The 71,530-nt window shown below is 43.7% G+C and overlaps 2 protein-coding genes across 3 annotated transcripts in view; one reads left to right on the top strand and one right to left on the bottom strand.

Annotated features, from left to right (window-relative positions):
* Nucleotides 1-37,771: 37,771 nt before the first annotated feature.
* STX2 (syntaxin 2) lies at nt 37,772-63,377 on the bottom strand. 2 transcript variants are annotated; one of them, XM_032229986.1, is made up of 10 exons: nt 63,180-63,377; nt 58,689-58,763; nt 53,789-53,888; nt 50,113-50,187; nt 48,055-48,128; nt 45,957-46,065; nt 45,743-45,816; nt 44,620-44,757; nt 40,916-41,026; nt 37,772-38,110 (listed from the first exon to the last, which is right to left on the bottom strand). In XM_032229986.1, exons 1-10 carry the CDS (start codon nt 63,207-63,209, stop codon nt 38,033-38,035), a joined length of 864 nt encoding a protein of 287 aa, XP_032085877.1. In that variant the 5' UTR covers nt 63,210-63,377; the 3' UTR covers nt 37,772-38,032. The 2 variants fall into 2 exon arrangements, with proteins under 2 accessions (XP_032085877.1, XP_032085878.1); XM_032229987.1 differs by lacking the exon at nt 37,772-38,110 and adding an exon at nt 39,100-39,783.
* A 4,234-nt stretch (nt 63,378-67,611) lies between these two features.
* RAN (RAN, member RAS oncogene family) overlaps nt 67,612-71,530 on the top strand; it is a 5,158-nt gene continuing 1,239 nt past the window's right edge. The window contains 6 exon segments of the mRNA XM_032229849.1: nt 67,612-67,645; nt 68,936-68,981; nt 70,205-70,289; nt 70,719-70,844; nt 71,223-71,309; nt 71,312-71,409. Coding sequence (XP_032085740.1) covers nt 68,943-68,981; nt 70,205-70,289; nt 70,719-70,844; nt 71,223-71,309; nt 71,312-71,409 — 435 coding nt within the window. The 5' untranslated portion in view covers nt 67,612-67,645; nt 68,936-68,942.

Below are 71,530 nucleotides of genomic sequence, written 5' to 3'. Positions count from 1 at the left end.
GGGAAGGATACTGTAAAATCCCCATTCCCTCCCCACTCCTGGGGGAAGGATACTGCAAAATCCCCATTCCCTCCCCACTCCTGGGGAAGGATACTGTAAAATCCCCATTCCCCCCCACTCCTGGGGAAGGATACTGCAAAATCCCCATTCCCTCCCCACTCCTGGGGAAGGATACTGCAAAATCCCCATTCCCTCCCCACTCCTGGGGAAGGATACTGTAAAATCCCCATTCCCTTCCCATTCCAGGGAAAGGATACTGCAAAATCTCCATTCCCACCCCAGTCTGGAGCCAGCCAGAGGTGGTATTTGCTGGTTCTCTGAATTACTCAAAATTTCTGCTACCGGTTCTCCAGAACCTGTCAGAACCTGCTGGATTTCACCCCTGGTCCAGCTGCCTCGAGCCATTTGCAAAATAACAAAGGCGGGAAATAAATGAATTAATTTAAAAAATATTTAACAAAATGACACGGACGCACCAAAGGCTCGGGAGCTGCGTCCAGGCACTCCCAGCGAAGTGACATTTGCCTCCTGGCTTCCCAATCTTTTTATTGATATCGATTGCAATCCTCTCCCCTCCCCGCCCCAACCCGGCTATTCCCCTTCCATTTAGGCTTTCCGTGCATGTAGCCCAACAGCTGCACACCCAACGCGGCAAATTCTACAGTTGCCTAGTAACGGCCAGGTAAGAAAGCCAGCGAACCTGTCTCCTTCGCAGGCTCATGCTTAATGGCCAAGGATAAAGGAGAGGCCTGCTGGCAGAGTGACGGTTTGGCAGTGTCCCTTTGCACGCACCAAACACAGCTGTTTGGCAGCAGCGGCGGAGATCTGTAGCTGGGGTGTAGGATGAGGATGAGGGTGAAGGAAACTTTAGATATTCTCAGCCAATCCAGGTTCATGGTTGTCCCAAAGATGCTTTGTTTTAGGAGGCAGCTGGACTTTCTTGTTTTTTCTTTTGAAGACGTTTCGCTTCTCATCCCAGAAGCTTCTTCAGCTCTGACTGGATGGTGGGGAAAGGAAGGATTTCTATTCCTTGTGGACAGCTGGTCATTTGCATCCTTTTTAGAGGGTCCTTGAGGCCACTTGGAGGTTTGTCTGTGTCCTCAGGGTCACCTGAGTGGTGCAAATGGTTCTTGCAGTCTGCAGTTTTTTCCCTCTGGAAATCCATTCCTTCTCCCACACCATTCAAAGGGTCTTCATCCCCAAATTGTATAGGTAAAAGTCTGTAGAGATTCTCAGTCATCCAGGCCATGATTTTCCCAAAGGTGCTTTTTCAGGAGGCAACTGGTTTTTTCTTTGAAGACGTTTCTCTTCTCATCCAAGAAGTTTCTTCAGCTCTGACTGGATGGTGGGGAATGGAAGGATTTATATCCCTTGCTGGTCATTTGCATCCTTTTAGAGAGTCATTAAGGCCATGTTGGAGGTTGGTCTGTGTCTCAGGGTCACCTGAGTGGTAAAAATGGTTCCTGTAGTCTGCAATTTTTCCTCTGGAAATCCGTTCCTTATTCCTACACCATTCCAAGGGTCTTCATCCCAAATTGTATAGCTAAAAGTCTGTAGAGTTTCTCAGTCATCCAGGAACAGAAAGTCCAGTTGTCTGTTGAAAAAGCACCTTTGGGACAACCATGACCTGGATGACTGGCAAACAGCGAGAGAGCGGGTGCACTTATGCACATCCCCACTGGTGTGAGCAGTGGGCGAGCATCTGCGTGCGTGCTCCATTATCATGAGTGGCAGGTGTGTGTGTGTGTGCACACTACTTGTGCAAATGGAGTTGCGTGCATGTCAGCCGCGTCGCATGAGACCATCAATTCTTCTCTCCAACCACCAGCCCACCCCTACCAGTCCACATAGCTGGAAAGGTTGGAGAATTCTGACTTAAACCACAGATTCCAAAGTGCACAAAGAGGTATGAGTCGTGGTGGCACAGGCTACTTCTGCTGACTGCTGGCTGAAGTTTGGCAGCTCGATTCTGAGGTGGCTCAAGGTGGACTCAGCCTTCCGTCCTTCCGAGGTGGGTAAAATGAGGACCCAGATTGTTGGGGTTTGCAATAGGCTGATCTGCAAACTGCTTAGAGAGAGCTGGAAAGCACTGTGAAGCGGCATATACATCTAAGTGCTTTTGCTATTGTCAGTCTTTCCTTCCGTCCTTCCTCCCTCCCTTCCTTCTTTCCTTCCATGGTACGCTGGTGTTTTAGAATGCAATACTTGCAGGCTAACTCACTGCTCACTCCAGGAGTGCGATTCTGACCGGCTCAATGCTGATTCAACCATCCATCCTTCCAAGGTCGGTAAAATGAGGATACAGATTGTTGGGGGCAAGAGGCTGACTCTGTAAACCAAAGCACTGTGAAGGGGTATATGTTTAAATACTATTGCTATTCTTTTTTCCTTTCCTTTCCTTCCTTCCTTCCATAGTACACAGTGTTTAGTATGCAGTACTGCAAGCTAACTCACTGCTCACTCCAGGAGTTCGATTCTCATTAGCTCAAGGTTGACTCAGCTTCCAAGGTTGGTAAAATGGGGGACCCAGATTATTGGGGGCAAGAGGCTGACTCTGTAAACTGCTTAGAGTGGGCTGTAAAAGCACTGTGAAGCGGTATATATTGCTATTGCTACAGAAAGAATGTGGACTTCAGTTATGCTACGCTGCTCATTAACTTGTGCCATTAATCCATACTGAACAATAAACCAAAAATGCCTTTCAGCACTGAGAGAGAGAGAAGAGAAAGAGGGAGGGAGGGAGGAATGTAAAGATGCAAACTTCCTATTTGGCATGTCCAAAATCCAACACAAGGAATCCAAACATGATAGAAACCGTCAGGAAAAGAAGGAAGGAAGGAAGGACAGGAAGGAAGAAAGAAAGAAAGGAAGGAAGGAAGGAAGGAAGGAAGGAAGGAAGGAAGGAAGGTGTAATCACACAGAGTCCTCATATCCTATATTGTCTTTTTTCTTTTCTCTCCAGGATCATCAAGGAAGTCAGGAAACAAACCAACCAACAAACCGAATGCCAAATGAATACCAAATGTGGATGACTTACCAAAGCCCCGCAACGGTGATTCTCTCGGTTTAGGCTGATGACATCAGACCGAAACACCTGCGATTCCCTCTCTTCTTAAAAAAATGAGTCGCTCAATGTTTTCTGTGTCGCTGCAGTGTTCTGGATGGCAACTCATTTCCAACCTGAAAATGAGAAATGGTCATTGTTTTTGTACTCTTTTTTGCAACAATTTTGGCATTTTTTTTTCCAAGATGAAAAACGGCAAGAACAGGGAAGAACAAAAAATCAATTATCAGTGGAACAACTAGCCTCCAGAAGTTGTGAAGATTTTTAAGAGATGTTGGATAACCACTTGTCGAAACGGTATCGGGTTTCCTGCCTAGCAGGGGTGTTGGAACTAGAAGACCTCTAAGAGTCCCTTCCACTCTGCTATTCTATTCTATTCCCATTCTCAGTGGCCTTGACACTGTAGTTCAAAAGTATCTTCAAATTCCCTTAATCTCAGGGCAAAAGATAGCAAAAAGCAACTGATGAGGAATAAGGTAACGGTAAAGGTTCCGCTCGCACATACCTGTATTTGCTAGTCATTTCCAGCTTCAGGGGGGTTGCTCATCTCTGTTTCAAAGCCGAATAGCCAGCGCTGTCCGAAGACGTCTCTCGTGGTCATGTGGCCTGCATGACTCAACCCCGAAGGCACACAGAACGCTGTTACCTTCGCACCAAAGGTTGGTTCCTATTTTTTCAACTTGCATTTTTTAACGTTCTTCTTCGAACTGCTAGGTTGGCAGAATATGGGACAAGAACGGGAGCTCACTCCGGTTACGTGGCGCTAGGGATTCGAACCATTGGAACTGCCGACTTTTCTGATCGACAAGCTCAGTGTCTTAGCCACTGAGCCACCTTCCTTGATGAGGAATGGAGACTCATAAAAAGCCTGTATTCTAACAGTAGGTAATATTGGTAGCTCAGAGTTTGAACTGTGCTCTCAGAGCTTAGTGGATTTCTTGCAGACGTTTCATCACCTAACTAGGTAACCTCATCACTGCTAGAAGGAAGGATCTGCAAGGAACAGCTAAGCTCAGACAGTACCAAGGAACCCACTGTGAGACCCATTAGCCAGCAGAATATCTTGCCTCCAGAAGTTGTGGATGCTCCATCACTGGAGGTTTTAAAGAAGAAACCAGAAAGCCAATTCCAGAATGGTGTAAGGCCATAATGGCAAACCTATGGCATGCGTGCTCAAAGTGGCACATGAGGTCATGTGCTTTTTATGTGCTTACTGCTAGGTTGGCAGAATCTGGGACAAGTAATGGGAGCTCACTCCGTTACGTGGCGCTAGGGATTCGAACCACTGACATGCATGGCCTTGCCTGTTATCTTCCAGGTTTCTGGTGCGCATGCGCAAGCATAAATCAGCTGCCCTTCGTGCACGCAGCAGTGCCGAAAACCAGTGTGTGCATGCACCCCGGCCAGCTGATCATTGGAAATGCACGCTCGCTAGAACCTGGAAGTTCAGCTTTTCCGGAGAGTGATCCCTTCGCCTGCAGGGCAGTGCTGAAACACTGACCTGTGCATGCGTGCTAGAACCCAGAAGTTTGACTTTTCCAGAGTGTGATTCCTTTGCACGCATGGCGGTGCCAAAAACCGGACTGCGTGGTGCATGCTAGAACCCGGAAGTTCAGCTTTTTCGGAGCGCGGCCCCACAAGCGCGCGAATGTGGACGATGTTTCCGCACAACCTTTTTGGCACGGAGGCAGGGGTGGGTTCCTGCCAGTTCTAACCTCTTCTGCAGAAGAGTTCCACAAATCTACCATGCTGTTTAGAACCGGTTCCAGCTCCCTCCCCCTGCCCGTCCACACATCATCAAGATGAAGAGCGGAGGAGGAATTCTGGAAGTTGAAGTCCACAGTCTTAAAGCTGTCAAGTTTGAACACCCTGGGGTGTTTTCCCTAAAGGGTTAGGGATACAAGGGTCTTGTCACTTGACAGCTTTAAGACTTCCGTGCTTCAAATGCCAGAGTTTCTGAGCCAACATTTTGGTTGCTAAGCAATGAGCGTTGTAAGTGAGTTTCATCACATTTTACAAGTTGGCCATGCCCACTGGTCACATGACTGCCAAGCCACTCCCACTCGGCCACATGGTTGGCAAGCCACTCTCACAAAGCAGGCCACACCTACAGAAGAGGTTCTAAAAATGTTGAAACCCACCACTGCACGGAGGGTAGGGTCTCCCCGCTTCAGCAGAGGGATGGATTAGAAGACCTCTAAGGTCCCGTCCCAGTCTGCTTATTCTTATTCTGTTAGCTGCGGAAGCTGTGCCAGGGGCCAACCATGCACGTCTTGGCATGGACTTCACAGCCTTCAGGGCATCAGGAGCTAACTTTAGCAAAGCGTTGAAGAGTCGGCCATCCTTAACCATCCAGGCTGTGATCCAATTGCTATTCCTGTTTCAGGCTGGTTTTGGCTTTCCTCTCGCTCGGCTGCAAATCTTTTGCACGTTTGATATTTATATTCCCTTGCCTGCAACCCCAGAACAGCAAGCCTGGTTTTCAACCTTCCTCGCTCAATGAAAGAAAAATAATTACGCATTTGCGTACCGAGGTCTGTTTTTTGATTTCTCCAAACAAAATGGTCTTTTTAGGAAGCTATCGGGTTGTCAGTTTCCGAGACAAACTGGAGGAAATATCTCCACGCTGAAGAACATGAAACTGTTTGCAGGAACCCATCAAAACCACAGTGTACAAAAACACAAGAACGTTCTCCCTGATGCTAACTATTCTGACAACCCACAAGCCAAGGCTTGCCACCCAATAATACCTACATTTGCAGCTCACCAGCCCATCTTCAAAAAACTGATTAAAAATGATCAATCCGAACTACAAGAGAGAAAAGCATGGAACCAGCTGCTGCATGGAACACCAGTGGCCGACCCGAAACAATTCTATTTTTCCAAGGGCGTCATTGTACGGAAACCCTGGTAGCTCTCCTCCCCACTTCTGAATAAAGACTGAAATTTAAACCCTGCGATCTGTTTAGCCCTACTGAAAGATTCAGAGGCAGACTTACAGCTTCCGCAACAAGGAACGGGCTCCTTTTTCATTTGTATCGGAGGTAAAGAAAAGGAGGTAGAATGGAATAGAATGGAATGGAATAGAATAGGATTAGGATTAGGAAATTGGATTAGGATAGAACAAGATTAGGATAGGATAGAATAGAATTAGGATTATGATAGAACAGAATAGAATAGGGTTAAGATTAGAATAGAATAGGATAGAATAGAATATGGAGTGAGGTGGGGAGTGGAGTGGAGTGGAGTGGAGTGGAGTGGAGTGGAGTGGAGTGGAGTGGAGAGGAGAAGAGAAGAGAAGAGAAGAGAATTCTTTATTGGCTAAGTGTGATTGGACACACAAGGAATTTGTCTTTGGTGCATGGGCTCTCAGTGTACATAAAGAAAAATAAAATAGAATACATTCATCAAGAATCATAAAGTACAACACTTAGTGATAGTCATGGGTTACTAATAAGCAATCGAATTATACTAGGAAACAAAACAATATAAATTGCAAAGATACAAGCAACATGGTTATAGTCATTAAGTGGGGAGAGAAAGATACTAGGAAGGATGAGAAGAATCAAAGTAATGCAGTCTTAGTAAATTATTTGGCAGTGTTGTGGGAATTAGTTGTTAAACAGAGTGATGGGGTTCTTGGAAAAAACTTGTTCTTTGCGTCTAGTTGTTCTGGTGTGCAATGCCCTATAGCAGGGGTGGTGAAACTTTTCCGCCTCGGGTGCCAATGCCCCCTGAAAATTCACAGCTTTCTTGGAGCCTGGGGAGGGCGAAAAACGGCCTCCTCCACCCAACTGGAGGCCCTCTGGAGGCTGGAAACGGCCCATTTCCCGACTTTCGGTGGGCCCAGTATGGTTTAGGTTAGGTTTATTCGATTTATATGCAGCCATCTCCCAAGGACTCAGGGCGGTGTACAACATTAAAAGAAACACATAATACAAAAGTTAAAAAGAAATTAAATAGGATAACCCAAACCCAATTAAAATTAACCATGGACATTTTTTTTAAAGAATTAAAATTAAAATTAACAGTAATCTATAATTTGTTTTGTTTTGTTCAGGCCAGGTATGTCCGTTTTTCGCCCTCCCCAGGCTCCAGAGGCTTTCTAGGAGCCTGGGGAAGGCGAAAAATGGCCCAACACGCAAACCAAAAATGTGGGAAGTTTTCCTGAGGGCAAAAAACAGCTGAAGACCAAGACCAAGAATCAGCTGGCCAGCACGCACATATGCGCTGGAGCTGACAGGGCAATGCCTCGCATGTCCTCAGAAATGGCTCTGCGTATAAAGAGAATCAGTGGTGGGTTTCAATTTTTTTAGAATCTCTTCTTCTGTAGGTGTGGCCTGCTTTGAGGGAGTGGCTTGCCAGCCATGTGACTGGGTGGCAGTGGCTTGCCAGCCATGTGACCGAGTGGGAGTGGCTTGGCAATCATGTGACTGGGTAGGCATGGCCAACTTGTAAAATGTGGTGAAACTCACTTAACAATGCTCTTGCTTAGCAACCAAAATGTTGGCTCAGAAACTCTGGCATTTGAAGTTCGCAAGGCTTAAAACTGTCAAGTTACAAGATCCTTGTACCCCTAACCTTTTAGAAAAAAAATCCCCAGGGATGTTCAAACTTGACAACTTTAAGACTTGTGGACTTCAACTCCAGGAATTCCTTCTCTGGCTCTTCATCTTGATGATGTGCGGACGGGAGGAGGGGAGGGAGCTGGAACCGGTTCTAAACAGCATGGTAGATTTGTGGAACCATTCTATAGAAGAGGTTAGAACTAGCAGGAACCCACCCCTGAAGAAAACTGCATATAAAGAGAACTTACATAAAATGTTTTATAGATGGCACATGACACCTGAAAGATCAGGAAAGATGTTTAAGGATAAAACAGCTAAATGTGGGAAATGTCACCAATTGCCAGGATGTATTATATCATATGTGGTGGACGTATAGGGATGCGAAAAGCTATTGGGTTAAAATACAAACATGGTTAGAGAAAATGAACATCAACCCGTGGAGTTTAAGCCAGAGATATTTTATTGGGTATTCTACCAGAGAAATACAGTAAAGAAGATTCATATTTGATTGTACAAATAATAACAGCAGCTAGAATTGTATTTGCACAAAACTGGAAAGCAGACAAAATCCCATTGGAAGGGAGGTAAAAAAGAAGATATTAGACTGTGCAGAAATGAATAGGTTGACATAGAGAATAAAGGACAAGAAGGAATCAGTGTACTACAGGACATGGGGCAGAAGCACCTCACTGAAGACTAGGAGCATAGGCTTTCCAAGCAGAGGCAAAGCCAGGTAACGGCGCCTGGAGGCTCAGCGGGCTAAGATGGTCAGCCAGTTCCAGGCCATGATACAGTCCCACTGGAATGAGGCCCTCTGGCTCTTTACCACCAGTGGCGCTTCCCTCCAGCCTTCGCCCAAAGCCCCACACCAGGCAGCTGAAACTGACCCCAAGTCTGAACTTCTGCCCCCACCTCCGACCCACACAAAAAGACCCCAAAGGGGGAGAGTCTCTCCAGCAACACAAATGTTCATTGCACGTATCCGTCCCAGGAGCCGTAGTTTGAGGACTCCTGATTGAGTGCAATATAAAAAATGCAATTATTTTTTCTGTGGACCACCAAATTTTCTCATGGATCACCAGTTGGTGACCGCTGTCCTAGACAATTCCCTGCCCAAGTAGGTGACCCTGTACCATTCCAGACAAATGATTGTCCAATCTTTTCTTCCAAACCTCCTGTGTTGGAGCACCCACAACTTCTGGAGGCAAGACATTCCATTATTAATTGCTCTCACTGTCAGGAAATTTCTCCTTAGTTCTAAGTTGCTTCTCTCCTTGATTAGTTTCCATTCATTGCTTCTTGTCCTGTCCTCAGATGCTTTGAACACCCCTGCCTCTTTTTTGTAGGAGCCCCTGAGATATTGGAAGACTGCTCTCCTGTCTCCCTTGGTCCTTCTCTTCACTAGTCTAGCCATGCCCAGTTCCTGTAAACCGTTTCTTCCTATGTTTTAGCCTCCAGTCCCCTCATTGTCTTGGTTGCTCTTCTCTGCTCTCTTTCCGAGTTCATGTTGAGATTTATGTTCAATCATGCTAGGCTAATGGAAAGGCTACGATGTCCATTCACCTTAAGAGACTCATTCATTTCTTTTAGCACCTCCAGGAATGCTCGAAATCATTCAAGTCACATCACTTCACGGCAGAGCTGGTTCTGACTTGTACAGCATCTCAAAAAGATCCCTGAGCATCGTCCACGCTTTTGTGCAGGGGCTGGGAGAAGGAGAGCATTTCTCAATTTGTGTCATGCCGTGTTGTGGATTCTCCAGGGGAAGTTCTATCTAGCAGTCTGAAGACAAATGACGCCGTTGGTCTTCCCACTCCCAATTATCAACAGCAATTCCCCCAAGGGAGCGGGGGGTTATATTCAGCCCAATGCAGTGGGGGATTAAAAGCAAGGCACCCGCCACCTTCTGCGTCCTGAACAATCTCGAATTGAGTCTCTTTGCATTCTTGTAATGTCAAACCAAACCACAATTGAGGACAATGGGTGGAAGAATGCAAGGAATTGCCATGTTGGAAGCAAAGAAGATTAGAACACAGGAAGAGGGAAGGAAGGAAGGAAGGAAGGAAGGAAGGGAAGGAAGGAAAAAAGGGGGAGGGAGAGGAAGGAAGGAATAGATGAAAGGGGGAGGCAAAGAAGGAGAAAGAGGGAGAGGGAGGGGAAGGAAGGAGAAAGAGAGAGGGAGAGAGGGGCAGGAAGGAGAAAGAGGAAGGGCAAGGAGGGAAGGAAAAAGCGGGAGGAAGTGGAAGGAAGGAATAGAGGATGAGGAAGGGAGAGAGGCAAGGAAGGAGAAAGATGGAGGGAGGGGAAGAAAGGAAGAAGAGGGAGGAGGCAGGTGAAGGAAGGAGAAAGAGGGAAGAAGGAGAAGGAAGGAGAAAAGGGATGAGGAAGGGGAAGGAAGCAAGGAGAAAGAGGGGGGAAAGGGGAAGGAGGGAAGGAAAAAGAGGGAGGGAGGGAGAGGAAGGAAGGAATAGAGGATGAGGAGGGAGGGAGGCAAGGAGGAGAAAGATGGAGGGAGGGGAAGAAAGGAAGGAGAAAGAGGAGGAAGGAGAAGAAGGAGAAAGAGGGATGAGGAAGGGGAAGGGGAAGGAAGCAAGGAAAAAGAGGGAGAGGAAGGGGAAGGAAGCAAGGGGAAAGAGGGAGTGAGGAAGGGAGGGGAAGGAAGGAAGGAGAAAGCAGGGAACGAGGAAGGGAAGGGATCTATATATGGCTCACTGCAGTGTAGGTTCCGGATCCCGGTGCAATCAGTACGGTGCAATGGGGCCGGGCGCCCACCAGATGACCCGTGCAGCGCGCACATGCGTACTTACTTCCTGCAACACACTGCGACGCCTCTGCGATGCTCCAGTTGCTCGGCGGAGCATTGCGCAGGCGCCGTACACTCCGTGCATGTGCGCGGAAGCCCCAAAAACTTCAAATAGTCGGTAAGGAAGGTGGGCAGGCGGGGTGAACGGTACCTGTACTGGGGCGTACTGGACGTAACCCACCACTGGCTCATTGCATTGTACGCAAACCCATGCAAATGAGCAGCTGTCTGCAAGAAGTATCAATCCTTCCATTTCCCACCATCCAAGTCAGGGGTAAAGAAGCTTCTTGGATGAGAAGCGAAACGTCTTCAAAGAAAAGACAAGAAAGTCAGCTGCCTCTTGAAAAAGCACCTTTGAGACAACCAGGACCTGGATGACTGAGAATCTCTACAGACTTTTAGTGATCCAATTTGGGATGAAGACCCTTTGAATTGTGTGGGAGAAGGAATGGATTTCCAGAGGGAAAATTGCAGACTACAGGAACCATTTGCACCACTCAGGTGACCTTGAGGACTCAGATAAATCTCCAAGGCGGCCTCAACGACCCTCTAAAAGGATGCAAATGACCAGCTCTCTGCAAGGAGTAAATCCTTCCTTTCCCCACCATCCAGTCAGAGCTGAAGAAGCTTCTTGGATGAGAAGTGAAACGTCTTCAAAGAAAAAACAGAAAGCCCCGTTGCCTCTTGAAAAAAAAAAAAGCACCTTTGTGACACCCTGATCTGGAGGATTGAGAATCTCCATAGACATTAAAGATGGTCTGAAGCCCCACAGAATCCGTAGGAAATAAATGGGCCACCCTCTCCCTTATTTAGAAGATTTAGAAGACTAAAGGCCAAATATAACGATTCTAAGGGCAGAAAGAAGCCTTATTTTGTCTACTAATAAATGGTTACTCCGTGTTTAGCCCAATCACATTTCTTCCCATTTTCCATAGGCCAACAATACTTCCCCCTCCAGCAAAGAAACCTTCCTATTAAGAACCAAAAGAAAAGTCATTAAAGCCAATTTTCAAAGAAGGCAATTGTTTCTATATTTCACATCACATTCAATTATTTTCCCCATCCACTTTCTTTCTTTCTCTCTCTCTTTTAAGGTCGGGAAATGGGGGAATCTACTCATAATGGATTAGAGAGCTTAGAGTACCTTGAATGCATGGAGATAAGAGAGTTTGGCAGAGCAAAAAAGAAAGAAAAAAAAGTGGGGGGGGAGACACTCATTTGAATAAACCCAGCAAGCTTCTTCATGGATGTCATAGCAACTCTGGAAAAAAACCCAATATATGGAGGGGGGGATGCATTAAGTTCTTACGTGCCTGCTAGAGATTAGAAGGTTCCTGGAGCTTTAAGACAGATGCAGCATTAATTTGTCAATAACAAGGAGGCATGTTGTTGTACATTGAATCAAATGTGCCAACTAACAGTGATGGTCGTGGCAAAGTAATTCACTTCCTTCTATCCAGGACATTGGCATATAAGCGCTGTGTCAAGTTCAAAGCACACTTACGCTGTTGCAACTATTATCACTTCTCAGCTTGCCAAAGAACCAGGGGGGAGGGGAGGGTGAATTGAAATGAAGGCTCCAGACCATGAAGAAGACGACCCATGGGAGCCAAGGATACTTCTGCAGGTGTTTGCCAAAACCAAAGACTTTTTCTCATAGCAATAGCACTTAGATTTATATACCACTTCATAGTCCCTTACAGGCCCTCTCTGAGCGGTTACAGAGTCCGCCGCTTGCCCCCAACAATCTGGGTCCTCATTTTACCCACCTCGGAAGAACAGGAAGGCTGAGTCAACCTGAGCTGGTGAAAATCAAAACTGCTGGCAGTGGCAGAGTTAGCCTGCCTTCTAGCCACTGCGTGCCATGGCTGGCTGGATGGATGAAAGGAAGGAAAGAAAGGAAGGAAGGAAAAAAGAGGGAGGAGGGAAGGAAGGGAGGGAGGAAGAGTAATAGCCCTTAGATTTATATATCTCTTCACAGTGCTTTAGAGCCCTCTCTAAACAGTTTACAGAGTACACACATACACACACACACACACACACACACACACACACACTTTTGAGAGTGGGCAATAGAATTTCATTTTTAATGTGTGCCAGTGTGTTCACAGTAAAAAATGACAATAAAGAGGATCTTTATTTTTCTCTTCTCTTCTCCTCTTTCTTATTTTCTTTCTATTCACGCTTCCCTTCCCTTCCCCTCCTCTTTTCTCTTCTCTTCATTCTTATTCTATTTCTCTTCATTCTTCCCTTCCCCTCTTCCCTTCCCTTCCCTTCTCCTCTCAACAATTGTGCTGGTTTCATTTCGCTCAGCTTTGTCTGGTCCTTGAAAACAAAGATTGCAGGCTAGGTCTCTGTGACACTTCAATCAAGTCCCCTTCCTAACTCGCTCTTCGACTTCAATGTCTATGTACGGTGGAACCCCCCTACTTAGAAACAATTTCTAAAATGGTGCTGGCATTCTCCATCCTCCAACCCCCTGCAGCCGGAGCAATGTTTTCACAAACTGCTGAAAAGAGGTTTGCGCCTCAAAACACCCGCTGGAGAAGTTCATAAAAAGATGGTACAGATTCAGCAGTTCGTGGCTCAAGGAAGGAGAAGACCATATGTCCATTTTTAGTAATAGGAGTCTGTTCGTAAATATGAGCTCTCTATACCTCAGATGTCCTTAGCTTGCCCGTATTGTACAGGTAGTCCTTGACTTACGACCACACGGAGCCCAAAATTTTTCTCGTTAAGTGAGACATTTGGGAAGTGTGTTTTTTGCCCCATTTACGACTTTTCTTGCCAGGGTGGTTAAGTCGATTGCTGAAGTTGATAAGTCAGTAACCCGTTGTTAAGTGAATCAGGCTTCCCCATTTGACTTCGCTTGTCGTAAAGGTAAAGTTTCCCTCCGCACATCTGTGCTAGACGTTCCCAGACTCTAGGGGGCGGTGCTCATCTCCGTTTCAAAGCCGAAGAGGCAGCACTGTCCAAAAATGTCTCCATGGTCATGTGGTCAGCATGACTCAATGCCGAAGGCGCATAGAACACTGTTACCTTCCCACCAAAGGTGGTTCCTATTTTTCTACTTGCATTTTTGTCATGCTTTTGAACTGCTAGGTTGGCAAAAGTTGGGACAAGTCACGGGAGCTCACTCCATTACATGGCGCTAGGGATTCAAACCTCCAAACTACCAACCTTTCTGATCGGCAAGCTCAGCTTCTTAGCCACTGAGCCACCACAGTCCCTTCTTTGCTTGTCAGAAGGGTGCAAAAGGGATCACCGTTCCTGGGGAACACTGCAACCATCATAAATATGAACCAGCTGCCAAGCATCTGAATTTTGATCGTGCAACCATGTAGCACCATTTTCACAGTCGCAGCTGTGAAAAATGGTGCTAAGTCAAACATTTTTTTCAGCGTCCTTGTAATTTGAATGGTCACTAAATGACTGCTGTAAGTCGAGGACTAGCTGTATCCCAGCTCTCGTTTCATGTGTTTGCAGAGCTCCACAATGGCCAATAGGCAGAGGGAAAGTTTGCCTTATCTTGAGTCTGTCATCTGCACCTCCATAACTGTCTGGTTTGGGCTCTGCAACCCAACAAGACAGACAGAGACTTCAGAGAAGAATCAGAACTGCACAAAAACAATGGCTACCAACCTGCCTTCCATTGAGGACCTGCACACTGCATGAGTCAAAAGAGGGCTGGGAAAGTATCTACAGACCCCTCACATTCTGGACATAATTGTTTCAGCTCCGACCCTCACAATGATGCGATAGAGCCTGCACCCCAGAACAAGTAGACACAAAGACAGTTTATTTCCCAATGCCATCACTCTGCTAAGCAAATAATTCCCTCAACACTGTCAAACTATTCACTAAGGCTGCATTACTATTAGCTTCTCATCATTCCTATCACCCATCTCCTCCCACTTATGATTGTATGACTATACTTTGTTGCTTGTATCATAACGGTTTATATTGATTGCTTACTAGTGTGATTTGATTTCTTCTTTGTTACCCTATGACTCTCATTAAGTGTTGCACCTTAGGATTCATGATGATGTATCTTTTCTTTTTATGTACACTGAGAGCATATGCACCAAAGACAAATTCCTTGTGTGTCCAATCACACATTCTATTCTATTCTTTTCTACTCTACTCTACATTCCATCTATTCTGATTTCTATCCTATCCTGTCCTGTCCTGTCCTTCTATTCTATTCTATTCTATTTATTCTATCTATTCTACTCCTACATTCTATCTATTCTGATTTCTTATCCTATCCTATCCTGTCCTGTCCTTCTATTCTATTCTACTCTACTCTACATTCCATCTATTCTGATTTCTTATCCTATCCTATCCTATCCTGTCCTGTCCTTCTATTCTATCTATTCTATTCTATTTATTCTATTCTATTCTACTCTACATTCCATCTATTCTGATTTCTTATCCTATCCTATCCTGTCCTGTCCTGTCCTGTCCTGTCCTTCTATTCTATTCTATTCTATTCTATTATTCTATTCTACTCTACATTCTATCTATTCTGATTTCTTATCCTATCCTATCCCGTCCTGTGCTGTGCTGTCCTTCTATTCTATTCTATTCTATTCTATTCGATTCTATTCTATTCTATTCTACTCGACTCGACTCGACTCTACTCGACTCTACATTCTATCTATTCTGATTTCTTATCCTATCCTGTCCTGTCCTCACCTCTATTCTATTCTATTCTTTCTATTCTATTCTATTCTATTCTATTCTATTCTATTCTATTCTATTCTAATTCTATCTAAGCCAAGTTCACCAGGTTCTTCTGGCTCAGGTCAACAAACATAGTAGCAACCCTGAAGCTCCTAGATGGCCTTAGGCCAGGTTCACTATACTGGCTCTTGTGTTTCCTATCTACTTTCCACTTGGATCATAGTCCCAAGTCAACTGGATCCCAGCCACCGTCTCCAGCCAAAGGATTTTAATCGAGCAGCCTGGCCCAACAGAAGGCATGGCAACTCACCACAGGCTTCTCTTGGCTGTCCAGCAAAGCTGCAGTCCATCCCTTAGGAACTACAGGTGAATAAAAGGATCGTCTGGCCACCTGGTTTGCGATGCCAATTCCTCTTTGGTTTCCCCACATTTCAAAACAACAACAACAACAACAACAACAACAAATGTTGCTCCCAACCCCAGAAAATCTTGGCCAACTAAGTAGAAATTCAGCTTCTGGAAGCCATCCAAGGTCTTTCTTTCTTCCCCTCACTTCAAGAAGTCACAAAAGAGCAGCAAATTATTAGCTGTTCGATTCCTGCATCCTATTTTTATTGCTTTGATGCCCATTCTATTTTGTTGTTCAGATGCCCTTTTCAGAGCTTCTAACCTGCATTTCTGCTTCTGAGACTCTCACCAAAAAGCTGGTCCTTTTAAAAAATAATAATAATTAGATGGGTCAAGTCCTATCTCCAGTGCTTGGTTCTGGATTAGGAGATCTTAGAAGACCAAAGAATGTTCCTCCAGCGTTCTGACCTAGGCTTCCCAAGATCATGAATAAGACTCCTCGTCCTGATGAAACCTCCTTTAATTAGATTAAAGGGAATCCTCTCCAGCAAAGTCCTGGCAAACAGTCTCTCGTGAGATTTCCCACTACAGACCTTTATCTGGCTTGGACAGCTGCCAGGCCGATATCTGTTCAAAATGCCAGGCTGTAGCAGCAATTCCTTGGCAAGAAGTCAGGAAGAGATCTTCACCCCTAATGATTGAACTCCTCAAACTCCACTCCCCTTTCACTCCTCTTTATTCCCTATGGGTGGGCCATTCCCCATCCACCTGTGGCTTTACTCCTGATTGGCCCTTGTTCCTTAGTTGGCAACTCTGTGCATGCGCACAAAGGGAACAGGCTCCAGCTGTTCTTCTGCCCCACTGATCTCCAACTCCAAAGGCAGTTGATAACTGTTGGACGGCCCTGTGCCTATCTCTGCCTCCGATGCAGAGCCCTTGTCAGAGCTTTCCCCAGACTCTAGGACTGGCCCATGTTCCCCCCCCAACCATCCTCACTGTCTGAGTCTGCCACCAGCTCTGCTGGTGGGCCACAACACTCAGCTTCAACAGTTCCCCTCCCTAAGAAGCCCACTACTCTTCTACACATGGATTCAAGCATTCCATAGGACAAGATCTGCAGAATATGAGGGCCATTACCGAAAAGGCCCATTCCACCTATTTTTTGAGGGAACTGAGAGGGGTAGACCTGAGAGTCCCTCGGACTGCAAAGAGAGCAAACCAGACCCTCCTACAGGAAGTGAACTCTGTTCTTTAGAAGGACAGATCCTGAAGCTGAAGCTCAAATGCTTTGGCCACCTAAGGAGAAGAGGGACTCCTTGGAGAAAAGACCCCGACATTGGGAAAGAAGGAAGGCCAAAGGAGAAGGGGATGGGCAGAGGAGGAGATGGTTAAATAGGGTCAACACCCTGAACGTGGATTTGACAAACTCCAGGAGATAGTGGAGGACAAGAGTCATGCAGGGGTGGGATTCTATCAGTCGGACCGGTGCGTGCGAACTGGTTCGCTCAAACGATCAGGTGGGCTCATCCACCCGCCCCTGCGCTTTACTGACCTATATCTTCTCGACTGATTCACCCTCGACTCAGCTGTTCCCCCCACCCCCCCCAGCAGTAACACAGAAGGCACCGTATTTTTCCAACTATAGAGACACACCGGAGTATAAGATGCACCAAGATTTTGAAGAGGTGAATTTTTAAAAAAAACGTTTTTGCACTCTGCTGGCCTCCCAAATCCTTTGCACCCCTTGTTTTTTTTGTGAAAAATGGAGATGCAGAGAGTTCGAGAGGCCTGCAAAGTGCTCCTGAGGGCTGGGGGGAGGGGGCAAAAATGAGCAAAAAACAGTCTGTTTTTCATGAAAAACAGGCCCATGGTTTGCAAAAAAACAGGACATGCATAGGCTTTGGGAGGCTTATAGAGTGCTCCTGGGGACTTGGTTGGAGGCAAAACTGAGCAAAAACAGCTTGTTTTTCACAAAAACAAGCCCATTTTTTGCAAAAAAAAACCCAAAAAACCCAGGGCATGCATATGCTTTAGGAGGCTTGTAGAGTGCTCCTGGGGGCTGGGGGAGGGAAAATGACCCAATTTTTGTTTGTTTTTTGTCCTCCCCAGGAGTACTTTGCAGGCACATCCTCTGCACATCTGTTTTTGTGAATGGGGTGGGCCTTTGGGAGGCCAAAAATGCTGCATTCGGTGTATAAGATGCATCCAGATTTTCACCCTATTTGGGGGGGGGAGGGGAGAAGGTGCGTTTTATACTCCGAAAAATACGGTTACATTTTCGTAAAACTGTGCACGTGTGTGCAGCGCGCAATCACCAAACTGGTTGTTAACCGGCAGCATCCCACCACTGGAGGACATGGCGTGCTATTGGAGTCCATGAGGTTGCAAAAACGTGGCTTAGTGACTGAACAACAACAGCAATTTTCTTTTAAAAAATAAATAAATAAATCTGTTAGGCCTATTTTAGGCTTAGGCTATACAAAGTAAAGTCTGCTTCACACAAGCTAACTTCATGGATGCATAGGGTTTCCTTGGCAACGGGATGGAAAGAGAATCCCGCTGCTTGCTTTTAGCACGTTTCCCTCCCCACCTTTTTTTTGACCTCCTACAAGTTTCCTGTGGTCTTTCATCCCAATCCTAACTGGGTGAGGGTCTGCTTAACTCCTATGTCCAAGGCTCTGAAGACCGAGAAGACCCAAGATGCCAAAACAGGGCTGAGATGGTCTACCTCCCATTAAAATTCCCAGCTCTCCTCCTCTCCTTCGCTCAGCCGCCTTTCCCTGATGGACACGCAAGCAAGCCAACGATTGTTCGTGCACGTCTGAAGAAGCGCCGCGTGGCTCTCGCAGGGCTGCGGTGAAAGCAATTTATTAAGAGCCCACATGTTTATTTATTAGGTAGACCGGATAGCTTACGGCTTTATCTCAGGGGATGCCTTTGGAAGGGAGAGACTCTCCTCTGGGTTGCTGCTACTTAGCGATTGTCTTAGCTATTGATTCCGCACTTCACTTCTCGGGGACTGCTTGATGGGTTACAAAAACATTAAGATGGAATGATGAGTTTTAACAACAGCAGGCAATGCGAAGCTATGCAGGATGAGTCTTGTTTCCCCCACCAAAAAAAGAGGGGGTAAGGAATAGAAGGTCCCAGATTAATTGACACCTAACATTTATTTCTGTATTATGTATGTATGTATGTATGTATGTATGTATGTATGTATGTATTTAGGGTTTTTCTGTATCTGCTCATGAGCCGTGGTGGCACAGTGGTTAGAATGCAGTATTGCAGGCTAATTCTGCTGGCTGCCAGCAGTTCAATTCTGATCGCTCAAGGTTGACTTGGCCTTCCATCCTTCTGAGATGGGTAAAATGAGGACCCAGATTGTTAGGGGCAATATGCTGATTACCTACCTACCTTCCTTCCTTCCTTCCTTCCCCCCTCCTTTCTTCTTTCCATGGTGCACAATGCTTAGAATGCAGTATTGCAGACTAATTCTGCCAATTGCCATAGTTTCAATCCTGATCGGTTCAAGATTGACTCATCCGGAGGGGTTGGTACAATGAGGACCCAGATTGTTGGGGACAGAGGCTGACTCTGTAAACCGCTTAAAGAGGGCTGTAAAGCACTGTGAAGCGGTATATAAGTCTAAGTGCTATTGTTATCTCAGGGAAGGACTCTGGCCAGCAATTCAAAAGGCATTGAAAGGAAGACTTCTGCGGCCCATTTCATGTTACAACGTTATGAAAAAGTGACTTGAAACCGCTCCTCACACTTACAACTACTGTAGCATCTCTGGTCATGGGATCAAAATGCAGGCACTTAGCAACCAGAATGTATGACCAATCGTGGGGCATCGCAGAGTCACGTGATTGCCATTTGCTTGATCTTCCCAGTTGTCTTCCTATGAGCAAACTCATGGCGGGGGGGGGGGGGGAGGAGGGAAGCTGGATTTGCTTAATGACCGCACACGGTTCGCTTACAGTTAGTGATTCACTTAACAACAGGGCAAAGAATTCACAAAATCAGGCGTCATTCACTTAAGAACCGGTTGGGCTGAGAGAGAGAGGGGGACTGGCTCAAAGTCTCCCAGCCAGTTTTCATGTCAAAGGCAAGACTAGAACTCACTGTCTCCTGGGATTGATATATAGTCACCCAGCTACTTTCATGGCTAAGATAGCACTAGAACTCACCATCTCCTGGTGATTGGCCCACTTACCAAATTGGCTTTCATGGCAGGACTAGAACTCATGGACTCCTGGTTTCCAGCCTTGTGCCTTAACAACTATACCAATACCTATACGTATACATGTACCATACCAGTACATGTACACATACACAAATATGTACACATTTGCACACATTCAGAAGCTCCCCAAAGGTATATCTCTACACCAATGAATCCCCCCATTGCAGAACCAGCTTGCCAAACTCCAGGGAGGGATAACTTTGAAATGCAAGAGAGTTTTCCATCACATCCTCCTCCAAGTGAGGTTTGGTGAACCCTTCTCCCAACCACCCATCATCATCCACCCAGAGGCAGCCAAGATGCAAAAGGCAGAGAGATACTTGGAAAAAAAAACCATGGTGAATTTCATCCCAAACATTTCAGACACAAGAGAGAGGGGAAAGAGAGAGGGAGAGGGAAGGAAGGAAAGGGACAGAGAGAATGAGGGAAAGGGGTAAAAGGAGAGGGAGAGGAAGAGAAAGAGAGAGGGGGAAGGCAGAAAGAGGGGCAGAGAAGGAAAGAGAATACGGGAGAGGCAGAGAGAGAAAGAGAGGGAGAAGAGAGGGGGGAAGGAAGAGAGGCAGAGAAAGAGAGGGGGGGACAGAGAAAGAGAAAGGGAGAGGGGGGAGAGAGAATAAGGGAGAGGCAGAGAGAGAAAGAGAGGGAGAAAGAGAGGGGGGAAGGAAGAGAGGCAGAGAAAGAGAGGGGGACAGAGAAAGAGAAAGGAGAGGGGGGAGAGAGAATAAGGGAGAGGCAGAGAGAGAAAGACGAGAGGGAGAAAGAGAGGGCGGAGAAAGGAGGGAAAGAGGGGGAGAAAAGAGGGAGGAAGGAGAGGGGAATGGAGAGAGAGAGAGAGAAAGGGAGAGAGAGGGAGAGGGAGAGGAGAAAAAAAAGGAGAGGGAGGCGAGAGGCAGAGAGAAAGAGAGAGGGAGAAAGAGAGAGGGGGAAGAAAAGAGGGAGAGAAGGAGGGGAAGGGACAGCGAAAGGGAGAGAAAAAGGAGAGGGAGAGAAGAGAGGGGAAGAGAGAGACAGAGAAAGGGAGAGAGAAAGAGAGAGGGAGAAGAGAGAGAGGGAGGAAGAGAAAGGGAGAGAGGGGAAAGAGGCATAACGAGGGCAGGCATTTCAAGGCTCAGCGGCTGTTTGGAAAAACACGGATCCCATGAAACCAAGAGGAGGAAAATGAATGGAGAATCAAGGGGTGGGGGAGGTGAGGGGGGTTGGAGAAAGATATGATTAGCAGAATGACAAAGTTTCCCCTTGGTGCAGACCCCAGACTGCGGCTGCAAAGCAGCTTCCACAACATCAGCTTTCAGAAGAGGCCAAGATCAATCCGGGATTGGGGGTGGGGGGGGAGAAGTGATGACACAGACTTTTCCTTTCTTTTCCTTTAAAAAAAAAAGGTGCACGTACTTTCTCCTCCCGATGCATCACCCCAAAGAGAGGACAGCAATGGGAGTGGGCAGGAGAGGGGCACAGAGGGAGAGCAAATGGCCAAAGGCAGAGCAGCTCCAGAGAAGGGAGGGGGGGGGGAATAATCTAGCAAAAGGGTTTAATCCGGTGCATATCTTATGCTGCCGGCCTCAGAGAACCAGAGGCCGTTTCTTCAACTGTCCAAGCTCCTCCCTTATCTGGGAAGCTTTTGAAGGACATCAAAGCCCCCCACCCACCCACCCTCAGCAGCTACATTCCAGCAGAATACCAAAGTTTGGCTGCTATCCGGATGGCCTCCCCTGCAGTGGTGGCTGGTCAGCCCCAAAAGGGGGTTAAGGAGGGAAGAGAAAATTAAAAACAGAGGAAAGACAGGGAGAGAAGGGAGGGAAGGAGAGAGAGAGAGAGAGAGAGAGAAAGGGAGGGCAGGAGGGAGAGAGAAAGAAAGGGAAGGAGGAGGGAGAGAAAGGGAGAGAGACAGGAGAGAGAGAGAGAGAAAAGAGAGAGAGAGGGAGGGAGGGAGGCAAAGGGTGGGTGACCCTCTTAAGCCAGTTAAGCAGTAAATCTATTTTTAGGAGGAAGGAGTCAAATGGGAACAGACCGGTCAGCAAAAACGTAAAATAAAACCAATCACCGGGTGCCTTACCTTCAGAAATGCAGCCTTTATCCTTGCAGACCAGAGTGGAGAAGAGACAGGGGGAAGAGAAAATAACCAATTGGAAAATAAAATCAAGAGGAACGAGCCCTGGGTGCCGCAGAGAGGAGAAGAGGAGGCTGGAGGAGGAAGAGGAGGAGGAGGAAGAAGCAGCAGCAGCAGCAGAAGAAGAGCCGGCAGCCCCCCGTGCGCCTGTGAGCTGTCCAGAGGCTCCTGGGACTCTGTGCGGGGAGGCAGGGAGGGCGCATCATTGGCATGCAGCAGGCGCCACAGCCTATGGCACAGCAGCACTTTGGCGCGGCGTGTGCTGTGCAGAGAACTCAAACGCACGCACGCCCTGGACACATACCAAGATGGCTTTCCTGGGCTCGGCGGAGAAACTGTCTTCCACCCGAGCATCAGGCTGGGACTTCTCCCACCACCTGCTGGCGGGGTGGGGTGGATGGATGGATGGAGAGAGAGAGCGCGCGAGAGAGTAGCAGCATAATGCAAGGAAACGAAGCGTGGGGAAGGGGAGGTGGGCCAGGAGGGTTGGGGGGGGGGAGAGCTAGCTGGATGGAAAGGGCTTCTGGTTTTCCTCCTTGCCCAAAGCTGGCCCAAGAGGACTTCAACAGGTCTTGGGGAGAACCTACCAGGAGATTGACGGATGGGATGGTAGGTGTCCTCTCTGGCATTCAGGACCCCGATGGGCCCAAGGATAAAGCTACCTTTTGAAATCCTCCCTCCTTCTCAGCTCCAAGGAATCCTCGGAAGGTATTTCAGAGGGGTGAGCCAGATGCTTCCAACCAAGGGGTCCTCCTCCTCCTCACCTCCTCCTTTTCCCTCCCTCCCCCTCCCCCCCCCGCCCTTGGACAAAAGAAGTCTGCAATCAACTTGCATTCCCAATTTGCAACTTCTTCTCGCTGGGTGATCAGGCAGCTGCCTAGCAACTGGAAGGAGGAGGAGGAGGATGAAAAGAGAGACCTCTTCCTGTGCTAAATGGAACACAACTCTTGAAGATGGAAACCAAACCTTTTAGCCCATTTAGGAGAAGGGGAAAAGAAAAATAGGAATGGGAACACGGCAGTATTAATGCAATCCTAAATTGCATTAAGAGAGGAATACAATCAAGATCAAGGGAGGTACTAATCCCACTCTATAAAGCCTTAGTAAGGCCACAGATAGAATCCTGCATCGTTTTGGCCACCATGCTATAAAAAAGATGTGGAGGCTTTAGAAAGAGTGCAGAGAAAAGCAACCAGGATGATGAGGGGACTGGAGGCTAACGCATATGATGAACGGTTGCAGGAACTGGGCATGGCTGGTCTAGTGAAGAGAAGGACCAGGGGAGACATGAGAGCAGTCTTCCAATAGTTGAGGGTCAGCCACAGAGAGGAGGAGGTCAGGCTATTTTCAAAAGCACTGAAAGCCAGACAAGGAATAATGGATGGAAACTTACCAAGGAGAGATGCCACCTGGAAATAAGGAGACATTTCCTGACAGTGAGAATAATCAACCAATGGAACAGAAGTTGCCTTCGGAAGTTGTGGGAGCTTCATCACTGGAAGCTTCAAGAAGAGACTGGACTGCCATTTGTCAGAAATGGTGTAGGGTCTCCTGCTTGAGTGGGGAATTGGACTAGATGACCGATAAGGTCCCTTCCAACTCTGTTAAGCTGTTATCTGTTACTAAAACAAGGTCTGATGATGTTTGGCTCAGGCCAGGTGAGATGAGCCATTTTAAAAGAAGCAGAAGAAAAAAAAGAAAAAAAATGTTTCAGATCTTTTCTTGCACGCCTGCCACAGCTATTTTTAAGATTGGACGATCAATGTGAGAGCCCATGTCCTTATTTCAAGTGTGTGGCTTTTCTACAGCCATGTCCTTGCCTGCCTTTTGCAAGTGACATTCTCCAACACAGGAGACCATGGCAGGTACTTCCCAAAGCTTACGTACCAAACTTGTCCATAAAATGGATGTGGATGTCCCAGTGGGTTGGATAGAGGGAGGCTCTGCAGCCACAATAGTTCCTTCTGGGGCCATTCCATATTTCTTGGCTGTGGTTCCACCAGACGTTTCTATAAGGTCAATATTCCTTCAGTAGACACTTGCTCCTACTATCATTAAATTACGAGTAGTCTTCAACTTATGGCCACAAATGTCACCTTTACCAATAACATAGGAAGAAACCCTGAGCCTCTTTCTCCACCCGTTTTACAGCTGAGGGCTGTGCTGTCTCTTATATAATCATTCCCTAGGGAGCGTCTCTTCTACTTGTCTCCCAAAGTCTTTCTCACTACCATTCCAGCCATCTCCTTTACAGCCCAAGAAACTAGGGAGGGTATTTTACTTTCTCAGCCTCTTTTCCCACCCATTAGACATCTGAGGGCTAGGCTGTCTCTTAATCTGACCATTCCATAAGTACATCTCTTTGCTCTCTCTTGGTCTTTCCCACCTACAGTCTCTTACAGCCTGAGAAACTAGGGAATTTTTTTTTTTGAGTTTTGAGTTTTATTGGGATTATATGCCGCCCTTTTCCCTGAGGGGACTCAGGGCGGCTTACAACCACAAGGGGGGGGGTGCAGTGTCAAAAACAGAACAGTATGTGAACAAAGAAAAATAGTAAAAAACACAACTTTCATTCAGCAATCAAACACTCGGGCGGGTAAATTGGGAACCTATCCCCAGGCCTGCTGGGAGAGCCAGATCTTGAGGGCTGCGCGGAAGGTCTGGATAGTGGTGAGGGTACGGATCTCAACGGGGAGGTCGTTCCACAGGGTCGGAGCTGCAACAGAAAAGGCTCTCCTCCGTGTGGTTGCCAGTCGGCATTGACTGGCAGATGGAATACGGAGGAGGCCCAGTCTGTGCGATCTAATTGGTCGATTTAGGGAGGTAATCGGCAGAAGGCGGTCTCTCAAGTACCCAGATCCACTACCATGGAGTGCTTTAAAGGTGGTCATCAGTACCCTGAAGCGCACCCGGAGACCAACAGGTAGCCAGTGCAGCTCGCGGAGGACGGGTGTAACGTGGGCGAACCGCGGTGCGCCCACTATCACTCGCGCGGCTGCATTCTGGACTAGCTGTAGCCGCCGGATGCACTTCAAGGGCAACCCCATGTAGAGCCCATTGCAGTATTCCAGCCTAGAGATCACAAGGGCTCGAGTGACTGTTGTGAGAGCCTCCCGGTCTAGGTAGGGCCGCAACTGGCGGACCAGGCGAACCTGGGCAAATGCCCCCCTGGTCACAGCTGACAGCTGGTGGTCAAAAGTCAGCTGTGGGTCCAGGAGGACTCCTAAGTTGCGGACCCTATCTGGGGGGTCAAATTTTATACCCCTCAGCCTAAGCGTTGGTGTATTAGCCAAATTATTGGGAGGGAAGCACAACAGCCACTCGGTCTTGTCCGGGTTGAGTACCAGTTTGTTAGCACTCATCCAGTTCCTAACGGCCTCCAGACCCTGGTTCATCACGTCCACCGCTTCATTGAGTTGGCACGGGGCGGACAGATACAGTTGCGTATCGTCCGCATATTGGTGGTATTTTATCCCGTGCCTCCGAATGATCTCGCCCAGCGGTTTCATGTATATGTTAAATAGTAGGGGGGATAAGACCGAACCCTGCGGCCCACATGTTAGGGGCCTCAGGGACTCTGCCCCCCGACCAACACGACTGCGACCTGTCCGAGAGGTAGGAGGAGAACCACCGTAAAACAGTGCCTCCCACTCCCACCTCCCGCAGACGTCGCAGAAGGATACCATGGTCGATGGTATCGAAAGCCGCTGAGAGGTCAAGGAGAACCAGGATGGACGCATAGCCTCCATCTCTGGCCCTCCAGAGATCATCAGTCAATGCGACCAAAGCGGTTTCTGTGCTGTAACCAGGTCTGAAGCCGGACTGGAAGGGGTCAAGATAACTAGCTTCCTCCAAGGCCCGTTGAAGCTGGAAGGCCACCACCTTCTCAACAACCTTCCCGATAAAGGGGAGGTTGGAGACAGGACGAAAGTTGTTTAGAATGGCTGGATCTAAAGATGGTTTCTTCAGGAGGGTCTCACCACCGCCGTTTTAAGTACGGGGGGAAGTGCCCCTCCCGAAGGGAGGCGGTCACAACCGCCTGGATCCAGCCATGTGTCACCTCCCTGCTGTTGGCAACCAGCCAGGAGGGACACGGGTCCAGAATACAGGTGGAGGCACTTACAGCTCGAATGGCCTTGTCCAGGGAAGGTTCCTTCTGAGTATCTTTCTCTACCTATTATGTAGCTCTGGGCTTTGCTGTCTCTTATCTGACTCTTTCCTTGGTAGCATCTTTCCCCCCATCTCACAAGGTCTTTGCCATATACCATTACAGCCTCCTTGAATGAGTAACTAGGCAGAGTCCCTTCTGAGCATCTTCTCTACCAACAAGTAGTTCTTGACTTACAACAGTTCATTTAATGACAGTTCAAAGTTAGCACAGCACTGAAAAAAAGCAACGTATGGCCATTTTTCACAGATACGAACTTTGCAGCATTTTCCATATTTGTGTGATAAAAATTCAGGTGCTTGGCAACTGCTTCATATTTATGACAGTTGCAGTGTCCCAAAGTCATGGGATCCCGTTTTGCGACCTTCTGACAAGCAAAGTCAATAGGGAAGCCATGTTCACTGAACAACTGTGTTGCTAGCTTAACAACTGCAGTGATTCACTTAAGAAATGTAAGAAAGGTCGTAAAAGGGGCAAAACTCACTTAGCAAATGTCTCACTTAGCAACAGACATTTTGGCTCAATTGTGATTGTAAGTCGAGGACTACCTGTATTATGCAGCTCTTGGCTACACCGTCTCTAATCTGACCATTCCCCTTGGCAGCATCCCTTCTCCCAGTCTTTCAAGGTCTTTCCCGTGTGCCGTTAGACTTGTCTTCCCAATCTTAAACAAAATAAAACTTTTTGAAGACTTGTGGAACCTGAACAGCAAGCTTTCAGAAATCACGAGCATACACTTCTAAAGTAGGATCTAGCTGTTGATAAAAGAGTCTGTTTAGATGCACATCCTGCAATTTATTATTTTTAAAACACTACAATGATTTCTAAACATTCGCAGATTTTTCCCTTTTAAAAAGATGGCAACCGCTTTAGAGATCATTATTTACTCCATGCACATCTGAACTGATTTTCAAATCAGACTTGATCTCTAAATCTTAGAAAGCACAAGAAACCTAAACACGGAGAATCCCCATCGATGGGGAATCCCGTTTTCTTCTTCAGTTGAGTGTTTTTTGGTCATCTCATTTCTGAGTGTGTCCTTGTTGAAGACCTGTTGTAATTTCTTTCAGTTTCTTAAGCATTCTGGCACATATGGTATGCATCAGATCGGAAGAGGCTGGGCTGATCCAAGATTTTTCCTTACCTAAATGGGGAACTTTGGCAAAAGACACTAGCATGGCCCCTTTCTGTAACTGAGGATGGAGTTAGGATTCCAGATGTCACTATCTTGACCAATGACATCTGGAGAGAAAGGTTCCTATCTTGTTTCCGGACATAAGTGAATGAGAGGACATCCCTTTTCAATAAGATGACATCTTCCAATCGATCCATGGGATATTGGAGTAAGGCTAACCAAGAAGGCAAAGCTATCTCTTTACAGACATCAAGCTAGTAAGTCCTACACTTAAGTAAGAAAAACCAAGAGGACACATATAAACTGGATGAAACCAGGCTTAATAGCAGGAATCTTGGAGTCCTAGTGGACAACCAGCTGAATATGAGCCAGCCGTGTGCAGTGGCAGCCAAAAAAGCCAATGCAATGCCGTTGCATTAACAGAGGGATACAATCAAGATCGAGTGAGGTACTAATACCACTCTATAAAGCTTTAGTAAGACCGCACCTAGAATACTGCAACCAGTTTTGGTCACTGCACTATTAAAAAAAGATGTGGAGACTCTAGAAAAAGTACAGAGAAGAGCAACCAGGATGATGAGGGGACTGGAGGCTAAGATACATGATGAATGGTTGCAGGAACTGGGCCTGGCTAGCCTAGTGAAGAGAAGGATCAGGGGAGACAGTATAGCGGTCTTCCAATATTTGAGGGGCTGCCACAGAGAGGGGGGGGTCAAGCTATTTTCCAAAGCCCCCGAAGGCCATACAAGGAATAATGGATGGAAACTGATCAAGGAGATTCAACCTGGAAATAAGGAGGAATTTTCTGACAGTGAGAACAATCAACCTATGAAACAGAAGTTGCCTTTGGAAGTTGTGGGAGCTTCATCCCTGGAGGCTTTTCAGAAGAGACTGGACTGCCATCTGTCAAAATGGTGTAGGGTCTCCTGCCTGAGTGGGGGGTGGGTTGACTAGATGACCTATAAGGTCCGTTCCAATTCTGTTAATCTGTTAATCTCACTGCGAAGGGATTCCAAACTCTGGTCAAAAGATGGCATCCCTCCCAAATTAGGAGGAGGAGTAAGCTATAGCTTGCTGTGATCTGATTGTATTTTTGATTGGTCCAAATGAGCAAAGGCATAGTCGATGGTAGCTCCTGGCTAAACCTTGGCTGGTCCAAAAAAGCCAAATTATAGCAGGCCCACTTTATCTGCAGATGGGAGACTGCCAGAAAAATCCCATGGATGTCTTGATAGTCTGAAAGTTTTGGGTTGGTGGATGGGTGAGAAGACTTTCAGGACAAGAAAGCAAGACAAATCAACTCCATGCTATTGTCAAGGAGACTAAATGGACATGTCTTTGAGGCAAGGGCGGGGGGGGGGGGGGGGAGTCCAGACGCCCTCTACTGTTCACGTACAATCTGTGCAACTGACAAAAGTTGTTTCCGCCCAAAGTGGAAAGGGGAGAATGATAAAATACTTTCAGAAAAGGGGTGAAGAATTTCAAGGCAAAAAAAATAAAAAAATCTGAATTATCGTTCAGATTATTAACTGGAATTGTTAACTGGAAAGGCCAAAGAAAACATGCATTCTTCCAGTTTCTCAGCTCCCAAAGTCCCTTGGAACCAAGTGAATCCAGGAGTTCTGATGGAGCCATGCAGGTATTCTGAAGACCCCAAAAAGAACAAGAACTGTTCAGACTTCCATCCTAGCTCCTTAGGGATTTAGCTATTGAGGTTAAACCCTGAGAGCATCATAGAGGGTTCTATTGACTTGTTTTCTACAGACAGACAGACAGACAGACACACCAAAATTGTGGAAATCTTTCGGCAAAAGTGTATTTGCTAAAACTAGTTAATAACACCATTTTTTAAAATAGTACCATAAGATTATATATCAATGGAAAGACAATTTAATCAAGAATGTAATGCAATAACTTTTATGAAGGGTTTGCTATTAGAATGGCAATTATAAAGAAGACAAGTGAAATGAGATATACAAAAATGACTATCGTAGAAAAAAATGAGATATAGAAAAATGATCACCAGGTCAGTGAATACTTAGTTGGGCAACCTTTAGCAGGAATTACGGCCTTACAAGGTCTTCCCATGGAGTGAACCAAGTCTTTTAGTTCTGCAGCTGTTCCAATGTGAAACCAAGACAGAATGATTGCTTCTATTAACTGGGTTTTATTGCTGGGTCGCTTCTGACTAGCAAATTTCTTTAGTCGGCTCCGTAGATTTTCAATTGGACTAAGGTCTGGGCTATTCCCAGGCCATTCCAGCAGTGGAATGTGATTATCTTGAAACTCAAGAAAAAACTGGCGTTCTTAGCCATCAATCCTCAAAAATACACTTTTCCTGAAAGGTTTCCACAATTTTGGCCACTACTGTATTTCAACAAAAAATCAGGGCCCGTCTCCACTTACAAATTTGGCTAAGTCTTCTCAAGATGTTATTATTTTTAGAGACGAGGGATATTAGACATGTTCCTGAATCTCTTTCACGTTGTTGAAGTCGCCCATTGGGACTTTTCTAGTCCTCTTTTATTAAAAAGGTTTACAAGCCAAGTCTCTACTCCAGGGTCTTTAGAACTATTGTTTAAAAGAGTTAACTTATTATTCATTGGCTGAATGTGTATATTTATGTCTGTATTTTATTGCGTTCTTCTAATGGCTGGGCTCTCTTCAACATCCTTGATGGTTGGCAAGGACAGAGAGAAATCAAACGGATAGAATGGAGTAGGAGAAGGAGAAGAAGAGGGAGGAGGAGGAGAATAGAACAAGTAGAAGCAGAGGAGGAGAATAGAACAGAACAGAACTGTGATACGCAGAGCCATATTTGCCGGCATGGCAGGCCTCAGCTCCAGCGCGCATGCGTGTGTCGGCCAGCTGATTTCAGCCTTCCGGAAGGCTGGGGAAAGCCTCCGGAGTCTGGGAAGGGCAAAAACGCCCCCATGCGCAAGGGGTGTTGCATGCACATGCGCCGGGGTGGTGTCGTGTGTGCATGCACAGGTGGGGAGGGGTGTCGTGCACACATGCACAGGTGGGTGGGCAACCGTGCGTGCATGATAGTACACACAAACACAATTTTGCCACACCTATAGAAAAAGGTTAGTCATCACTGGAATAGAAATTAGGATAGAATGGAGTGGAGAATAGAATAGAAATTAGGATAGAATGGAGTAGAGTAGAATAGAGTAGAGTAGAATAGAATAGAAATTAGAATGGAATGGAGTGGAGAATAGAATAGAAATTAGGATAGAATGGAGTGGAGTAGAGTAGAGTAGAGTAGAGTAGAATAGAAGAAATTAGAATGGAATGGAGTGGAGATAGAATAGAAATTAGGATAGAATGGAGTGGAGGAGAATAGAATAGAAATTAGGATAGAATGGAGTGGAGTAGTAGAGTAGAGTAGAGTAGAATAGAAATTAGAATGGAATGGAGTGGAGTAGAGTCGAATAGAGTAGAATAGAACAGAGTACCTTTTATTTGACAAAGTGTGATTAGACACACAAGGAATCTGCTGCTGAAGCTCTTAGTGTACATGCAAAGCAGAATAATAATAATAAGAGGGGCAGTAAAGAAGATAATAATGATAATAATAATACTACAGCCATACTCATGCGTAAATATGCATAGATAGTGCTGTGAGAAGTAGGTGTTCAGCAGAGTGATAGTAGGAAAGAAGGGGAAAATGAGTGAAATAAAAGTGAAAAATTGGAGAAAATGATCTTGCACCTCCAGGAAATCCAGGTCCATTTTTTTCATTGCTTTCCAGAATTCCAAAACCCGAATCAGTGATGTTTGATGGGATGCAAACAAGGTTCCTATCAAACTTTGACGTGCCAAACAAATGATAAAGCCAAAGACACCACACATTAAACTTCAGATGTTTATTGATTGCTAAGCTATATGTAGGTCTAAGGAAAACTGGTGTTCAGGAGGGATCCAGGACAGCAGAAGAGAAAAGTAACCTTCCACCTAAAATGCATTTCCAAAGGACTTGGAGAGAACAAAAGAAATTAGGTTCACCAAGTTAATAGCAAAGTTTTCTTCCACCAGGCTGACTTATGATTCCCCACTGAATCTCAGAGAAAGAACTAAGCAGGAACGCTGTTGCCAAACGTATGTTTTTCGAGACCTCGAAAGGGCAAACAAAACACTATGTGTTATTTTAATGCAAACTCCACCGGCCTTTCTCGCACTTTCTTCATTTCGCAGGAGATTCCTGCCTCTCAAGAACTTGCTGAATTCTGACAACTGATAAAGGGGAGGCAAGTAACCCCAAACCATAATCATAAAAAGAAACCAGAGAAACATGAGAATGATGGATGGTGTTCTGACTGAGGCTTCCCAAGAGCATGAAGCAACTCTTGTCTGACGAAAACCCTTTTTATTAATTTACTGTAAATTCTGCTCATTCACATCGAGCAAAGTCTTTCAAGGGAGGATTTACAGTCACAGACCTTATCTGGCTTGGAGAGCTGCCAGGCTGATATCTGCAGAACTTGGCAAAGAGTCTCGGAGAGTCACGAACCAATTAAGCAAACTAATTGTCTCCTGCAATCTCCACTCCCCTTTCACTCCTCTTTTATTTCCTCTGGGAGGGGCCATTCATCATTCACCTATGGCCTTACACCCAAGTTCTTTGGTTGTTCCCTTCGTCTGGCAGCTCTGCGCATGTGCACACTGGGAACAGGCTCCAGCTGTTTGTCTACCTCACTGATGTCTGACTCTGAAGACAGCTGATAACTGGCATATGGCCCTGGCGCCCTCTCTGCCTCCGACACAGAGCCCTCCTCAGACCCTTCCCCAGACTCCAGGACTGGCCCAGGTTCCTCCCCAACCTCCATCCGAATCTGCTACCAGCTCTGCAGGCTGTGGCGGGCCACAAGAGATGGAGGAAAACTTTGAGATTGCTCTTGTACTTCATTTTTCTACAAGATAAATTTTTTTTCCGCATCAAATTTGTGCTCCAATGCTCAATAGACTGGCAATAGTCTTGCTGTTCAAAAATGCAAAGCCCTTCTCAATCCTGCAAACAAAGATGGAGCATGTGTGATTGATTTCTACCTTCCCAATCATAATTGGCAGGACCGGCTCACTTACCATTTCTGTTTCCAGCTTAGCCAAGGTGAGCTGCGAATTGACTTGGTTCAAAACGATGTCTAGGACTTGGCCTTTCTTTGGATCGAGAGACGCACCACTCTAAATACTGCCCCCCAAACAGAGTCACAAAACAGACCAATCGCATGGATAAACCAAGATACCAATCAGGGCTTTGAGGATTCACATTCTTTCACCAGTGCAGAGATTGACCCTTTGATATAATATGGGTGCCCCGGTTACATTTAGCAAGCTCTGATTCATCGGGGCAGCATTCAGGCGAAATGCAGGCAGAAAAACGTCACCAAATATAACCTTATTTTTCCCTCTTTTGCAAAAATAGCAATAGCAAATAGACATATACCGCTTCGTAGTGCTTTTACAGCCCTCTCTAAGCAGTTTACAGAGTCAGCCTATTGCCCTCAATAATTTGGGTCCTCATTTTACTGACCTTGGAAGGATGAAAGGCTGAGTCAACCTTGAGTCAGTCAGGATCAAACAGGAAGGAAGGAAGGGCAGAGAGGGCGGGGCTGATGTCGCGACGACACGATATGCAATCTTGGAGCTCCAAGATTGCTGTTGACACCTCAGCTGCTGGACGGTCCTTTTGGACCTAAACCGTCCCATAGAGACGGTGATAGAGAAGGGCATGTCCTGCTGATCTCAGAGACATTGCAAAGTCCCTGATTGATCCAGGAGAAGCTCTTTTTTCTGGCAACAGAGAAGCAGTCATTAAGCTGCAGAAGGTTGGGACAGCCCCTGAATGGAAGAAAAGCAGGAGAGAGAGTGTGTCGAAATGGTGAGATAATTTTTTACTATTAGAGAACACGCAAAAAGACATAGAGTAAAATTAAAATTGAAGATAGAAGAGAGCAAGTGGCAAATTAAGCTTGTATTAAACTTAGGGTGTTATCCTTTTTTTACTTTTTTTTTATGGATGGAATTTTTACAAATGTGTCTTACTTTTTAAATTGGACTGGTTTCCTTTTTCCTTCTTCTATATTTCCTCTTTTTTATATTGGTGGATTATGAATTTCCTTCTTTTCTTTTTCAACGCTCGGCTGGATCCTTTTTTTAAAGAATTTTTTTCTTAAATTTGGAATCTTAAGAGAGGGGTAAAAGCAGAGGAAAAAGAAGCAATACCTGCCACCTAGAGGCTGGAGGCTTGGAAACATTTTTTTTTTCTTACTCCCTTTGAACATCTGACTTATATCTTATACTTCAAGGCTCTTTATTTTGTACACTGAAAGGGATAGTGGGAAGAGTACGGCTTGTTTATGCAGGTGCTCTTCTGGAGTACTATCAATAGCTGGACTGGAGTGAAGATAAAGCCTTGACTTGAAAGATTATTGTGAACTTGTTTGAAACTTAACAAAAAACCCTTGGATGTTTTAGTAGCAATATTTATAACCTGGAAAAATGGTGCAACATGAAGAGAAAAAGAACTTACATTACAAATGATTATGCTAGAAATTCAAAAAGTACAAATAAGTACAGAGAATATTCAAAAGAGAATGGAGAATATAGAACAAAAAACAGAAGAGGAGGAAGAGTTGAGAATATTTACAAAATGTTGATGAAATTTGAGGATAGAGTTCAAAAAATTGAAGAAAAATATGAACAAAGTGATAAGAAAATTGTTGATATTGACAGCACATGAGCGTGGTTGGAAATGAAATGAAAAGCTTTGTTATAAAAGATAAATAACTATATATAGAATAGAATATAAAGATGTAATACTATCGGATGTTTTCAGGATGATGTGATGAAATGCCATAATATAAATTTATTTTAAATTTAGAATACTTTACATAAAAAGGATGTAATAATCAGTTATAGTCAAATAAATGTTTAATAATCATAATAATTGTATACATATATATTAGATTGATGATATGAGACTTTATGCAAATTGCAAGTGAAGACTATTGTGAGGAAGCACAAACATTTTGTAACCAATCGACACACTGTAAGTAATTGGAGAAGGGTTTTTATACTTTGTGTTTATGTTTGTTTGTTTTATGTTTGTTTAAAAATAAAAATAAAACTTTTTTTAAAAAAGGAAGGAAGCAAGGAAGGAAGGACAATAGCAATAGCCCTTAGACTTATATACCATTTCATAGTGTTTTACAGCCTCTCTAAGCAGTTTACAGAGTCAGCCTCTTGCAACCAACAATCTGGGCCCTCAATTTATTGACCTCGGAAGGATGGAAAGTTGAGTCAACTTTGAGCCGGTCAGGAAATAAATAAACCTCTTGAACACCTTGCATTTATTTTGTAGGAAGCTCTGAAATGAACTAAAAGGTGATTAGAAGAGGGCTAGGATTTTGCATGCCTGCAGTGGCTGGGTATTGTTATTTTTTTTTTAAAAAAACACGTTTCTCATGATTCTCATTATTTTATTGTTTTAATGTTAGGAAGCAGAAAGGCTGCCGATATTGCAAAGGACTCGGCACAGATGAAAAGGAGAAGGTGGGTTCCCAACCAACGTGGCTGTAATCCTGATCAATCCCAGCTAACCAAACCTCCCTCTTTTTAGCCAGTACAAAACCTCCAAAGCCTTAAGACAGAGGTGTCCAACCTTGGCAACTTTTAAGACCTAGGGGCTTGGGAATTCTGGGAGTTGAAGTCCACAGGTCTTAAAGTGGACCTAAAGCTTAAATAGCCTGAGACATTTTCCCTTTTCCCAGTTTATTTCCAAGCGTAAAAGGCTGTTATTTTTTTTTAAAGCCATAAACCAATCAATTCTTTCATAGCGCCTCCTTATGAGCAAAGTCAAACCCATTGACCAGCAAAGTCAACGTCTAATGCCCAGATTTCCCATTTAAAAACTTTCTAGAAGTTACACAGATCAGAAGAGCTAATATTTCAAAATGCCAATTTCCTAAAATTAGCATCGAGGGCATTATAGGGGTACAAAATGTACCCTCAGAAATGTGTCCAATAAAATGGTAAGGTCAGTGGTGGGATTCAGCCAGTCCGCGCCTATCCAGGAGAACCGGTTGTTAACTTTCTAAGTAGTCCAGAGAACCGGTTGTTGGAAGAAATCTCCTTTTGTTCCCCCCTCCACCTCCCACTTTACAAGGCTAATCCTGCAAGGAAGGCAGGAAGGAAACATTCTGGTGGTGTTTCTAGCCTCATCTTTATTGCCCTGCTTACCGAAACTGCCTCTCTGGTTAACCCTTGTTCTATTGTAACTGCTAAGGCGAAGTGCCCATCGACCTGAGTGATGTTGAGTTGGCCACGCCCACCAAGTCACATGACCAATGAGCCATGCCTTCCCAGCTGGTCATTAGGGCAGAGAACCGGTTGTTAAATTATTTGAATCTCACCACTGGATAAGTTCTAGGAAACAGATTCACTGCAAGGTAAAATAAACCTGACATTACATTTGACTCAAAACGCCGAAAGAAGCAATGTCCAAGTAGGTTTTGTTAAAAAACAAGTAAGGCACCTATCACAATTTATTTCATTCTCAGCATAAATAGCTACATATATATTTAACAATAAGACAGCAAAATACAGTTACTTGTACATATATTTACAGGAATAATACCATACCCCTCCCCCCCCCAAAAAAAGGTAAAGCGAGGTTAAGACACAACTTGTTTAGGTTGCCTCTGAATTGTTTTAAAAATTCTTAACAGCTAGACATTTCGGGTTCAGATCTAGAGGGAAATAATATGTAACCCACCCCCCATTAAAAGTCTGCGGGACTTCAGTGCAGCTAACCACCATTAAACTGAGATCTTTGCAAACCGCATCAACTTTTGGAGTCACCACTCCTAACAAATCAGGGTTTGTTTTATGACAAAAGCCTTAAAAAAAGATAATGGCCAATGTTCGTCATAATCCCTCAGGGGGTTGGCAACTAGAAAGTACGGACTGAATGCACTTCAGACAAAGCTGTAATGCAATCCCAATTTTATTCCATTAGTAAGTATGGCTCCCTTCCTTTCATATTCCAGCTTGGGTGAATTAAAAAAATAAAATTCAACTTCGTTCTCCCTTATTTAGACTTCGGTGTGCCAAAACCTAAAAAATCATTTTCGGCAGCTGCCTTGCTAAGTCGATGGAGAGCTGCAGAAACAAGTTTGCAAACTCACATCGCTTCACACAACACAGTTCTTTGACTGAAGGGGTTCAAAGAGGCAGCAAAAAAAAGGCTTAAAAATCAAGGGAAACCCACCCCACACTCATCTCCACAATGCCATGCTTTCTGAACGTTTAGAAAGAAAAACAATCTGAAATTAGAACAAAACAAAATAGCTTAATAAACTTCACAGTGAAGTACATCTTTTAAGACGAGGGAGGCTTCATTTCACGCATGACACTAAAGCTTAGTGTTAGCTTTGCACAGAGCTTAGAATTGGGATCCTGCACGCTTCCTTCGTCCTCTGAAGGCTTACAGGTTTCCAGTCAAGGTTAATTTCATTTTAGGAGGCAATTAAAGTGGCTTTTGGCGAAGTTCAGTGGACAAAGTGGTTTCAAACTCACTTTAGTCAATGTCAAGTCGTGTCAATTTCAAACCCTGGGCTAATTTGCTTCTCTGTTTAAGTGAGTTTGCGGTAAACTGGGATCGCTGGCTCAAATGTAATGCCAAACTACCTTCTGTGTAAAAAGAAGCGTTTTTACTCAGCCAGAGGACAGTTGAGCATGAAGACTGAATTCTAGCCCTGATTTTGCTCCAGCTTCACTTGTGAACCAGGTCAGTCCGGGACCACGAGTAAACGAACATTATTTAGCAACAGTGCGGATATATCTCAAAACAGTTTGCAGATTCGCCGCTTAAAAAACAGGAGGCACTTAAGATTCCCACCTAGTGGCCTTGAAGCGATCTAAACGTTAAAAACATGTTGTTTGTTATGCAGCAGTTTTAAGGTGATTTAAAAAACGCACGAAAACCGGAAGGCAATTTTATACCGCCAATCTCAAATCACCTTTGCTTTAAAAATAAAATGCAATTATTGTGAAACATACCTCTGAAACATAGCGTTTAGGACTACAAGCAATTGCATTTATGGCTGCTTTAGTTTCAAACAAGACAAATGTCAAGACCTCTGTTTTCTGGGTGATGAATCTACCCATTTCCAACTGGTAACACTGATGTCCTGGGAGCTTTGCAACTCATTTTATTTATTTAATATTTCCAGACAGGAAACCGTTTTAGTGTTGCATTTGTGCTGATAAATAAATAAAGGGAGACTAGCATAGATCTATTTCAAGATATTTAGCTCTCATCAGCTAGCCATCCCCTTACTGGGATTTGAACCTGGGCTGTTTTTACATGTTACGCAGTTGTATTAGCCACTAAGCCACAAACTCTCCTCCCTTATCAGCTGAGCCAAGGAAATAAGTAAGTGTTATGTCAAAGCCCCTGGTATGGCCAAATATGGGAGGGAGCATACTGCTTCCCTTTTGCCTTTCAGCTCCACCCTAGGAGTCTTCTAGGTTAATACAACTGCCTAACATGTAAAAATAGCCCAGGTTCAAATCCCAGTAAGGGTATGGCTAGCTGATGAGAGCTAAATAGCTTGAAATAGATCTATACTAGTCTCCCTTTATTTATTTATCAGTGCAAATGCTATACATATATATATATAGAGAGAGTAGCCTTTAAATGAGTCCACATCGGAGTTGTTCTGGCTTCCTTCATTTGGTTCAGGTCTACAGATATCAAAGCGTTAAGAGTCCTACGAGATCCTTAAACAACGACTTAATTTTGCCATCTTGGAAAACAGAGCATCTTCATGATGGCAAGAAAAGGCATCTTGATGAGAACTTGGAAGAGTTTCTAGAGATTCCCAACCTCCGAATAAAGGCTAGGAGAAGTGTGCAGCTAGGATAATCCCAAGGATAACAATCAAGAGAGTGACACAAATTAGCATGAACATCAGTTTCTGCAGAGAGAGGGGAAACTAGGATTAGCTCATCCCCAAACAGTGATGCACAGATGTATAAAAACCAAAGATGTGAATTAACAAAATAACAGAGCTGGAAGGGACTTGGGAGGCCTTCTAGTCCAACCCCTGCTCAGGCAGCAAACCCTATACTGTTTCAGACAAATGGTTGTCCAGTCTCTTCTTAAAAACATCCAATGATGGAGCACCCACAGCTTGTGGAGGCAAGTTGTTCCACTGGTTAATTGTTCTCACTGTCAGGAATTTTCTTCTTAGTTCTAGGTTGCTTCTCTCCTTGATAGGTTTCCATCCATTGCTTCTTGTCCTGCCCTCAGCTGCTTTGGAGAATAGGTTGACCCCTCTTCTTTGTGACAACCCCTCAAATACTGGAACACTACTGTCATATCTCCCCATGTCCTTATTTTAATTAAACTAGATCAGTGTTTCCCAACCTTGGTGACTTTAAGTCCTGTGGACTTCAACTCCCAGAATTCCCCAGCCAGCTATGCTATGCTATGCTATGCTGGCTGGGGGATTCTGGGAGTTGAAGTCCACAGGACTAAAGTCACCAAGGTTGGGAAACACTGATCTAGATACACCAGAATGTTTTCTCAACTTTCTGCTCCACTCCAGAATTTAACAAAATAATAGAGTTGGAAGGGACCCCTAGTCCAACCCCCTGCTCAGGCAAGAAACCCTATACCATTTCAGACAAGTGGTTGTCCAGCCTCTTTTTAAAAACTTCCAGTGTTGGAGCATTCACAACTTCTGGAGGCAAGTTGTGATTAATTGTTCTCACTGTCAGGAAATTTCTCTTTGGTTCTAGGTTGCTTCTCTCCTTCATTAGTTTCTTGTCTGGTGCTTTGGAGATAATTTGCCCCCCTCTTCTTTGTGGTAGCCCCTGAGACATTAAAAGACTGCTATCATGTCATCCCTAGTCCTTCTTTTCATTAAAATGACCTACCCAGTTCCTGCAACTGTTCTTTGTTATGTTTTGGCCTCCAGTCCCCTGATCAACCTTCGCTGCTCTTCTTTGCACTCTTTCCATTTTGGCATTTTCCATCATAACAATACAGAGGTGAGCAATTTCAAAGCAAGGAGGAACAGGGTAGCCAACTGATCTAAAGAGTGCTCTCTGTCCCAAAAGATCTGCTGAAATCAAGCACGCCTACATCAGGAGGGGATTACAGACAGTTGATCTTAATCCTCAATCTCCCTTCATCCCGTCCTCTTCAATAAACTGATGAAAAACTCTCTGTAAAAGCTCAAACGTCCATCTTCCAAGCCTCCAAAAAAAAAAAAAAAGAAGAAAGGAAAGCAGAACAAAACCAAATGGGTTTTAGCACACAAGACATGCAAAACAAAATACTTAAGAGGCCATTAGCCACTGGAGGTCTACGCCTCTGTGCAAAATCTGCCTTTTTCTTTGCTGTCAGACAGGCTGGGAAGAAGGCAAGCATACAGACCACATCGCAGGGAGAAGACACAGATTACAGTTTTAGAAAAAGGTTAACAGGCGAGGCCAGCTGGTCAATTAGTACTTACTGAGAGGTAGCAGGGAGAGTTGCTCACGGACAGTTATCTAAGCATCATGGCACCCCAACGGCCAAGCCAATTATTAGAGCCAGGAGAGCCAACAGCACCAGCACAATAATGACAATAATCCATTTTTTCTGCCAAAGGAAAACAAGACGGATTGTTTTCCGTTAAGGTTTTCTTTTCCTTTCTTTCTTTCTTTCTTTTTTTTTTTTTTTGAGTTTTCGAAATGGAAATGGGAGTCAATTCTCAACAGGCAGGAGGGAGGATCTCGGATACAGCGGCTGGGCCTCAAAATTAGTAGGCATCCCTCGACTTACAACTGTGCTTTTAGTGATGGCTGAAAGTTACAACAGCACTGGGGGTGGGGGGGTGGGGGAAAGACTTACAACCGTTTTTTGCGGTTAGGATGGTTGATGCATCCCCCCCCATTCACCTGATCAAAATTTGGCCACTTGGCAACCGGCGTGTATTTACGATCGTGGTATCGTCCTGGTGTCAACCCTGAAGCTGACCTGACCGAAGCCATTTCGGAGCTTCAGCATTGCCACACTGGAGTGGAGAGATAGGGAGGGAGGGGGGAAGGGGGAAATAGAGATAGCTGGGATTTTGTAGTCAAAACAAAATACTTTCTCTTGAGAATCAAGGACATTCTCACACCTGGTCGGAGGAAGGAGGAGTGATGTCACCATACAGCCAGACGGCAATTTGATTGGACCATGTGACTGATGGTTTGGGGAAGGGGAAAAACTGTTACTTTCAATTAGGTGAAAACCGTGGGAACCTTCAGAGTCGGTTTGCACCAGAAATGTGCCAATATGATATATCCAAATAAAACTCTTCTTTGAGGAATCTACCTGCCTTGGGAGTTTTGTTCACTATGGGTGTATTACTTGGGAACCCTGACACCCGGGAGGTCACGTGATCACTATTTGCGACTTTCCTGGCTGGCGTCCGACAAGCGAAGCCAGTGAGGAGGGCGGGGGGAGGGTGGATTCGCTTAACGATTGAATGGTTCGCTTAACAGCTGTAGGGATTCTCTTAGTCATGGTGGCCAAAAGGTCATAAAGTCAGGAACGACTCAAACCGCCACTCTCAGAGACAGAAATTCAGCTCCCCGTTGAGGTTGTAAGTCGAGGAGTCTCTGTAAATGCTGGAAGGATTGTGGCACGGGAAGGACTGCGGTGGGTAAGCAAGACAATAGACAATATATTAAAAGAAAACATTTGAGAAACAACTGGCCAGGGCTTCTCCATGGTAAAAACTTACTCTACGAGCTTTACTTTGGTATTTGACGGCCTTCTTGGTCTCTTCCTTGGCGTGTTCTACGTAATCCACGGCGTTCATCACGTTCTTCTCGATGCTGTTGACCATTTCGCCCTTCAGGGTGAAAGCCAGAAACACACAGAACAAACAATCAAAGAGCAGAAATGGGCCATGAATGTCACCTTCTGGAATCCTTTTGACAACCCCAGAATGGAGATGACACCCCGTTGGAATCAAGGATGGGATTATTACATGAAGGATGACCGACGGTTATGAGGGCATTCGCAGAAAACTGAGATGCAAATGTTAGGCTGGCTTTATTCATTCATTCAAACGTTAGAAGCTTTCCTGCTTGTTGAAATCACATCAACAAGCAGGAGGGAGGAAAAATAAAAGAGAGGAAAAACAGAAAGCTGGATTGCAAAGATGAACGTTACCGTATTTTTCGGAGTATAAGACACACCTTAGTTTTTTGGAAAGAAAATAAGGGGGAAAAATTCTGCCTCTGCCAACCAGCATCCATGGTATTCATCTGGCTACCGTCCTTAGCAAACAGCCTGGTCAGCTTCAGCACATTAGTTCGCCAGTTGTGAGCATGCACGTGAGCTCGCTTCACACGCATGTCCCTCTTTGGGGCTGAAATGCAGCTTCTAAAACACAGGTGATCATCGCAGGGAGCTCCTGTGAGCAAAGCAGGCAAAGCACGGAAGCGGCCAGACAAGGCAGCAGCTGTTCCGGGTTGCCATTTTGACCTCTGGCCCTCATATTTTCAGTCTCCAAACCCTCCATTTGAGACCCATTCAAGGTTGAGGGGATCACCAAAGCACATTGGTGCCGATTGGTGCCCAAAAGTGCAATGCACAGAGACCAAAAATAGGGGGCGCGGAGACCTAAAGCGCGATGCACGGAGGCAACGACCAGTGTCATTGTGCTCTCGCGATCTCTGCAACCTTCAACAGGTCTCAAGCGGAAGCATTTAGAGCAGGGGTGGGTTCCTGCCAGTTCTAACCTCTTCTATAGAAGAGGTTCCACAAATCTGCAGTGCCGTTTAGAAACAGTTCCAGTTCCCTACCCGCACCCATCCGCACATCATCAAGATGAAGAGCGAGAGGAATTCTGGGAGTTGAAGTCCACAAGTCTTAAAACTGTCAGGTTTGAACACCCCTGGTTTTTTCCCCCCTAAAGCGTTAGGGGTGCAAGGATCTTGTAACTTGACAGCTTTAAGATTTGCGTGGTTCAAATGCCAGAGTTTCTGAGCCAACATGACTGGAGGAGGAATTCTGGGAGTTGAAGTCCACAAGACTTAAAGCTGCCAAGTTTGAACACCCCTGGGTTTTTTTTTCCCTAAAGGGTTAGGGGTGCAAGGGTCTTGTAACTTGACAGCTTTGAGACTTGCGTAGTTCAAATGCCAGACTTTCTGAGCCAACATTTTGGTTGCTAAGCAAGAATGTTGTTAAGTGAGTTTCACCACATTTTAGAAGTTGCCCACGCCCACCCAGTCACATGGCCGGCAAGCCACTCCTACCCGGTCACATGGTCAGCAAGCCACTCCCACAAGGCAGACCACACCTACAGAAGAGGTTCTAAAAATTTTTGAAACCCACTACTGGTTCAGAGGCTGGAAACGCGAGGCGCAGAAGCCAAAAACGCAAGCCATGGAGGGGGTGATGGTCTGTGGCATTCCCTACAGCCTGAAACAGGTATAAAATGTGACACACGGAGGCTGAAGAGCTACATTCGAAGTATAAGACACACCAAAATTTTCACCCTCTTTTAGGGTGGGAAAAAGTGTGTCTTATACTCCGAAAAATACGGTATTTTATTTGTAGAGATTGCTCACTACAGACATTCTAATAGGGAGTGGAAGTCCACACGTCTCCACATTGCCAAGGTTGGGGAAAAAAAACTGGTCTACATAAATTCCCCATCCGCTTGATGAGAACAGCAGGAGCTAAAATGAAGCCCATTTGACTAACCACAGTCAAATCTACCTCTATTAAAATGCCGGTGTATGCTATTAATGTGGATTTGATGAAGCAATTTGGTGAATGGCGTGGGAAAAAGATGAATGTATTACAGAAGAGTTTACCTTTTGTTGTCCTATCCAGCAGCAGATATGATTAGGCAGCAATAAACAGCAAAACGTTTAAAAAGCTCATTACAACATTCACTTCCATGCCTTTTTCAAGAAAGGAACTTAAAAAAAGGTTCAGCTCATGACAATTCAGACTAGTAGCATGACAGTAGGGAAACTAATTTCATTCTGTGCTAAAGGATGAAAAATATTTGTAAGTGCACGGGATAATTTAGATAATGTTGGGAGGAAAGCTTTCTGAGAGAAGAGAATTCAAAAATGATTTTAACTCCCATATAATGGTTTCCCAAGAAACAGCCATAGCCACGAGCACCCCTAAGAAATCTTTTTCAATCGGAAAATACTATTTGGAATTTTTATCTGATTTATTGCCACCTAATGCACATGGAAGGGGTGGGGTGGGGAATCCAAAGAAGAAAGGTGACACTTATTCTCCCGATTGGCTGGATTTTCATGGAAAGTCTTCTCAAATAATTTTATAATAATCGCTCTTAGCGTTATAACAAAGTCCTACCTGCCCCAGAAAACATCATTCAGTCACTTGACTTTTATGCCACCAAAAAGTCTTGATAGTTTACATTGAAAATACAAAATGGGTATTACCAAATAAACAGAAAAAAAAAATTAAAAGCACCCAGTAATGATCAAGAACAGGTTTTTTTTTTTTAAAAAAAAGATGCTTTAGCAAAACTAGGAAATGAAACAAACCAATCACACACACTGTCTTTAATTTCTAGGTCACCCCCATTCTTACCCTGACAAGCCACATATAATGGTTATTTTGTCCATACTCATCTGAGAAGTACTCAACTGCAGGAGAGAGAGGAGAGAGAGAGAGAACGATGGAACAACAGATAGAACGATAAAATGATGTAGTTAGATAGAATGATAGAACAGACAGAACGATAGAGATGATTGATATAGAGATTAGATATAGATAGAGTAGAATGACAGAACGATAGATGAGAGACAAAGAGAAATAGATGATAGAGCGAGAGAGGGAGGGACAGAGGAGAGAGAGAGAGAGAATGATGGAACAACAGATAGAACAATAGTATGATAGAGATAGAATGATAGAACAGATAGAACGATAGATGAGATAGGTAAGATAGATAGATAGATAGATAGATAGATAGATAGATAGATAGTAGATAGATAGTAGATAGATAGATAGGTAGGTAGGTAGGTAGTAGGTAGGTAGGTAGGTAGTAGATAGATAGATGGATGAGAGACAGAGAGAAAGGATAAATACAATAGGATAAGATATAGGTAGAATTGTTTTGCACCAATGTTTCACAAATGACACAAGTGTTATAAATGTGACGAGCACACTGTGTCCATGATTCAAGGTCTTTTTCTAAAATTACCTGCTATTATTGTTTTCCTACTGAATAGAGAACTGGGAAGGGTGCCAAGCCAGTATATCCTATTTTATATGTGACTCCATAGCTACTAAGCTGGTGCGATTTGCTTAGAATTGGGATTCTACCATCTTATTACGCCATTTCCTGCATGGCAAGGCCAGTCGTTTAATAACAACAAGTTATTATTCCAGCATGGTTCTACCTAACAAAGCACCATCCACGTTATACTTGAGGATGCAAAGACTCACCTGAACCTCCACGAGCATCGCCATGTCCATGAACATTTCGTGCAATTCCTGTATGCTCGATTCCAGTTTTATAATGTCTTTATGACGCGACTCAATTTCATCGAGGGCTGCTCTGGTCAGCTTGGTGTCCAAAATGATCTTTTGAGATGTCGGAGGAAGGGACAGACACAAAAATAAGTACACTTATAAATTTCCTTTGATAGAAGAGAACTTGTAGACATTTGGGTTTTAATGTGATTTGCTTATATTTCCACAAAAGTCTTTTAGGACCCAAAAGATCAAATCTGCATTGAAGTCACTTTGATATGAGCCGTGGGCTAATTTATAAAGCAAACAAACTAAACTAAACTAAACTTTTAAGTCAACAAATGCAGATTTTTTTAAAATTATTTTTTATTTTGCAATTTCCTTTGTTATATATAAAATTTCCATATCACAATGGCAATGTACTCTCTGGGTACAATCTCTTTTAAATGCAGAAAATAAACCTTATACACACAATAATTGTAACCGTCATTCTCAAAGTCTATTCACCATGATCTTCACTTATCCTTGTAAAAATTTCCATTATTTAATTAAACACTCTATTGTTGTAATAATAATAGTTATAATAATAGTTATTATTAACTATAATTAGTTAATAATATCAAACTTTATAAATGTCACATTTGTAACCATTACTCCTCTGTCTATTAATCATGTTTACTTATTATAATTATTCAATATTCATTATTTAATTACACATTTTTATTTACATATCCTCCTTGATTTTAAATTGCTAACTTCTGCTTCTCTTTTCTAACCATTGATAAACTAATTCCCAAGTTAAAAATATCCTGTTTCCTCCTTATCCTTAATTTTCAATGTTAATCTATCCAGTTCAGCACATTCTAATATTTTCTTTATTAAGTTTTCCTCTGTAGGTATATTTTCATTTTTCCAATTTTGTGCATACACAATTATCGCTGCTGTTATTATATTTTTCGGGTAGCTTACCCAACAAGAACATCTATGGCTTTAGGTCTATTTGCTGTTTTATCATTCCTTCTAGCCACTGCTTTATTTTTAACCAATATTTTTTTTGCCATACTCAGGCCAACAAACGCAGATTTGAAATACGTACGTCCGAAGTGAAAATGGAAAGATTGCCGCTTTCCAACATTTCTTCCAGTTCTTCGTCTGTGGTGGTTTTTCCAGCTAGTGAAAAATGAGAAGAAAAAACTGTTCTCGCAAGGTCCTCCCCCTTTTCCCTAGCATTATATTTTTGCTATAACGCATTGGCAAGATGGGGAGGGTTCTTCAGGGTAGGAGAAAATTAGCAAGGAAAGATCACTTACTTATCTCCAACTGACGGCGTATCTGGTCCTTCGTGCGTTCCCGGAAGACGGTTTGAGTTCCGTTATACATTGTCATAACATCCACAAACTTCCGGGTCAACACTGAATGCTAGAAAGGGCAACACGCCAAGGAGTTTTGCAGAAGTTAGAGAGTTCTCTTTTGTAGCAAAGGCCTTTGCAGACATTACTGAAACTGATAAGTCAGTTTCAGTAACTGACTGATAAGTTGCAGAAGTTTATTGAAAGGAGAGATCCAATGGGTAGAAGGAATGGCCTTGAGGAACAGACGAAAGAGCCAAGACCAAGACACCAGTTGGATAAAAGAAACCTCAGTCTAGGGCAGAAATGTAATCTGAGAAAGTGTCTCATACATGACCAAAGCCCTCACCCCCCTCCCATTCATGAAGATAAAGAGAGGGAGGACATACAAACCTGCAAAATTCTGTTAATATAACCTTAAGTCAAGCCCTAAACCCAAGAATAGCACGTGGCAATTCTTCCAAGCTGATGTTTCTGAATCCATAGAAAGAATCTTGCCAAACTAAAGTACTCTAACTATCTACATCAAGTATATACTATTAGGGAGGGGTTGTCTTCACCCTTTTTCTCTAACATATAATATCCAGGGTGAGTTGTCGTTTACTCTTCTTGGGAATGCAGATTACACGCGTGTTTTATGTCTGGTAAACTTGCAAGATTCGTTTTTCTCGCCGTGTACATGTATACATCTGAACTAGACTGTGTTATTTCTCTCTCATATGATATACCGTATTTTTTGGAGTATAAGACGCTCCTTTTTCCTACAAAAAAGAGGGTGAAAATCTGGGTGTGTCTTATACACTGAATACAGCATTTTTGGCCTCCCGAAACCCTACCCCCTTTACAAAAAGGGTCTTTGCAGAGCCTTAAGGAGGCTTCCAGAGTGCTCATGGGGGCTGGGAGGGTAAAAATGAGCAAACAACGGGCCACTTTTTCCTTGTTTTTGCCCCCCCCCCAGCAACATTCTATAAGCCTCCTTAAAGGCTATGCACGCCCTTTTTTTTGACAAAAGACAGGCTGTTTTTTGCTCCCCCCCCCCGAGCCCCCAGGAGCACTCTACAAGACTCCTAAAGGCTATGCGTGCACTTTTTTGACAAAAAAACGGGGCTGTTTTCACGAAAAACAGGGCATTTTGGGAGGTCTGCAGAGTGCAAAAACTTTTTTTTAAAATTTGCCTCTTCAAAATCTTGGTGCATCTTATACTCGGGTGTTATACGCCAAAAATATGGTATGTGGATACATATTTGGGTACGTGCATAATATTGTATTTATTTATATTGTCATCTTCATGTAGTGTATATTGGAGGTGGTGACCCTTTAAGAGCTGTAGGCAACAAAATTTCATTTTAATGTACGCCGCTTAGTGTACATTGAAAGTGACAATAAAGTTATTCTGTCTATTCTAAATCTAAGTCTATTCTCTGTCTGTCTGCCTGCCTACTTACTACCTATATCTTTTATTCAATTCAGTTTATTACTGTCATAGACCAGAACAAATAAAAACACTCAATAAATATACAATTAAAAATTCTAGAATAGAATAATAAACAACAGGTAAAATCGATGTTAAAATCTAGCCTGTCAATTATACATGGTCTAACTATACTAAAAGTACAACCCCTAAACTGTGTGGCCTGTAGTCAGTTTATTAGTAAAAGGGAAATTAGTTTTCAGTCTTCCCTATAACAATGGGTCACACTAAGAATGATAGACTATATCCAACAGGGCTGCTTGTTTAGACAATTCAGCAAAGACTATTGTCTGCTTTTTAACAAGAGCCTTGATACTCTTTTCAATGCCACACTGGACACCGCGGAAGAGGAGGAAGCAAAAACGTCTCACCACGCCCTTCCTCCTGGGGAGATAAGCAAACTCAAGATGCAGTATGCAACTCTCTTCTGCCTCCTTCTCTTTGAAACTGGGCCAAACAAAAGGCACGTCATGAGTTTCCTTTCTTCTCTCAAGGAATTTCTAAACAATACCTCTCCCCCCCCCAGCAAGGGGTCTCTCCTCTTTTGACAGTGGTTTGCCAAGACTGACTTTCCTTTGCTACGTGTACCTGTGATTTTCGTATCCGGACATCCGCGGAAGTTCGGTTAATGTTCTCCTCTCGGGCTAAATTTTGTTCCATGGCTGTGAAACAGACAAAACTGTCTCAGAGATGAAAGTCATTACCCCTCATCCATCCATCCATCCATGACTGTAACTTTATTGCTTGTATCCTTATGATTTATATTGATATTGTCTCCTGATTGCTTATTTGTACCCTATGACTATCATTAAGTGTTGTACCTTATGATTCTTGATGAATATATCTTGTCTTTTTATGTACACTGAGAGCATAGGTATCAAATTCCTTGTGTGTCCAATCACACTTGGCCAATAAAAGAATTCTGTTCTGTTCTATTCTACTCTAATTCTAATTCTATTCTAATTCCATTTCCATTTCCAATCCATTCCATTCTATTTCCATTATTTCTATTCTATTCTATTTCCATTTCCATTATTCTATTCTATTCTATTTTCATTATTATTCCTATTCTATTCTATTTCTATTATTTCTATTCTATTCTATATTTCTTGTTCTTTTCTATTCTATTTTCTCCTTCCTTCTTTCCGCCTCCTATTCTATTTTATTCTATTTTCTCCTTCCTTCTTTCCTCCTCCTCCTCCTATTCTAATCTATTTCCATTATTTCTATTCTATTCAATTCTATTCTATATTTCTTGTTCTTGTCTATTCTATTTTCTCCTTCCTTCTTTCCTCCTCCTCCCATTCTATTCTATTTTCTCCTTCCTTCTTTCCTCCTCGTTCTGTTCTGTTCTATTCCATCCTATTTTATTCTGTTTCTATCCATCCAAAATTAAATTCTAGGTTCACAGACATGAGAATTTTTTCGAAATCCTTTAAATAACCCTTCCCATGCCTGACTATTTCCTGAGTGGCCACAAAACTAGCCTATACAGTTGAATTAAACATTGTGTTTTCTTCTGAAACTTTTCTTTTCTTGGATTTATCCATGGTTGGCCTCCTGGGGTTTGAAAACCTCAATAAATCACGTGCCAGTGGGTGTCGCACATTGGTGGTTGTGATGCATATTTTGAGCGACAGGGAGCCACAGCAGAGGATGAAAGAGCCACATGCGGCTCCAGTTGCTGACCTCTGGCTTAGAGGACAAGCACGGTTGGGCTTGGTTAATAATGGGATGGCTCCTGGATTGGGGCCTAAGGACAAAAGTGGAAGCAGTGTGCTCCGTCCCATATTTGGGTAGACCAGGTTGCCCTGATAGATTGTTCACACAGGAAAAAACAATACTTCCTCTGGTATAGCTGACGAAGCGAGGAGAGCCTGTGGCTTAGAGGTTAATACATCTACCTAATATACAAGGAGCCCGGGTGTGAAACCCTGAAGGGTATGCTTAGCTGATAAGAGCTAAATAGCTTGAAATAGACCTGTACCAGTCTCCCTTTATTACTTTGTCGGTAAATATAAATTCAACAAAATGGGATGGGAGAACGCCAGCCAATAGCATACCATATTTTTCGAAGTATAAGACACAGCTTCTCCCCCTCTCAAAAAGGGTGAAAATCTGGGTGCGTCTTATATACTGAATACACATTTTTGGCCTCCCGAAACCCCACCCCCTTTGCAAAAATGGACGTGCAGAGGGTTTGGGAGGCTTGCAAAGTGCTCCTGGAGGCTGGGGAGAGCAAAAACGAGCAAAAAATGGGCTGTTATTTCTGCCCCCCCCATCCCCAGGAGCACTATATATGCCCCCCAAAGCTATGCATGCCCTTCCACCCCCTTCCAAAAAAAAATAAGGTGTGCAGAGCATTTGGGAGGCCTGCAGAGTTCAAAAACCTTTTCTTTTTAAATTTACTTCTTCAAAATCATGGTGCGTCTTATAGTCCGAAAATATGGTAGCTGACAGTGAAGATTCCCCACCTCACCCCCAATTTTCACGCTGTAAAATCACATAGAAGGCAGCCCACACAAAAATCTACATCGACCTGTAGCAAAGATACTTTTTTCTGCACGTTCGTAAAAATGCCTATACAGTGTTATGTTTCACTGCTTCGGTGCTTTTATTTTTTGCTCACAGTTAGGGTATACTTACACTTCAGTTTAGCACGGATGATATTGGCTGTTTTTCTGATTTCTTTGTTCAATTCTTCGAGTTCTTCCTTCGTTTCTATAACAAAAGGAGAAATGGAAATTCTGCTTAAGGGCTCAGTATGATAGAAAATGCTTCCCAAACAAACATTGTCCGCCTCCTACTGAATACACAATGATGTTCCCATCATCGTCCTCTTTTAACAACCCCATAATCCCTTGCAGGGGTGGAGTCTAGGCAACTGAATGGAGCTGACTGGCCAGATGCTCTTCTTGTCGTCAATGCAGAGTTTTTGTTCAGCATATATCTCATTGTGCCCAGAGAGAGAAATATCTGCCTCTAACTAGGATTGAACTCAGTCTCCTGATTGTGAGACAAGAGCTCCACCTCTAGGCCAACCACACCACTCAATGATGTTCCCGTACAGGGTCCTGGAATGAGGGAATCTCTGAACTAGGATGGACAACATCAGGGAGTCAAGAGTCCACACAAAATCTGGTCAGCATGAAATTGGCGCTAAAATCTCAAAGAAATTTAAGAAGGGATGGACTTAAAGCATTGGTGGGAATGTAACAACTCTAGGCTGATGACTCCCTTGACTCCTCCACCAGGCTCTGTCTGTCCTTCCCCTATACATGTTTTCCATGGGTGAAGAGCAAATGATGACCCGGCCCTAAATTCTGTCCCATGTCTCAACTTCAGTTCTGATTGCTTTTTCTCTTCTGCTATTGAAGGACAAAGACTCTGAAGTTCTGAAGTTGAAAAGGGTTATCAAGGTTGCACCCTGATCAATCAATTCATTTTAGATGCTGCCCCTGTAAGCTGCTCAAAATCCTACCTGGATTTTCATAATAAAGCTCCTTCTGGAGCTCTCGGCACCAATACAAACAAATCAGAGGAAGGATTTCCACCCACCAGCTCTTGCAACTAACGGAAATCTGTTTCCTTTTTCCTGTCCAAAAGAATTCAGCTTTATCTCCCAGCACTCTTCGACTGGAATTCACAAGAAGCATCCTTTCTCGTCCAGCCATCGATCAGTTGATCAACAGCAAGAATTTACAGGCAAGGATAACTCTATGTATTACATATCTTGAAGCACAACTGCAAACTTTTTTTTAATTTTTACTCTTTGACTGATGATTAGAAAGCCAGTTTGGTCTAGTGGTTAAGGCAACAGGCTAGAAAACGGGAGACCATGAGTTCTAGTCTTACCTTAGACACAGAAGCCAGCTGGGTGATTTTGGACCAACCACCAGGAGATTGTGAGTTCTAGTCCTGCCTGAGGCATGAAAGCCAGATGGATGAATTGGGTCAATCACCAGGAAATTGTGAGTTCTAGTTCCACCATAGGCATGCAAGATGACTGGGTAGCTTTGGACCAATCAACTAGGAGACTGTGAATTCTAGTCCCGCCTTAGGCATGAAAGCTGCATGGGTTACTTTGCGCCAATCACCAGGAGACTGTGAAGTCTAATCCCGCCTTAGGTATGAAAGCCAGTTGGATGACTTTGGACCAATCACCAGGAGACAGTTAGTTCTAGTCCCGCCTTAGGCATGAAAGCAGGGTGGATGGCTTTGGGTCAATCACAAGGAGACTGTGAGTTCTAGTCCCACCATAGGCATGAAAGCTGTCTGGGTTACTTTGGACCAATCACCAGGAGGCGGTGAGTTCTAGTCCTGACTTAGACATGAAAGCCAGCTGGATGACTTTGGACCAATCCCCAGGAGACAGTTAGTTCTAGTCCCCTTAGGCATGAAAGCCGGGTGGATGGCTTTGGGCCAATCACCAGGAGATTGTGAGTTTTAGTCCCACCATAGGCATGCAAAATGACTGAGTTACTTTGGACCAATCACCAGGAGACAGTTAGTTCTAGTCTCACCTTAGACATGAAAGCCAGCTGGATGATTTTGGGCCAATCACCAGGAGATGGTAAGTTCTAGTCCTGCCTAAGGCATGAAAGCCAGCTGGGTGACTTTGGCCCAGTCCCTCTCTCTCTCTCTTAGCTCAACCCACCTCACAGGATTGTTGTGATGAGGAAAATAAGAGGAGGAGGATGTATTCACCACCTTAATTTATTTGTAAACATAAGAAAGGCAGAAATACAAATAAATGGATAAATAAAATATTCCCAATGTTATAGAGTCCTCTGCTGAGCCATTAAATGAATCCAGCAGATTCCCAGTGCTGACTTCCCTCCTTTGTTCTTAGGGTGCATATATAAAGTATTTGAACTTGAAATTTCTATACAGTCCCTATACATTTATGACGCTTTGCATGCGGTAATTATAATTTCAATTCATTATACAGGAGAACAACAGCAGTGCTATTACACTTAAAAGAACCACAAACATCCATTTTGTTTGTCCCTTCGCAACCCTCAGTCAAACAGCCGTACCAAGCACGGCTGGCATGGCACTGGAGACCTCTGTATACTATATTTAGCTCATTTTATACATGAATCCAAGAGCAGGGAGCTAAAATTAGTCCACAATTATAAGTGCTAGAGAAAACAAGTGGATTTTTAAAAGCTGACGATAATGGGATGCGGTCTTGGTATACCGTATTTTAATTCTTCCCAAAGTGAAGAACTATTTTCTTGGAAGTAAGGCTTAGAGATTTTAATGGAACACAATTCTTGTGTTCCATCTATTAAGTATTTGAGTGGAATAGTGTAGAAATAGCTCATAATTTTGATTTTTTGGGAATTGAGTCTTTGACCATACACTCATCAGAGACAACACCCCCCCCCCCAATTCACACACATACACACAGAGTAAAGTCTCAATTTAATAGCCTAATTAAGAGCCCAATTATCTGTTCACAGTATGTTATCCACTGGTCATTTCACATCATTCATAGTGACTCTATGTCAACACAACACAAATTTCACCTGTTGCCTTTGCTGCCCATTGCATCGTGATCTGCTAAATTGTGGTTTTGCTGTTTTTCACATCATTCTTTGCAGTTATTTTCCCCCCGCCAATGGGATATCCTCTGGATTTCTACGCCAGCATATGAATTTGTATGAATGGCCAGTTAGCAGGACTAGGAATTGACAAGAAATAAACAGGACTACAAAGCCAATAGAATTGAGTCCTCAGAAAGGTGGCAGGTCGGCGGTTCGAATCCCTAGCGCTGCGTAACGGAGTGAGCTCCCGTTACTTGTCCCAGCTTCTGCCGAAATCAGGTAAAAAAATGCATGTAGAAAAATAGGGACCACCTTTGGTGGGAAGGGAACAGCGTTCCGTGCGCCTTCAGCATTTAGTCATGCTAGCCACATGACCACGGAGAACTCTTTGGACAGCATTGGCACTTCAGCTTTGAAATGGAGATGAGCACCGCTCCCTAGAGTTGTGAATGACTAGCATATATGTGCGAGGGGAACCTTTATCTTTATGACATTATAAATTGTGATGAATTCTTTAAAAAAAAAGATGCTAGTTCTAATAGATGCCATAAGCCATCACTGTGACTTTCCATGCAACGTAGATGTTTTTAAAATGTGTTTTTTTTTTTTTAAAAAAGGAACTTTTAAAGAAGAGATTGGACATCCATTTGTCTAGAATCGTAAAGGGTTGGACTAGAAGACCTCTGAGGTCCCTGCCAACTCTGTTATTCTGTAATTTTGTAACCTCAGCCATCATATTTAAACAGTTGCACAGAGATGGAAAAACTTACTATCTTTTGGATGTGTGGCCGAGAGAATAACGCTGTGTTTCTTCCTCACTTCTTCTACAACATCTGAGATTTTGGAGATATATTTCCTAACTTCCTCGACCTTTGGAAGAGCAGGAAAAAGACATCAATAGGAAGCAGGTTTAAATTGACAAGATGGTTAGCACTCTACTGTAGAGGATAGGTGGCATCCAAGCTGATTCAATCAATCAATCATAAATGCAAACAGTTCTTGACTTGCAACAGTCCATTTAGTGACCATTCAAAGTTACAACAGCCCTGAAAAAAGTGACTTAGGAAAGTTTTTTTTCATACTTACAACCCTTGCAAAATCCCAGGGTCACCTGATCAAACTTCAGATGTTTGGCAACTGGCTCCTATTTACGATGACACTGCTAAGCAAAGTCAATGGGGGAATGGAAGGATTTATAATCCTTGCAGACAGCTGGTCATTTGCTTTTAGAGAGTCATTTGTGCTTCAACAACCCTCTAAAAGGATGCAAATGCCCAGATGTCTGCAAGGAGTATAAATCCTTCCATACCCTACCATCCAGTCAGAGCTGAAGAAGCTTCTTGGATGAGAATCAAAACGTCTTCAAAAGAAAAGAAAAAAACAAGAAAGTTCAGTTGCCTCTGAAAAAGCATCTTTGGGACAACCATGACCTGGAGGGCTGAGAATCTCTACAGACTTTTAGCTATGCAATTTGGGAGGAACAACCTTTGAATAGTGTGGGAGGAGGAACGGATTTCCAGAGGAAAAATTGCAGACTACAGGAACCATTTGCACCACTCAGGTGACCCTGAGGACACAGATAAACCTCCAAGTGGCCTCAATGACCCTCTAAAAGGATGCAAATGACCAGCTGTCTGCAAGGAGTATAAATCTTTCCATTCCCCACCACCCTGTCAAAGTTGAAGAAGCTTCTTGGATGAGAAGTGAAAAGTCTTCAAAAGAAAAAAAAACAAGGAAGTCCAGTTGCCTCTTGAAAAAGCACCTTTGGGATACAGAACTTTGTGGCTCGATTGTGGTCGCAGGTCAGGGACTAGCCCGTAACAAACAAGATTCTGTAGTAAAGTGGAGAAAAGTTGGAGTGTAACCCTGACATGTCACCGAGCGGAGCAATTTCTTGGGGGTAGATAAACATTGGGGACAGTCGTCTCAGAGGTGCTTTTATTTTTTTTAGAATTTTTTTTATTTTTTATTCTCTTACATAGCATTTTAAGTATACATTCACATAATAGTTATTCTTCTTTACATTTTTCGTTCTTATACATTTATTATTTCAGTTAATAGGTTATAATATACAATTTGGGTTGCTTTGTTTACCATCTCATCTGTCTGTTTTAACAGGACCTCATTTTCCCTTTCTTTTCTCCCTCCCTCCCTTCTCTACTTCCTCCTTCCTCCTCTCCTTCCCCTTCCTTCTTACCACTTCCCTACTCCTACTCTTCCTCTTCCCCTTCCTACCCTCTCTCCTTCTCTTTCTCTCCCTTCCTTCCTCCTCTCCTTCCCCTTCCTTCTTCCCTTACCTCTCCCCTACTCCTACTTTTCCTCTTCCCCTTCCTACCCTCTCTCCTTCTTTCTCTCCCTCTTCCTCCTCCCTTTTCCCCTTCTTTCCTTCCTCCTTCCTTCCTTCTTACCTCTTCCTCCTACTCCTTCTCCTTCCTTCTTCCTTACCTCTCCCCTACTCCTACTTTTCCTCTTCCCCTTCCTACCCTCTCTCTCTTCTCTTTCTCCCTTCCTCCTCCTCTCCTTTCCCTTTCTTTCTTCCCTTACCTCTCCCCTATTCTTCCTCTTTCTACCTCTTTCCTTCTCTCCCTTCCTCCTCCTCTTCTTACTCTTTCTTCTTTCCCCCATCTTCCTTTCTTTCTCTCCTCCTCCCTCCCTTTCTTTTTCAATTATTGTCAGTGTATATTTCAAAAGTCAGTTTATGTTTCCTTGGGATGGTATTTCCACAAACCCAAATATAATTTGGATATTATTTCTTATTCCCTTACCTTCACTAATCTATCCTAACTATATTTCCCTCTTTAGTCTCACTCTTAGATATATACTTATATTAATATTTTTTCTGTTTTCCCCTTCTCCTCCCACCACCCACCCCCTTTCCATTTAACAGTGCATCTTCTGGATTCTATATCTTATTCCTACTTTCTTTCTAGTTTCCTTCCTAGCCAATCATAAAATCTTCCCCATGAAGTATTCCGATTCCTCTTTATCCTTTTTTCATCTCTACACAATCTAATCTTTTTATTATCTCTTCATCTGTTGGTAGCTTATTTAATTGGGCAAATACAATTCTCGCTGCTATAGTTATATGTATAATCAATAATCCTCTTTCTTGAATTTCTCTGGGATAATACCTAGTAAAAATATCTCTGGTCTAAATTCTATTTCTTGTTGTAACATTTTCTTTAGCCATACTCTTATCTTAGCCCAATATTTCCTTGCTTCTGCACATGTCCCAAAAGTGCTTTTCAAGAGGCAACTGGACTTCCTGGTTTTCCTCTGAAGAGCTGAAGAAGCTTCTTGGATGATAAGTGAAAACATCTTCAAAGAAAAACCAGAAAGTCCAGCTGCCTCTTGGAAAAGCACCTTTGGGACAACCACGACCTGGATGACGGAGAAGCTCCCTAGACATTGGGGACAGTCCCTAAAGCGTTGGAAGCCACGTGTACCCTTGTCTGGCACCCACGAGGGATTACAAAACTCAGGGGAATCTGCCAAACCACCTGAATGTAGTTTCTGCTGCTTGAGAGTCTGCACTGCTATTTGTCTCAGGGCAAATCCAAGGCAAAGCCATTACAGGTAGTCCTTGACTTACAGCAGTTCATTTAGTGACCATTCTAAGTTACAACGGCACTGAAAAAGGGGACTTAGGAGCATTTTTTGCACTTGCAGCATCTTGGTCTGACCTAGGCTTCACCAAAAAAGCACGAGGCAGAGTCCTGGTCCCGACAAAAGCCCTTTAATTAAACGATTGTGAATTCCTCTCATTCACATTCAGAAAGGCCTGGCAAACAGTCCTTCAAAGAAATATTTATGACCACAGACCTTATCTATCTTGGAAAGCTGTCATGTAAATGTTTTCCAAATGAGGTGCTGTGCAAGGAAAGGCTGAGCACAGAGTCTCTGAGATTCACGGACAGATCTTTACACTCCTAAACCAACAGATTGTTTCCTGCAAACTCCCCTCCCCTTTCACTCCTCTTTAATTTCCTCTGGGAAGGGTCATTCATCGTCCTCCTGTGGCTTTACTCCCAAGTTGACCCTGATTTCTGAGCTGTTCTTTTCTTCTGGCAGCTCCATGCATGTGCACAGTGGAACAGGCTCCACCTGTTCCTCTGCCTCACTGCTGTCTGATTCCAAAGGCAGCTGGTAGTGTCAGATGGCCCTGGCCCTCTTTCTGCCTCCGACACAGAGCCCTCATCAGAGCCTTCCCCAGACTCTAGGACTGGCCCATGTTCTTCCCCAGCCTCCTCACTGTCCGAATTTGCTGCCAGCTCTGTTGGCTGCTGGCGGGCCACAACACATCCCCATGGTCAGGTGATTTGCATTTGGATGCTTGACTACTGACTCACATTTATGATGCGCAGCATCCCGGAGTCACACGATCCCTCTTCTGACAAGCAAAGTCACTGGGGAAACCAGATTAACTTAAGAACTATGTCACTCATTTAAGAACTGCAGTGACTCGCTTAACCAATGTCTCACTTAGCTAGGTAAGATAAGAAAAGTCGTAGAATGGGGCAAAACTCACTTAACAAATGTCTCACTTAGCAATATACATTCTGGACTCAAATGTGCTTGTTAAGTTGAAGACTACCTGTATTTTTCCTATTTTCTTGAGAAACATTACACACTCTGAAACAACCAAACATTTTGGATGCCAGCTAGCCCACAAAAAGAGTAAAGGAAGTCCTCAATTTCCATTTAGTGATCATTCAAAGTTACAACAGAAAAGAAAATATTAAATATTTAAGTATATATTCAAGAGTGAGACATAAAGGATGGGAAAAAACATAGGATAGATTAGTGAAGGAAAGGGAATAAGAAATGATACTAAACTATATTTGGTTTGCGCAAATACCATCCGAAGAAAACATTAACTGAGATTTAAAAGAAGCCTATAGCAACAGAAAAAAAAGGGAGAGAGAGGAGAGAACGAGATGAAGAGGAGGGAAGTAAGAAAGAGTAAGGAGAGGAGGTGGAAGGGAGAGAAAGAGAAGAGAGAGGGTAGGAAGGGAGTAGGAGTAGAGGAGAGGTAAGGGAAGAAGGAAGGGAAGGAGAGGAGGAAGGAAAGAAGTAGAGAAGGGAGGGAGAAAAATAAGAAAATAAGATGGTGTTACAACAGGTGGAAGGGATAGTAAATAAAGCAACCCAAACTGTATATTATAACCTATTAAATGAAATAAATGTATAAGAATGACAAAAGTAAAGAATCACAATTATGTGAATGTACACTTACAATGGTATGTAAGAGAATAAAAAATAAAAAAATTGGTGAAAAAAAAAGTTACAACTGTACTGAAAAACAACAACTTAGGACTGTTTTTCACACTTAACAACCATTGGAGGATCCCACAGTCGGGTGATTAAAATTCGGATGCTTGGCAACTGGTTCATATTTATGACGGTTGCAGTGATCCCTTTTTGCGACCTTCTGACAAGCAAAGTTAAATGGGAAGCCAGGTTCACTTTGCAACCGTGTCACTCGCTTAACATCTGCAGTGGTTCGCTTAACAACCGGGGCGAGAAACATTGTCAAATGGGGATGGACGGACTGGGACTCATTGGATAACCGTCTTGCTTAGCAACAAAAAGGTGGGGCTCAATTGTGGCCTTAAGTCGAGGACTCCCTGCATTAAGAAAGCTGCTTCCGGCAACTTTGTAGATTTTTACCTGTAGGAAAAAGTCTTCCATGTAATGGTCGCTTTCAACGACAACTGTTGCTTCTCCATCTTCGTTTTGAGTGCGCTAAAAGAAGCAGAAATATTTCTCCGTGTGAGTAATCCTTTTTTCAAAAGCTACAAGTACAAGATTAGGTAAACCGAGCTCAAAAACTGGACTGCCGTCTATCTGAAATGGTCTCCTGCTTGATCAGGGGGTTGGATTAGAAGACCTTCAATCCCTTCCAGCTCTATTCTGATTAATGATTCATGGCGATGGCTTGTAACACAAGTTAGACTAGTAAAGATCGGAAGCTCTGGTCAACCCAACCTTTTTCTCCTTTCCACTGACTGCTTGTTTCCCTAATAAAATTATAATTGATGCCTTTTCCTGCTGTTAAAAGATGGGTGACAAAAAATGCCATTCATGAATCGGCTGTGCCTTCTGCGTCTTCTCATTCTTTTATGACTCATTCATAAGACAAAGGAGAAGCTTTTCAAGCCAGAAACAGGCACACAACGGAAATATTTGTGCACCAAAAACTTTCCTATGTGATCCTTGGAGAATAAATTAAGCCTTTTCCCCACCAATTAAGAAATCTTTCCTAGCTATTTCGCTAAAAGTCCAACCTGACTTATGCCTGCACTGGGAGACAAAACTCACTAAAATCGGTGGGATGCTTTCACAATTACACACCTTCTTCAGAATTTCACTTTCAGCTGGTCACGATTGCTTTAGGAGAACATCAATTAGAAGAAAAAGCTGATCTAAATTCCAACAAGACCTCCCATCTTTCCCAATGACCCGAGAAGTGAATCTGCTATGGAGATTCTCAGTCATGCAGGTCATGGTTGTCCCAAATTACTTTGTCAAAAGGCAAGTGGATTTTGTTTTTCCTTGAAGACGTTTCGCTTCTCATCCAAGAAGCTTCTTCAGTTCTTCTTCACTTTCAATCAGAACTGGAGAAGCTTCTTGGATGAGAAGCAAATCGTCTTCCAGGAAAAACACAGAAAGGTTTTTTCGTATTTTTCTTACATATTGGTCTTCTAAAAGCAAGTGCGAGCAGCTCGCAGTGAAATTCTGAACGTTGAATGCAGCTCAAGGTGTGTTCATTGTTGAAAGCATTGTGGAATCAAATATAACAACCCATTTTCCTGCGTTGAAAGTTGCTGAGGTTAAGCAAAAAGGCTCTTTAGTTCTAAACACCTTCCTTTTCCTTTTAAAGCTTCTTTGTTGCCTCAGGAAGAGATAAGAATGAGAGGAAGGAAAACATATCACAAGCGCACAGACACACACAAATATCCAGTTGTGACGATACCAAAAAAAAAAAAGTAGCCAGAGGAATACTGATGGTATTGTTCTTGCAAATTACCTTGGACAGCACAAAAGGAAAGCAATGTAAACATTCCAACAGAACCACAAGCTGCCTATCACGCGTAAAAAGTTAAAACAATAATTTTAATATTACGCTCTTTCTGGATAGCCCACATTTCTGCAGAGAAGTCTTTTGCTTACGTAAAAGTTAAAAAGTTGAGGTTTCATGTTATTGCCTTTGGACGTTGTGGGGGCTTCATCACTGGAGGCTTTCAAGAAGAGACCAGACTGCCATTTGTCAGAAATGGTGTAGGGTCTCCTGCTTGGGAAAGGGGGTTGGACTAGATGATCTACAAGGTCCCTTCCAACTCTGTTAATCTTTTAAATCTGTTAAACCTTATGTTACTACACCGAAAAGAGTTGGAAATCAATGCCTCTTCTTTTCTTCCCCCCCCCCTACCCTATATATTTCTCTTTTTTCTTCCTTTTCCTCCTCTATTTTACCTTTATTTATTTTTTTTATATTTTTGTACTTTGTGTTTGGATAAAATTTTGATACGAGTGTCTTTTTTATTGTCTTTGAAATTAAGAAAAAATTCTTAATTGCAAGTGTTGGCGGGGGGGGGGGGAGATCACCTTTGTCTCATTACTGCTTGGGAAAAGAAAGGCAGGAAAAAATTATTATTAATTTATATGCTTGCCCGGCTCTGGATTCTTTGAAATGCCTTATTGCTCAACAATAATGGAGAGGCAGTGCTGAGCTTTCTTCCCTTTCTAGGAAAACAAATTAAGATGAAAAACTGGGATCGGGTTAAACTTTTCCCAGCCAGAAACTGATCTCAAAAAGGCACCCACTGGCAGACCAAATCCTTCAAACAATTAGGTGGCAGAAATACTACTGCAGAAACCTCTGAATTAATCGCATGGTGCTGTTAGTAGCAGTGAAATCAATGAGGAAGGCACTACTACTACAAAAAATGGACGCCCTACTCCTGAAAAACTACCGTATTTTTCGGAGTATAAGACGCACCTTCCCCACTCCCCCCAAAAGAGCATGGAAATGTTGGTGCGTCTTATACACTGAATACAGCCATTTTTGGCCTCCAGAAGCCCCGCCCCATCCCATTTTTGAGAAAAACTGTCCGTTTTTCACCAAAACAGGGATGTTTTTGTCCTCCCTGGCCCCAAGGAGCCCTCTGCAGGCTTCAGCAGGGCGGGAGTTTGGGAAAAATGCCCCCGTTTTTGCCTTCCTCCAGCCCTGCTGAAGCCTGCAGGGTGCTCCTGGGGCCGGGGAGGACAAAAACTTTTTTTTCTTACTTACCTGTTCGAAATCTTGGTGCATCTTATACACCGGTATAGTCCGAAAAATTTAGTACTCAATTACGATGATAATAAGAGAAAAAGGGTGTCAAAAACCTCAAAAAAAAAAAACCATTACGCAGAAAACATGGCTGTATCACGTACAGATACAGGCATTCAGACGTATGCACAAACATACACTCTAGGGTAGTGCTCAACTTACAGCAATTCGTTTAGTGACCGTTCAAAGTTACAACAGCACTGGAAAAGTGAACGTTTTTCACACTTACGACTGTGGAAGCATCCCCATGGACAAGGGATCAAAATTTGGATGCTTGGCAACTGATTCATATTTATGATGGTTGTGATGTCTGGGGGGGGGGGGCGTCAGGTGATCCACTTTTGCGACCTTCTGACCAGCAAATTTAGTGGGGAAGCCAGGTTCACTTAACAACCGCATGACTCACTTAACAGCAATTCACTTAATAACTGTGGCAAGAAAGGTTGTAAAATGGGGCAAAGGTCACCTTAAAATAGAATAAGAATAGAATCGGATAGAATAGAACAGAACAGGAATGGAACAGGAATAAGAATAAGAATAGAATAAGAATAGAATAGAATTCTTTATTGGCCAAGTGTGATTGGAGACACAAGGAATTTGTTTTTGGTGCATAGGCTTTCAATGTACATACAGAAAATAAAATACATTCATAATCCTGGGCTCCATTGTGCTCATAACTCAAGGACTACCTGTAGATACATGCCTCTATATGGCAGGTATAGCTTAAAATAAATATTTTTTTAAAGGCACAATCTATCCTTCTCTTCAAGAGAACTCAAAATAGGTCAGAAGATTGAAATTGCAATTAAAGTATTAATTAGATATATTAAATACAGGCACGGACCAATAACTGCGCACGATTGATGCAAGGTTCTTTCTTTAAAATAACACCGACCCACATGGCTGCCCAAACTCTATCACGCCCAAGGTTTTGAAACTGCTAATTTCCATCAGTCTAACACAGCTAACAAAGGAGGGAGAAGGCTTCGGTGTTTTTGTTCTGAGTTGTTTGTTCACCCTGATTCTTTGTATCTTCCCAGCGAGTAGCAAAACAAATTTGCAATGTTTTCAAAACACCGGTTCATTTTACACAAACTTTTTTTGCTGAAACGGTAGATTGCCTGGTACCGCGACACAAATGCTCGCATTTTTATTAGGCAACTTTGCTTTGCTCCCTTTTAAAATAAAGCAAATGAGCAAAAAACAATGCTTCCAGAAAAAAAAAAGGCAGCCACTTCATGCAAAAAAAAAAAAAATAGGCTTTTTTTTTTAAGGAAAAGGGTTAATAAGGCTAGATTGCCAGCTGGTAGGAAACACATCTCTCACAAAATTCCTCAACCTTGAATGGGGGCGTTTGCTTTGCCCAGCTGTTTTTTTTTTTAAAAAAATTATTATTTGAATATTTGATTTGGTTTCAACCAAAGGCTGTTCTGAGCTGGCCGCCCTCGGGGTGACGAGAGCCTTTGGGAGACAAATGTAAAAAAATTCAGAAAGCTTCATTGGCACAAAAACACCCCTGGGCTAGGTAATGTAATGCCACCCAGGGATGGGGGGGCATATATAAATTTAATTTATAAATAAAATAAGGAGGATGGGATTGTAGAAAGCGGCTCTTTTTCTAAAAGGCGTGCCACCAGCTTCCACATCGTCCTGTGTTCTCCATCCCCCGGGAAGACGTCGCCCACCTTCTTTGCAACGGGCGCCAGGTTGCAGCAGGCAAGGATGCTGTCGCGCATCCTTTAATTGGCCTCCCCCCCTCCCGGAGGGGGCTGTTCCTGCCTAAGGGTCACCCTCCCTCCGCCGCTGCCTCCTCCTCCTCAGTCTCTCACCGATGCCAGCTCGGCCAGACGGTCCCTCATCCTGGCGGAGCTCCTCCAGCCGGTTCTCCCCGGGTGTTTCTGCTGCTCCTTGCCCACCTCAGGCGGTCCCCGGCTCCGGGAGGCTCCAGCGGCGGCACAGCGCGGTCGCCGCCTCCCCGCTCGCCGATGCCAGGGCAACCACTGCCCGTCCGCCGCCCAGTGCGCAGGCGCAGGCGTCGCCTCCCGTTAGAAAGCCGAAGCGGGCAGAGGGGACCGAGGGAGGGGTGTGGCCGCTTACAAAGGAAGGGCGGAGTTATGCAAATGTAGAAGTCTGGTCCAAGCCGAAAAGGCCGGGCCGACAGAACTCGTATTAAGAATCACTGAGGGAGCAAGAGAGGGGGTGTGACCGCTTATAGAGGAAAGGCGGAGCTATGCAAATATGGCGTGTAGTCCAAGTGAAGAGGGGAGTGGCGAGGGACCTCGTATGAAGATCCTTATGTGGAATATCACAACAGGGACCAAGGGCGGGGCTGTGGCGTTAAAGAAAGGGCGAGGCTATGCAAATAGGTGTTCTATACAGACGAAGGAGCTCATATAAAGATCGTTGTGAAATGCTAGAGAGATGTACAGGGACTAACGGATGGGGCGTGGCCGCCTACACTAGAAAGGCGGAGCTATGCAAATTGGTTATTTAGTCCAGGCCAGGAGGGGTGGCTAGGGACCACATTAAAATCCTTATTAGAATATTAGAGATGCTTTTTAAAAAAAACCCTAACATTTCAATCTTAAAAAAAATTTAATGCCCATTGTATGTTTTTTTAGCTTTTCTATCTATTTAATTCCCCCTATTTTAATCACCTTGTAGGACTTTTTACTTTATTTTTATCATATTATAAGATATCCAGAGTGCTTGTATCAATGAGATAGGTGGCATAAAAACTGAATAAATAAAAATATTCATGTTATGACCTAGGTGTGTGATTTGTTTGAGCACTTCTCCACCCTTTGCACTTTTAAAAAACTTTCTTTTTTATCTTTTTATTCAATGGTTGGATACCTGTGCTTCGCTATGGAATTAAGTGATCAGGCTTGATAAATTGACAGTTAAAGCTTGAACATTAATGAGTAGTTATGATCAGCCTCTCCTCTTCCCTTCTCTCCCTCAGGCTTGCCCCAGTGATCCTCATCCCAGCCCGTAGGTTGGATGAGTCACACGCTGGCCACACCTACGCCCAAGTGGCTGTTGGAACAGTGTTCTTTTCAGCTGGGGAGGGGAGTAGAAAGTCTAACTGCTTAGCATCAGACCATGTTAATAACAATATAAGAAATACTAATGCTCTGATTGTCATTTCGAAAAATCCTTTCTTAGCGGGCACCTAGAAGCCAAGAGGAATATACGTGCCAAATCTCAAGTTTGTAGGCTTTACAGTTCTGGAGATTTTATGATGAAGCATAAGTGGTGTTTCGCTTTTAATATATAGAAAATAAATAGATTGGGGTTGACATTAAACATTTAGCAAAACCAAGCAGATGGTTCCGGTTTCTTTTCTCATTTCTAGAGAAATCAGGAGAAGCAGTGAGGAAAAAATAAGCTTACAGGTGAAAGTTTCTCCTTTTGAAACTGCATCCTTATTGCAGAAAGAACAAAAAAATCAGGTACAGGTAGTTCTCGACATACGACAATGGAGCCCAAAATTTCTGTTGTTAAGTGAGTTTTGCCCCATTTTACAACCTTTCTTGCCACAGTTGCAGTGAATCTCTGCAGTTGGTAAGTTAGAAATCCTTCTATTAAGCAAATCTGGCTTCCCCATTGACTTTGCTTGTCAGAAGTTCACAAAAAGTGATCATGCGACCTTGGGACACAGCAACAGTCATAAATATGAACCAGTTGCCCGGCATCTGAATTTTGATCCCATGACTATAGGGATGCTGCAGAGGGGTTGCAGTGGTCTAGAAGTGGAGCTCTTGCCTCACAATCAGAAGGCTGTGAGTTTGATCCTAAGTAGAGACAGATAGTTCTCTCTCTGGGCACAATGAGAATATATCATCTGAACAAAACTCCGCATTGGCAACAGGAAGGGCACTCGGCCAGAAAACACTCAGCTCCATTCAGTTGCCAAGACTCCACCCCTGCAAGGGATTATGGGTCATTAATGATGATGATTATAGGGATGCTACAATGGCTGTAAATGTGGAAAGGGGTCATAAGTCACTTTTTTTCAGTGCCATTATAATTTTGAATGGTCACTAAATGAAATGTTATAAGTTGAGGACTACCTGTACAGGACTGGTGCCTTGCCACAGCAGAAAATATTTACATTTCAATGGATTGATTCTTAAGAGGACAAAGGTAGAAGAGAAAAATAAATGATTCGAACAATGTACACAGAAGATGGAATGAAATATAATGCAAACTTCCTTTCTGACCACTGAGGCAAACTGAGGCATTCCCAGAAAGAAACATTTAAATTGATGAGAATAAATTATAGAATAGGAAGTAGAATAGAATGGAATGGAATAACAAAGGTGGAAGGGACCTTGGAGGTCTTCTAGTCCAACCCCCTACTTTGGCAGGAAACCGTACACCACTTCAGACAAATGGTTATCTAATCTCTTCTTGAAAACTTCCAGTGTTGGAGCATTCACAACTTCTGGAGGCAAGTTGTTCTACTGGTTAATTGTTTTACTGTCAGGAAATTTCTCCTTAGTTTCTAATCAAAAAGTCAACCATTACAATTTAAAATGTCCAAGTAAGAAAGAAAAGGGACTGGACTGATTGGATCACTTCCATCATTAAATTTTGGGTCTGTTCCTTTATGAAATAATGAATAAAGGAGTTAATGAAGGCAGGGGAAAAAAAACCAGACTGGCAATTTAGTTTGGCTATTTTGCATTATTTCACCAGCACTGCATTTATTATGATATTCGGGGCAACATATTAAGAACTTTCTCTTCGGCCAGCCACCTGGGATCAATTCACCATTGCAATTGCCCCAGGAATGGGAAAAATCAGTGCATCCCCCCAGTCCATCTGCAGGGCTTGTTCCCCAACTTTTGCAATGCTGGATTACATAGCCCATCTCCTCCCCAAAAGGCAACCTAAAGGTTGCAAGAAAAAGCACCTTGCTGGGGCCTAATCGCTCTTTTGCATCGCCCTTTGCATTGCTTGTTTTGCATCGCCCTTTGCATTGCTTGCTTTTAAAAAAATACTTTATTCATTAAACATGAAACTCAGTCATTCAAAATGTATCCCTAATAATAATAACTTTTATTATTATTGTTTTTATTAGTTTTTATTATACTTTACTCATTAAACATGAAACTCAAATTTAAAAATGTATCCCTAATAATTTTAATTATTTTTATTGTTATTATACTTATTCATTAAACATGAAACTCAAATTCAAAAATTTATCCCTAATAATAATAATTATTATTTTCATTGTTTTATTATGATATATTTATTATACTTTATTCATTAAACATGAAACATTCATTAAACATGTAGCCCCTGCCCCCCACTTCTTAGAACCTTGTCGGAGTCATCCTAGCAAACTAGCAAATTTGACTGTCATCAGTCAAATTCAAAATGTATCATATAATAATAATAATTTCCCTCCTTTGTGTAAGTATTATAAGTCTAAAATAGAGGCGGCCCCTGGGAGGGGAAGAGGGACGGGGGGGGGGAAGAAGAGCTCTCCCTTTTCGCGCCAGAACGGCCGAGCGCCACGCGCAGGCGCAACCCCAACGCGAGTGGGTGGGCGGAGCTATCGAAGAAGCCGCGCGCATTCACTCTCTCCGCCGAGAAAGGCGGGGGTGGCTCTGCGCAGCGAGGGCAGAGAAAGAGAAAGAACGACGAGCCCAAGCTTCTGAGGCATTCTCACCGCGCAGGCGCGGCCGCGTGACGTTAAGCCCCTCTCCTCTCGCCGCGGCTACGCCGACACGCTGATTGGCTACTTCCCGGTGCCGCTACGTCACCGGCGTGCGCGCTCCCCCCGCCCTCGGCTGCTGCTGCGGCTGCTTGCTTCTTTCAGGGCGATTTGAACGATTGAACGAGCGCGCTTCCGCCATCTTCCCTCACAGCCCGCCCGTCCGCTCGCTTTTCCCTTCAGTCACAGCGGCAGCCGCGAGCGGAGAAGGAAGAAGGCAAAGCAGCGGACGAGAAAAGGTAACCTGCTCGGCGAAGCGAGGGAAGGGAAAAAAAAGGCCGCGGCCGGGCTCGCCCACCTCGCGGGAACAGCTAGGCCGCCTCTCATTTCTTTTCACCCCACCCCCACCTCCACACGGCCCAAAAAAAAAAGGGCGGGAAAGGCCTTCCGAATGATTCCCCCCGCCGCCGCCGCGAGGAAAAAGAGGCGCATGCGCGGGGGGGCAAGCGAAGCGGCGGTTGGCGGGAGGCCGTTGGCGGCGGTGGGGGGGAGAGGGCGAGGAGGGCTTTGTGCGCATGCGCGGGGAGGGGGGAAATGGGCGCCCAAACGCAGCGCTCTCCTTCGGAGGTGAGTCGAAAAAATAGGTCAGGGGGGTGATGGATGGAGGGGGATGCAGGGTGGAAAAAAAGGGAGGGCTTTCTGGGAGGGGAGTCTCTTCAGCCTCCATGTGGCTTTCCTCCCATTAAGGGGAGTGGCCTAGAAAGGTGGGGGAGGAGCGCTTTTTTGAGGGGGGGGTCTTGTTTATTGCTTCCTACGGACTTACTTGGGGGGTTGCCAAGAAAGGTGGGAGGAGATGCCCTACTTCTGGAGGGTGGGTGTCTCTGTTTTGCACCCACCCCCCAGGCCCGACGTTTTCATTTAGGGTAGTGGTTCCCAACCTTTTTTGGCCATGCCCCACCTAAAATTCTGACACCCCCCCCAATATAACTCTTACTTTACTCAAAAAATGAACTCAACTCACATGAAGAAAGGCCTAAAAGGCCATTAACTTGTTTAAACAAGTTCAAATCCCCCCCCCAAAAGTCAAACTGGGCCCCACTTTGGGAACCACTTATTTATTGAGTCCCAAGAAAGGTGGGAGAGCTCTCTAGGGGAATCTCTCTTCTAACCCCCTAATCTTTACTTTGGGGAGATCCCAAGAAAGGGGGAAGGGGGACTCTCTTCTACCGTCCAGATTTTTGACTTGGTGAGGGGGATGGCAAGAAAGTGAGGGGACCCTTTATGAGGTTTCTTGTCCCCCCCCCATTTTGTCTTTAAGGGGAGATCACATTAAGGCGGGGGCGGGCTTGTAAGATATGCTAAGAAAAGGGAAAGGGAGACTTTCTCCCACCCACCCCCGACTTTTGGGGGGTGCCAAGAAAAGTGTGAGTGGGGCCTTCTCTTTGCGGGGAGATGCCAAAAAAGGGGGAAGGGGGATCTTCTCTAAGGGCACTCTCTCTTTTGCCCTCAGACTTGGGGTGCCTGGAAGAGGGGGCAGGGAGGGGGCGCATATTCCTATAAAAGGAAAACAGGTGATTTGATTTTCCAGCTCGGCCCTCTTCTCTGCCTCTCCCTTTTCCCTTCTCTGCCCAGTCTGTTTTTCACCACCTCTGACAAGCCCCTGGTTGTACAGTTTTGTGTGGAATGTAGCTGTATGTGTTTGTTGTTTTTATAAGGGCTGGAAGGTGGGGGGGAGGGAGGAGAAACACACAAAAAAACCTTGCCAGCCCTCTGCCTGCCTGCCGCCATTTACTGCTTCCTCCTCCTCGACCCGGATGGAGAGTTGAGCCAGCCAGCCACGCGCCTTGGAGCGTCGTAGTGGGGCAGACGATCATCCGCAGTGCCGCCTCTCCACTCATGCGTTGCTCTTTCCCACAGACGCAGCATGGCCGCCCCACAAGGAGAACCCCAAGTGCAGTTTAAGGTAGGGCTGAGTGGCCTTCTTTTCACCCCGGTTTTTGTAATGATTTTGTCCTGGAGGAAACCTGCGTAGCAAGCTGGGCCTCCAGGCTTTCTTTGTTGGTTTGCAAATCCACAGGAATTCTTTTCTGGCTTATGCGGATCTCCTTTTTGGGCTGACTGTTTTTTTTTTGGCTTTTCCCCTCCTTCACTTCAAAGAAATGCCTGTTCTCGATGGAACGTAAATTTATTTAAATCTGTTGAGGGCTGACAGTGTGTGGTTAGAAATTTGATATGGTTTCTTTAGAAGACAGATATGTAGAATATGATCAATCTGATTCCCAAATAGGCTTGTGGCCTACACGGTATGCCTGTTTTTTATTTGTAGATTTAATACAGTTTAGTCCCAACTCAAAAAGATTGCTATCTAAACGGTGTAATTTTTAATGAGTCATGTTATCTCTGATTATTTATATTGAAGGAGTTTCTTTTGATACATTCCTGTTGGAGAGTGAAGGTAGTGATTTTGGTAGATTAGCAAAGTTGGATTGAATTTGTAGATATGGAAACATTATATTGTATCTACTTTTATTAATAAATATATTAATTTTATTAATATTGTCCAAATAGTGGTTATTCCCTATTCTATTCCAAACAGGGGGGGGTGCTTTAATTGTAAAATTGTATAATTATTTTGAGAACATAAGAAATAATTTGATATGATTTTTCTAGTCCTTTTGAGTAACTTCAAAGATATGGAAATAAAATTTTAAATAAAACAAAATTAATTATATAAACCATCTTTTGCTTAGCTTTTCCTTAGATTAATATGAATTTGCCAATAAAACACCAAGATGGGAAAATACATAACATAAATCAATTAGCTACCTTTTATTTCAAGAAACATTTTTCTGCTAATTTGTTGTCCAACTGGAATAGTTTGCAATGTATATGAAAGTTTGAATATATTTTATTTTTTTTTATCAATTTTGAAATAAGCCTGTTTTGGATGATATGGCTTATGTAAATAGTTTGTAGATACATCTGGTTAATTGTAGTATCTGAGTTACTAGCCTAGCCAATTTATACTTACAAAAATTTACATCTAACTTTCCCTAGATCTTTATCCTATTCTGTAACAATTACAGCATACTAAGTTGGTATATATTTGTTTTGTAAGATTGATACTGGTAGACAAAAATTATCATAAGACAATTTTCTTAAAAATCTTTTTTTAAAAAATTTCAGCTTGTTTTGGTTGGTGATGGTGGTACTGGTAAAACAACATTTGTGAAACGCCACTTGACTGGTGAATTTGAGAAGAAGTATGTAGGTATGTAAACTGTTTAAGTCATCTGACACATTAAAATGATTTTGATAGCTATCTTACCTTTCAGAGGACCAGGTCTAAACTAACGAGTGAAAAATGCTAGATATCTACACAGTTATGGTCTGTATATTTGAAAGGCCTAGGGTCTCATACAGTTTGAGCTGAAAAGACATCGGTGCCATAATTAGCCTTTTCATCTCTCCTGGTGGATGGGGGGGGTGAGGTGAGTGAAAAGAGAAAAAGGGGTCAAACTGCTGGGGGGGGATCTTGAAAATAAAAACAAATAACTTTTAAAGAAAAGTTGCTTCTTAACAATTTGTAGGCAAGATGCGGACAGGCCCAAAATGGATAAATAACTTAGAAATAGTCCTTAAAAGCTTTGTGTTGTGCCTTCACATTCTGTGTACCAACTAACATTTCATTTTGTTGTAGCTACTCTTGGAGTTGAAGTTCATCCTCTGGTGTTCCACACTAACAGAGGTCCCATTAAATTTAATGTATGGGATACAGCTGGTCAAGAAAAGTTTGGAGGTCTGCGGGATGGTTACTACATTCAAGGTCAGTCAAGAGTGACAGGGGTGTCATACATTTTGTAAATAATTGATTATCTGAACAAATATTTGTGAACAGGAAATAAAGAACTATGCTACGTCAATAACATTTCTGTTCCTATCAAAATGTTAGAATTGTGGTTTCATTATATTTACGTATGTTAAAAAGATGATAATAATTGAAGATTTATTACCTGCGAGCATCCTATATTTTGAAACTTAATGTGAAACTACAAAATGAATCTGCATTAAGGTTAGGATACTGTTGAAGTAACAATGCAAAAGTTTGGGAGTGCTTTTATATACAAATTGCTTTAATATGAGAACTGTAAATGATGCTACTTCTATCCCCTTGACTAATCATGCCCATGGCTTTACCTTCTAGCTCAATGTGCCATCATAATGTTCGATGTAACATCAAGGGTTACATACAAGAATGTACCCAACTGGCATAGAGATCTGGTACGGGTTTGCGAAACATCCCCATAGTTTTGTGTGGCAACAAAGTGGATATCAAGGACAGGAAAGTCAAAGCAAAGTCCATTGTCTTTCACAGGAAGAAGAACCTGCAGGTAAGAACAAGTCATCTCTTCTAGCTCAACAAATATTCATGCGAACTACTTTGAGTAAGGAAACATCTGCAAGAAAGCTCTGAAAGCACCAGGGGAACCCCCCCCCCAAAATACTAAATGT

This window comes from Thamnophis elegans, chromosome 13 (assembly GCF_009769535.1).
Source record: "Thamnophis elegans isolate rThaEle1 chromosome 13, rThaEle1.pri, whole genome shotgun sequence".
Classification (NCBI taxonomy): domain Eukaryota; kingdom Metazoa; phylum Chordata; class Lepidosauria; order Squamata; family Colubridae; genus Thamnophis; species Thamnophis elegans.
Note: the sequence above shows the minus strand (reverse complement) of the source record. Positions and strands in the feature narration are given on the sequence as shown.

What these genes read in the sequence shown, in the direction of transcription:
- STX2 (XM_032229987.1), bottom strand. Translation starts at nt 63,209, where the DNA reads ATGAGGGACCGTCTGGCCGAGCTGGCATCG. An exon ending in GGCCACACATCCAAAAGATA is followed by an intron (nt 50,188 to 53,788) that starts GTAAGTTTTTCC and finishes CTTTTGTTATAG; the next exon opens with AAACGAAGGAAGAACTCGAA. An exon ending in ACCAAAGTAAAGCTCGTAGA is followed by an intron (nt 39,784 to 40,915) that starts GTAAGTTTTTAC and finishes TTCCTTTGGCAG; the next exon opens with AAAAAATGGATTATTGTCAT.